Source organism: Urocitellus parryii, chromosome 1, assembly GCF_045843805.1.
Source record: "Urocitellus parryii isolate mUroPar1 chromosome 1, mUroPar1.hap1, whole genome shotgun sequence".
Lineage (NCBI taxonomy): Eukaryota > Metazoa > Chordata > Mammalia > Rodentia > Sciuridae > Urocitellus > Urocitellus parryii.
The window spans coordinates 64,112,419-64,184,014 of NC_135531.1; the positions used below are offsets into that span (position 1 = coordinate 64,112,419).

The following is a 71,596-nucleotide window of genomic DNA, read 5'->3' on the forward strand; positions in this document are numbered from 1 at the left end:
CGATACCCTTTCTAAGATTAAAAAGAAAATATATCCAACTTATTTGGAAATTCGTGCCCCACACTAGCAAATGCTTCCCATCTCTGTGGTCTTCCCTAGGATAGCACTATCCACAACGCCCGGGCCACGGCCACGGCCACGGCCACGGCCACGGCCACGGCCACAGCCACAGCCACAGCCACGGGCAGGCGAAACTGCGCAGGCGCGGCGCTCCCCGCGCCTTCCGCCTCGGCCTCGCTGGTGCGCCCAGGGGTTAGGAGCTCGTGGTTCTCCGAGTCCGCCAGCCTCGCGGGCGATTGTCCGCTAGTTGCCAATCGCTCGGCGCCTGCGCAAACGGCGGGCGACCGTCACCATGACAGCGCCGGCCCGGGGCCCGGGTAAGCAGGGGTCCCCAGGGCTTCCGGCCAGGCGGGCTCTGCAAGAGTGCGCAGCGCGGCCCTGAGCCCAGAGCTCGCCGCCCGCCTTCCCGAGCCAGAGCCCGGAGTTGGGCCTCTCTGAGAGGCTCGTGTGGCGGCAGGGGAGTGTTTCAGGTCCTCTTAGCTCTCCTCACCTAGTTTTCCTTGAACTGAGCGGCTCCTGGCGGCCGGGGATGGGCGCGCGCCCACCATCCTGTGGTAGAGAACCACGGTTCCCGGGAGGGCGTTAAAGAAAGAGCGTTTAGGGCGCCCGAGAACGGCTGGTTAATTATTTGGAGATCTTGGTTGGTTTGAAGGGATCGTGACACTTGCCCAGCCCATAATTTCAATAGACAGAATAGGGAATAGCCCATGGTCAAGTGCGCTGCTGCTTTGGGAATTGGTTGAGGGTTGACAATGCAGGGAAGGCATGGAGCCCGGCCTGCCACCTTCTCGGTGCACGACTTTTGCAAGCTACTAACTAGTGTATGCTGTTGTTTGACCCCTGGAACCCAAGGTGTTTTAAACCGCGGACGTCGAATTCCCCAGAAGGTTACAGTCTCTCTTACATAAGCATGAGTGGTGGCATTAGACAGCCTCGGTGGCGCATTCCTTCATCAGCTTAGATATTTTACAGAATGTAAATATAATAGGTGATCTTTATGGGGCATTTAAAGTATATTGAAGTAGGTCAGAGCTTTCCAGTACCAGGATTTGGACTCATTACTAGTAGTAACTTTTTGGTGTTTTCTAGATCATAGTAAATATAAATTTTTTATCCTGCATTTTTCCTAATATCACCATGTCACAAAGCTTTCTATAAACAAATAACTTTAAGTGACTGAATTGTTTTATCAAAAATTATACTGTAATTTATTTAACCAATTTCCTCATGTTTCCTTTTTTTAAAAAAAAATAGAACTCATGCAGTAATGAACATCTTTTTATTATTCTTCCTCAATTCTGATTTTAAAAAATCTTATGCAAGATTTTTGTAACAAGAATTACTGAATCAAAGAATGTGAACACTTTTTAGGGCATACGTTAAGCCTCATAGAATGTTTAATTCTGAAAGTCCAAATCTCGGACTAGGCTCACACTCAAAAAATTAACCACTCTCATTATTAAGCTGTAAAAATACAGATTTTCCTGAATTAGTGCAAGGTTTGCAAAATGTTGGAATAAATGTGTGCTCAGGTGAAAATTTCCAGATTGTGACACACGCCATTAAAAAATAATAATGAATTCTAATCTCATGACCAGTTTTTGGCTTAGCTAATTCTTAACCAGTTTGTTTCACTAGGTGAATCATTTTCTTCCCTTAACATTTTTAAAAATAATATCTTTTCAGTGTAAAAGAATTCAAAAGGCACAATAGGATTTTTAGTGCAAGGTTCCCTGCAGTCCCTCAGTCAGTTCCTCTCCACACAGGCATGTGTTACCATTTCTTGTATATCCTTTGAGAGGTTCTGTGTACAAGCCACATGTAAAATATATAATATGTTAGTATATGTAATATGCATAGTCTTTCTCCCACTTTCTTTATATACAAATTAATTTTATAGCACTAGTTCTTAGCAGCTTAGAGTAAGTAAGTTTATTATATAGTTCTAAAAGTCTTCAAAACAGTATAATTCAGTGGTTGGCAGTGTATTCACAGAATTGTGCAACTATCACTACAGTCAATTTTAAACTATTGTCATCACCAAAAAAAGAATTAAAATCCTCTTTATACCTCAAACCATAGCTGCACATCTACTTTCTATCCCTACCTATTTATCTTTTCTGGAGGCTGGGGTTGTGGTTCAGTGGTAGAGTGCTAGCCTAGCATGTGCGAGGCGCTGGGTTAGAGCCTCAGCACCACATAAAAATAAATAAATATCTATTCTGGACATTTCATATAAATGGAAATGTACAGTGATGTGATCTTGTCTGTATGACTTCTTTCATTTTGCATAGGATTTTTCAAATTGTGTTCATATTGTGGCATGTATCAGTATTTCATTCCTTTTCAGGGTCAAATAGTATTTTGTTGTATGTGCATATGACATTATTTTATCCATTTATTTGTTGATGGACATTTAGATTGGTTATATTTTTGACTATTATAAATTGTTGTTGTTGGTTTTGTGCTGCTATATAACAGAGACCATAGACTGGGTAATTTGTAATGAGCAGAAATGTATTGGCTTACAGTTTTGGATGCTGAGAAAGCCAAGATGGAGGAGCTAAAGGGCTTTCTTGCTATGTCATAACGTGGCAGAAGGAGCATAGCTGAAGAGCAGCAGGAGACAGAAAGAGACAGTGAGGGAGTACAAGACAGAGTGAGCCTATTCCTATTATAAGGACTTTAATCCGTTCATGAGGGTGGTGCCCCCATGAGCCAAACACATCCCATTAGGCCTTACCTCTCAACCCCACTACCTTGGGGATGAAGTTTCTAATACATGAACCTTGGAAGATGCATTCAAACCATAATATGAATAATGCTGTGGTGAACATTTGTGTGCAAGTCTTTGTGTGACTATATGGCAGATTATTTTTAATGGTGAATCTGGTAGACACACTAGAAGTAAATAGAAGTAACTTTAATGATTGTCTAGTCCAGAGGTCAGCAAGCTTTAAAAAAAAAATAATTTATTACCTCACATACTAATCATTTATGATAAGAACATTTAACTCTTCTCCCAGAGAGTGTTAAAAATAGGGGAATTTGGGATGAGTATAGGGGCAAATGAGAACTCTGTATTTTTTTTCTATAAATCCTAACTGCCCCCCAAAATGTCTTAATCTTAAGAAAACTGCAACTGATTTTGCCTTTCTCTTGGCCCCATTTTCAGAGTTATAGGCTGCTTAAGATAGTAATACTAATACCCTGGATCATAGGTAATCAGAGGCTTCTTAAATTCTAAAAATATTCATACAGTCCCTGACTTAGGATGATTTGACTTATGATATTTTTGACTTTATATGGTGCAAAAACATTCCATTTTCCATGTTCATATAGTATTTGATACATTACATGAGATTCAACACTTTATAGTAAAATGGTCTTTGTGTTTGGTGATTTTGCCCAAGTGTAGGTCTTCTAAGCATGCTTAGTAGAGTAAGCTAAGCTCAGATGTTCAGTAGGTTAGGTGTATTCAGTGCATTTTTTTATTTATGATATTTCCAACTTACAATGAATTTATTAGGACATAACCCTATAAGTTAAGGAGCATCTGTATATAGTTGTGGTTAAGTACAATATAGCAATTTCACTCATTAAAAGGGCAAGAACTTTAAAAAAAATTTTTAATTTGTTATATATGACAACAGAATGCATTACAATTCACATTACACATATAGAGCACAATTTTTCATATTCATGGTTACAAAGTAGAGTCACATCCTTCATGTCTTCATATGTGTACTTAGGGTAATGATGACCATTGTATTCCATTGTCTTTCCTACTCCAAGAACTTTTTAATTCTAATGTTTTTAGATTCTTCAGTCACAGTATTTGTAAGTGTTTCATCGGTCATTGTAATTATACATAGTAGTGGGATTCGTTGTTACATATTTGTACATGCACACAATAGAAGAATACAATTTGGCTATTTTGTTGCCCATTATTATTAATTTATAAATTGCCTTTATAAAACTTCAAATGCAGTGTTTAGTTGAAAGGTGCTATGGAAATATCTTATTATGAATCATTATCTAACAACTAGGTTCCATTAAGCAACCATTTATTTAAGTCATTTGGTCTGTCTCAAAAACTTTATTTGTAACAGCCACATTAGTCACATATTCTATCATGAGAATATACTATGATTTAATTATCATCCTATAGTTGGACATTTGTTAGGACCAATAATAGGCCTTCTATAATGCCTGGCTTAAATATTTTTAAAATGATAGCTATGCACTGCCATCTAAGTCCGAAAAGTCTCTGACTCTATTCTGTATGCTAAGTAGGGCCATGCATGGTGTGTTGGAGACTGGGGATAGTGGATTCTCCAGCTAACCCTTCCTTCTTTATTCTATTGCCCATCATCTAGGGTGGTTGCTGGGTCCCTGTGCATATTAGTAAGAAGTTTAATTATTTGCTCCTCTGTTCACTGATAAAATATTACTTTTATTTATAGTTTCTGATAGCCTTTTTAAGGTTTGTAACTGGTGTTAGATGGAGTTCAAATGACTTACACATAGGGAATTCGTAAGCAATGTTTAAGTGAAAAAACAATAATTAGGGATGTCAATATTATGAGAAACTTTTTTTATGGTGTGGGAGATCAAACTCAGGGCCTCACATGTTTTTTTTTCCTCTTCTTTTTTGCTTTTTAAAGCTTTCAAAAAAGTTATATATTAGAAAATGGCATAGTATGGAGTTGGCCTGGATACAAGTATTTTTTGCCACCACCTGCCTTAGTCTCAGTTAACTTTCATTTTAAAATATATAATTATGAAAAATCTGGTGTGCCAAAAATAGTTGATAGACATGAGAATTATTTATATTTGTACATACTAGATAAATCTATGACTGTTAATTCGAGTTTACTTAATATGAGGGTCTGAGAATCATAATTTGAAGATGAATATGTAGCAAAATATGAGATTTGAATTTTATTTTATTTATTTACTTGTTTGTTTGTTTGGTGTTTTGAACCCAGGGGCGCTTAACCACTGAGTCATATCCCCAGCCCTTTTTATTTTTTATTTTGAGACACGGTCTCATTAAGTTGCTCAAGCTGACCTTGAACTTGTGGTCCTCTTTCCTGGACCCAGTCTCTGGTATTACAGACCTGCACTACCATGCCTGGCCTGTCATTTGAATTATAAATTGTCAATAGACAGTAAGACTTCAGGTAGAGAAAACAATTAAATTGCACAAAACTTAAAAGTTTTAATTATAGCTTTCGCTTTACATAAATTAGGGTCACAATCATTAGAAGACATTGTAAAATAGTCTGCTCTTAAATTTCTGCTTTTTACTGGTTTTATTTTCTTTCTACATTTTTATGCTTCTGGTGTTCAGACCATCTTATATATCTACTAGTTATATTATTCATATGTATTATATACCTGTCACATCATAAGTATTCTTTGTTTTTTTTAATCTTGTATTTTCCTCAGGCTAATTACTTTGTTATCCTCCCTGGATAAGTCTTCTGTTCATTTTTATTAATTTTTTTATCCTATCACCTAGCCATCCCTTTTCTGGGCATATACTCAAATAAAATAAAATCACTACCTCTTAAAGATATCTCTGTGAACATTATTCACAATACCCAAGTTATGGAAAGAACTTGGATGTCTAAAGGCAGACAAATATATCAAGAAGATATGCTATGTCCACACATTGCACATGCATGAGCATGCATTGGGTATATGTGCCTACGTGCACGTGCGCGCACACATACACACACACATACACACACACACACACACATACACACACACACACACATACACACACATTCAATGTAATATTACTCAGCTCTAAAAAGAATGAGATTTGCTATTCACCACAACATGGATGAACTTGAAGGACATTATTATGCTAAGTGAAATAATCCAGACACAGAAAGAAAAAAACTCATGACTTCATTCATATGAGGAATCTAAAATTTAAAATTTGAAATTTACAAAGATGGAGAATAAAAGTGTGGTTACTCAAAGGAGGAATGATGAGATGTAGGTCAGAGGATACAAAGTGGCAAATACATTGGATGAACAAATATAGAGATTTCATGTTCAACATGAGGGTATATGTGATATTATAGTGTATATGTGATTTATGCTCAGTGAATAGAAATTTTAGCTATCTTGCCACAAAAACTTTAAAAATAGGTAACTGTATCAGATGACTGATAATGTTAATTTGCCTCATTTTAGCAAGATTTTTACTATCAATATGTATCTATATGATCTATCTTATTATACATAATAAAACATTTAAAAATTTTACCCATTAAAGAAACATTCTTTTTCATGTAAATACTGTCATTTTAGGATCTTGGAGTGAAAATATACTGGAATATTTTCTGAGAAATAACCGGATTACAACAGAAGATGGCGCTGAGATCATCTGGTATCATGCAGCTAACCACAAGGCACAGATGAATGAGGCATTGAAAAGTAAGTCAGTCCAGTTTCTGATGTTTGCTTTAAAGAGTAGATTAATTCAATACCTTTTTTTGATATCTAACCAAATTTTTTTAGTCCTAATCTAGCAAATTCATTGGACAAAGGAGGGCATTCTTCTCTCTGCTTCCACCTGAACAGTGAGAAAAAGCTGTCTGGACATTTGTGTTTGCTAGAACTTTCTTCAAAAGGACTGTTCCAGAATTTGGATTTGGGGATGATGGTGGAAGTTAGAAATTATCTCTCAATTAAGCTGTACCCACTGACCTAGCTTTATAGGTAATATAAGTAATATTTTGAACCCCATCTACTAATTTGGCTACCTTATTTCTCAGAATTCTTTCAGAAAATGAAATGCTGTTTGTTGAGCCTTCAAACTGCCTCGATAGCCTGAAGGCCCTGTGCAAACTGGCCTGTTTTTTCAAGTTCTCCTGTCCCAGTATGCTTAGTTTGCGTCTGTACCAGCCTTAGAGTCCTCTCATGGCCCAGCTCTTCTCCTCCTCTGACTGCCATATACATTCTTTCTGGAATGCTCTCTTCTCACACTTCGTCTGGCTAACCTCTTAAACATCCTTTGGTATCAATTAAATTGCCTGTTGCTTTATGAAGACTTTTCTTGAACTCAGAATCACAATTCAGGGTAGTTCCCTGTACTCTTCCTTCACATGTGAACTTCTGTGTCCAATTTCTTTTATTTAGCATATTTTTAAAGTTCACTTATGTTCTAAGGTCTATCATTATTTCATGTCTATTTATGATTGTATCATTTCATTGTATGTATATTGCAGTGTGTTTATCCATTCATCAGTTGATAAATATTTCAGTTTCTGATTTTTTGATACTTTTACTACTGCTATGAACATTCATGTACAATTTTTTTGTGGACATATATTTGCAGTTTTCTTGCATTATGTGTCTATAGAGTAGAATTGCTGAGTCATAGTATGTTTAATTTTTTTAAACTGCCATACATTTTTAAAATGGCTCTATCTTTTATATTCCTACTGCTGTGTAGATAAGGATTCTAATCTTTCCACATCTTTGCCAACGTTTGTTACTGTGCGTTTTTAAAAACAGCCATCTTGGACTGGGATTGTAGCTCAGTCGTAGAGCACTTGCCTAGCGTATGTGAGGCACTGGGTTCAATCCTCAGCTGCACACAAATAAAAATAAAGGTATTGTGTCCATCTATAACTAAAAAAGTTTTTTAAAGATAGCCATCTTGTGTGGTTTCTTTAAAAAATATTTTTAGTTGTAGATGGACACAATACTTTTATTTACTTGGAAAAATTCAAAAGTAGAACAATAGTTTAAGGTAAATTCATTTAGCTTTTTGGCATGTTTGCTCATCTGTAACAAATAAGGATTAAGAACAGTACCTGACATGTAGTAGTTACTCAGTGTTAGTTTTCTTTCCTTCCTTTTATCTTCTTTAAGAGGGACATGGCATCTCCTGCAGTTCTGCAGTTTTTCAGCATTAACTTAAGTTCTTTTATTTGGACAGGTAATGCTCATATGATAGAGGCCGATGTCATTCTTCCAAGTAATGGATCAGAGCATGCACAACCAGTCATGGCCCATCCCCCTGAAACAAACAGTGATAATACTCTACAGGAGTGGCTCACTGAGGTTGTGAAGAGCAATAAAGGCATCAAGCTGGATTTCAAGAGGTATTTGTACAAACATGCTACTGGCTGTTATAGAGTAACTTGGGGGCAAAATTAATAGCCACACATATGTCTGACTATCTACTTTTGTATCTTTTCCAAAACGAAAATGGATTTATGGACTCTAGTATGTTTCAGAGTCGACCTAAGACCTACTGAGCTGTTTGCTATAATTGTTTCTTTGAGGCTAAAGCTGATTTTTATAAAGGGATTTATCATGCACTATCATTCTGATAACAGATTGCTAAATCTAAAGTTCTTTTGTTAAGAAGTAGTCTTGGAAGGAAAGGTTCGGAGAGGTTTTTTTATGTGTATTCAGTTTGATTTATGTTGTTATATGTGTAAAGGGAATAATTTGGAACTTTTCAGTAACCAAAGAATTGCTTAAAAATACTATTTTGGAGACATTGATAATGAAGAATGAGGCTAAATGTCATTGTGTGTGTATGTGGGGGTGGGGTGCTAGGGATTGAACCCAGGGCCTTGTGCATGCAAGGCAAGCACTCTACCAACTGGGCTACATCCCAGCCCCCCACTGTTTATTCTTAAATGCTAGCAGCTACCCCAAAAGAACTGGGCCACTGAAAACTGAAATTTTACAGTGATTTTTTTCCATAACATTTGAAGGGGAATGAATGTAAATTAATGGTTATAAGAACACTTATTATGCATCAGACACTGTTCTAAGAGCATTACATGTATTTTTCATTTAATACTCGTAACAATCCTAAGAGGTAGATCGTTGCTGCTATTCTCATTTTCCAGATGAGGCAATGGAGACCGAAGGGATAAGTAGCCTGCCAGAGGTCACATTGTTGGTAAAAAGAGCTGTCACCCCAATTGGAGAGTTCATGCTCCTAACCAGATTGCTGTACTACCTGTGTGAGAGGAGCTGAATGATATTTTAGTCAATGTTTAGTAGTTCTTATTTTATGCTTCTAGGTTACATGTTTTAGTATAAAAATAATAAGTAACATATGGTAGTTTTTAAATTTTATTTGGAGTTTTAGCCAACTCCAGAGTTTAAGCAAAGAATTATTTTCCCTTAAAATGTAATTTGAAGTTACTTATTATAATATCAAGTATAGTTTATGTTTTGTCATCCCCAATGTCTATATGAAACTTGTAGGAAAGTAGGATAAGATATTCAGTACCATGCTATTTTGATTTCTATAGCGATGTGGTGTGTTTTGTTGTTGTTGTTTTCTGTTTTTGTTTTTGCAGTGCTGGGGATCAAACCCAGGGCCTCACACATACCAGGCAAGCACTCTACCACTGCGTCACATCCCCAACCCACCTTAGTAGTATATTTTGAAATTGGGTCTTATGGTTCCTCTAGCTTTATTCTTTTTGCTCAGCATTACTTTGACTATTCTGGGTCTTCTGTTGTTTCATATGAATTTTAGATTTGTGGTTTTAGCATGGCATTGATACAGTACAAGACAGGAAGAATTTAAAGCAGAGAAATGAGAGTATTTAAATTAGAATCTACAAAGCCAAACATTAGGGTTTCTTGAGCCATTAAAATCTAGGGCCTTCATTTCAGGAGCAGAAGAGTGAGAAGACTTGAATCTCTTTCACTCTGCTGGTATGTGGGAGAAGAGGAGTGAGAGACCAGAAGCTAAATGCTAGAGCCTGGTTTCTCTGGTTTATTTCCCAACTTACTGAGAATATTAATTTTTCCTCTTAAGGTAGGAGGCACAAAAGGAGTGGAGAGAAGAAAGATAGAAGCACAGATGGAAGTGTCCTCCCCTAAGATAAGGTAGAAGTGTGGAGAGTGTTGCTGAGTGTTCTCTCTGGCACCCACCTTCACAATGCTTAGCCTTTGCTGCAGTTAACTTTCTTGGAAATGAGCATTTCTAAAGGTTCAGAAGGATTAATCTTAAAGGTCAGAAGATAGAATTAGAAGTAGTGAGGTTTTCTAGTAGATTATGTGTATTATTTTAAAAAGTAAAAGTGATGTAGGCTGATTAAAACCTTATTGTTTTAAAGTACATAGGTGTCAGCTTCAGTTGATGTAGGGAGAAAAGAAAAAAAAAAGAAGCAGCCTTTCAATTTAACTAAAATATCCTTGTCTCTAGTTTATAGAATAGGTGCTTACAGTAAAAGAAAAATAAATGTGGAACTCATAAATGCTTTAAGGAAAATATAGTTTTTTTGGCTTTCTAGTTATTTTTAGAAATGTGTTTATGTCTCCAAATTCACCCAAAGAATACATGAGGGAAAAAAATATTTCTTTTTTTCCTTTAAGGTCTTGAGCTGGCACTGGAGATATAGTGCCTGGACACACTTGGTATTTCATGACTGTGTATGTGTAGGTTATGAGTACATTTCACATTTATTGTCTTATTTATACATTGTCTGATGAGTGAATATTTATGTCTTATATTGTTTCACACTTATTGATCCTAATATGGAGAGCTTTGAAACCCCTATTTGGTCCATAAGTAGTGGAATTATTTAAGTACTGATAGAACCTTTAAGTTCCTTTCATGAATAATAAGTATAAATCAACATTTTGAGATACCTTATCTTTCTCTTCTGTGTGTGTGTGATTTTTTATTTTATTTAATTCAGGTATTATTGTATTACATTTTTATTACAAATTCAAGAACTTTAAAACCATTAGTCTAAAAGAATTTCTTTTTACTCTAGAAATATTTCTCATTGATACCAAACTATGTTTTTAGTCTGGCAGCTGTGAAACCATCCATGATACTCTTAGAAAATGTGAAGAGGCACCTAAAGTGTCCCGTATGGATTAATGCTGATATTCTCCCTGGTCCAAATGGAAGTAACAAAGTAGTAAATGCAAAACCATTTATAGACACCGTGACATCCTTCTTTCCAGATGTGACATTTTCCTTGGGTTGGACAACAGGATGGCATCCTGAGAAAGTCAATGAAGGTGATAATGCTAATAATTTATTTTTTGTTGGTCAAATTAAAATATCCTTCAATTATAAAAATAACATCTTTAATATAAAGTAAAAAAAATCATCCCATAAAATGTAAGAGTAATGGAGAGATAGACCTGACCCAACAGGAATGTGTATGACCCTTCTGTTATTTTAGATAGATACTGTGTGTATGGTAGTATCTTATCACAGAGCTTCCGTGGCAAATATTTATTTGCAAAGTCTAGAATAACTAAAGTTGCCTCTTTAGATTCTTTGAACAAGTCCCGAATTGGTCTCTTTCAATTTGTTAACTGTTTTAGACACCCCCATCTTCCTTAGAGAAAACTCCATATGTCAGATGTCAAAAGTTTTCAAATGATATGAAACAAAAAGTGGTTAAAAATTTCAAATGTTTCAAATAATATGGAACCAAAAGAGCACAAGTTCTGCTCCCAAGTCATTGGACAGGGCCCTCATTATGTTCTTTCTGGCTGACAGGAGAGTGGGAAGCCAGAAGACATTCTGTAGGCTGGATCCCTTCTTTTTATTCTTGTCTTTCTACAGGTGGACCTCACATTCAGTTTGTTCCTGGTTGAAACTTATTACACTATTGGGTTTATCTATTTCTTCATACATCCCTATGTAGTGATTTCTAGATAATCAGCCAGTAAGCAACTCTCTGGGCCATCTTACCCACATGGTAAATATAAAATCATCAACTAAAAGACATTAGAGACTATCAAGATTGTCCTGTGGATTTCAGGGTGTTCAGTTTCTATTCATGTGCTTTTTCCTTTTCCACTATGCTGAGAATGGAATCGAGGGTTTTGCACATACTAGGCAAGTGATCTACCACTGAGTTACAACCCCAGCCCCAGATGTAAAGTTTTGCATCCAGAACAAATTTAGGGTAACTACTGTTTAGTGAGTAGTAACATTTTGCTAATAACCAACAATTGGTATAATCGAGAGAAAAAATCATATACTTTAACCTAATTCCACTTTAATTTTCTAATAATTTAGTTTTTATTCGATTAATTAAAGTATATAGCCTATAATTTAAAATGTTTGAGGATGATAAACTAGAAATTATCTGATACTGCTGTACTGGTTCTAAACTCCATTTCACTGTTTAGTCTAACTCTAGTCTTAGCCTCAGGCTGAACTGAATTCAGCCACGTGTGGGTCTTTGGATGTCTCCAGGCTACTTTTCCCTTCCTAGCTTCTCATCATTGCCAACTCGGGCTTTATCCTCCCTTACTTCTTATGTTGCATAGTTTTTTAAAAAAGAGAGGTCATAGGTTTATAATCACAAAGGCATAGCTTCTGTTAGCAATCCCTTCTTCTAATGATAAAAATATTATTTTCTAAAAACATTTCTCTTCTATTTATCAGGAATTTAACTGCCAAACCAACATATTGACTTAGGATTTCTATACTGAATTTAACTTATAATACTTTTTACAATCTACTTTTGAGTTGACGGTAATTTTTAAAAATATTTTTCTGATGTTGTTTATAAACAGGCACTTGTGTTAACATGTCCTAACATGATCAAATTTTCCACTATTTTCTTTTTCTTTCTTTCTTTTTTTTTTTTTTTTTGGTACCAGAGATTGAACCCAGGGGCACTTAACCACTGAGCCACATCCCCAGCCCCTTCTTTTAAAATATTTTAGATACAGGGTCTTGCTAAGTTGCTTAGGGCCTTGTTAAGTTGTGCAGACTGGCTTTGAATGCATGCTCCTCCTGCCTCAGCCTCCTGAGCTACTGGGGTTACAGGCACTGTGCCTGGCACTATTTCTACTTTAGTTAAAATGTACAAATAATTTGGAGTAGCCAAAAATAAAATGGATTTGAATTATCACTTTAACAGCTAGTAAATACCTACCACCTTATTTTGAGAAAGAAAATACAACTAGAAAATCTCAGTTTGTAGAGAATATTAATGAATATCAATGATATAGATATATCTAAGAGAAAAGCTTTAGAACCTTTAAAGTAAGTAAAAATAGTGTCAAATTTGTGTTTTTTAGAGAATAAAATTATGGCATTTGCAGGTAAATGGTTAGAGTTAGAGAATATCATGCTAAGTGAAGTAGGCCAATTCCAAAAAAACAAAGGCCGAATGTTTTCTCTGATAAGTGGATGCTAATCCATAATGGAGATGGGGTTAGTGGAGGAACTTTGGATTGGCCAAAGGGGAGGGAGGGGAGCAGAGCAGGCATGGGGGTAGGAAAGATGGTAGAATGAGACAGACATCATTACCCTAGGTACATGTATGATTACATGAATGGTGTGATCCTGTGTACAACCAGAGAAGTGAAAAATTGTGCTCCATTAGTGTTCACTGAATTGAAGAGTATTCTGCTGTCATGTATAACTGATTAGAACAAATTAATTAATTAATTAATTTTAAAATTTTGCTTTTTTTTTTTTACACTTGAGAGATTAGTAAAACCTTCTTGGGTTTTTTTTTTTTTTTTTTTTTTTTTTTTTTTTTTGGTGCTGGGGTTGACCCCAGGGCCTTGTATATGCTAAGCTCATGCTCTATCACTGAGCTGTACCCCCAGCCACAGTAAAATCTTCTTAATGTTTTAATTTTTTTCTGTTGAATTTGCTCTAGGGTATTTATGGCATGATTTTTATCTACATTTCCCACTTAAAACATTTCCTTGGGCTGGGGATGTAGCTCAGTAGGTAGTAAAGTGTTTGCCTGGCATGCACTGGGACCAGGGTTCAATCCCCAGCACTGAAGGGAAAAAAATTTTTTTCTTGAGTTTTATGTTATTTAATTCACTCCAACTCCAAATGGAAATTTTTATGAATTATCTGTGAGTTTACCTGTAGATTATCTATGGATTTACCTATTAATAGGTAATTTAGTTTTTTATTAATCAACTCACAAGATTCCAATCAAAAACTTAAATTTCTTTTCCTTTCAGGGTATAGTTGGACAATGGTGAAGGAGATGGAATATATATGCAATGAACTAAATCAGCCTGTGACATTCCCTGTCAGAGCAGCATTAGTTAGGCAATCTTGTTCTCAGTTACTCTGGCTGTTAAAGAAATCAAACAGGTAAGTATTATTAGTTTAACAATATAGAGTATACATGTAAGACAGAAAGGGCATGAAAATTGAAAGACAGTGTGAGAGAAAGAGACCAAGAGAATGAAAATAGTATTTAAGTGCACAGACTCCTGCATTAGCTGAAACTCCATGATGAGCCTTCACTATTTAACATCCTATTCCACAGAAAAGTTTAGTAAATGTTTTCATCTTTTTATTATGTTATAAATTCACAAAATTTTATGAGTAGATTAAATAGTTTCTCTTTGAATTTCATCATAATTTCAGAAATCTTTTTTATATAAAATTAGTTGGACCACATATTAACTAGTAAAATGTATTATAAAGTTAGATATTTTAAAACAGTTTGGATACTATGTTTTTAATAGACTGGTCAATAGAAAGTTTAAAAATAAACCCAAATCTATCATGTATAGGAAAAAGCTGGCATTGCAAATCACTGGGACAAAAGTTAATAAATGATGTTAGAATGGCCATTTAACTGTGCAGGTAAATCAATGATGACAGCTTCCTTTTTCCTTCTCCAAAATAAATTCCAGTTGAACTAAAGACTTGAACATCAAATAGTAAATGCATAAAAAAACCTGGGATATAGTAAATATATTTTTAAATATAGTAAATATATTTTTCTCCTTAGTACAGAAACTATAAAGGAAATTTTGATACATTTGAATACATAAAAATGGAAAGATTCTGGTAAAATAGTACTTTTTATATATGTCAGAGAAGTGTAAAGAATTCTAACACATAGTTTTTACAAATCATCCAGAGAAAGATCTAGATTAATAAATTCATTAGATTGGAGAGACTAGCAGAAACTGACATAGATTACTAGAAACAGTATAAACTGGCCAGTAGTTTCCTTAAGAGAAATTGGCAGAGAGCCATGAATTTCATCAGTGAGGACTTATCTTATTAGTGGAAGTTCACATAAGCACACAGACATAGGTACTAAGATATTCTTGAAGTATTTTAGTTGTGAAAAAGACTTGAGACATTCTAAATCCCTATCAGTCAGAAACCGGTTGAATAAATTATGGTACACCCATATGATGGAGTATTATATACTCATTACAGATAGTGCATTAGATGCTATGTTTAATATGGAATGTTCTCTAAAATAATTTTTAAGTGAATAAGGTACCAAAGATAGATGTAGTTTGATTCCATATGCATGGGAAAACAGGATGTATAAAAATATTTTTAGATGAATTTAGAATCATTTGAATCAATGGCTGCTAGCATTATGCTTAAAGAGAAACATTAGATGGTACCAGACAATGTCCTAGTTAGGTTCTTTGTTTCAAACAACTGAAACAAATTCTGGCTAACTTAAGCAGGAAAGAGATTTATTGAACTACAGGGAGACATCCACTCTTGCAGTATCCTGTGATGCTATTAGACATTCTCTTATTGCAAACCCATCATTTATTTATTAACTCTGCCTCTGGTTTTGTTTTCATTAATGTTGGAGAACTGCATGGAAATCAAGTAGCATACTGTATTAACTTTTAAAGATTATTATTGAAATTAAAGCATTCAGTTAAATGAAAAATTGTAAATTCTCAGAACTCTAGAGCCCTTGAGAATATATTCTCATACCTCCATCTGAGAAACATTTATAATACAGATGAACTATATTTTCATGAAAACATAGTACTCAAATAATCAAGCACACAAGCTCCAGAAGACTATGGGAAAACAGGATGTATAAAAGTACATATATAAAAGTACGCCACATTTGTGAGAAAATTCAGCCCAGGCTGAATTCCATTTCTGTACATTTTATATTGTCTTTTAACAGTGTGTCACAGTGCTTTTCAAATAGTCATGTTCAGTCCTATGGAACTTTCAACTCACAGAGACATCTGATAACCCAACAGACCTCAATCAAAAATAGATCTTTTAAACATAATCCACATGGGCCTGTAAAAGCTGAATTAACACAGAGTATTCTGTGGACATGATGAAAATTATTAGCTGCTAACTAGATATTCCTGAGCTGTTCAATGTGGCAGTTGATCTAAGAAATCTAAGAGTTTCTCCCCATTAAGCAGAAAGTATTTCTTAAATATCTAGTGTTAGATCTTTCAAACTGGAAAGTACTGGTTTATGCAGAAATAATTTATTTTTTCTATAGTTTTTCACATGTAAGTAGGTCAAAACAAAAAGCTATTTAAATTAATATTATAGCAAAGGTAAAAGTAATTTTTTAAAGCAGGCTTTTTTTTCCACAATAAAGTATCTTATCTTTCAAAAGATATTGCAAAAAAAAAAAGGTGTTGTTGAAACATATATTTAGGAACAGTGAATGTGATTATCTTCACCCCTTATTCTGAATTTATATAATGCATTTTAAAAATTAATTTAAAATTAATTAATCCTTGACCCATATTTTCACAATAAGGGTGAGGTGTGACTGGTTGGAGAAAGTTTTTAAGTAACAAATTCTAATATAAACAATGAATTACCACTATTCAGAATATCAATTAATACAGGCCAATGTATAAATATGTATAAATAAAATCTAAAAATGATTTAGAAAGCATTTTAGGATTTTTGTTATATCTTAGGGTTGTCACTAGAAAAGTTAATTATTGTAGCACTGTACTTAACAAGTAATTATTGAGAGTATCCTAGTGAATAGGATGCCAAATAATAAATTGTATTTTGTTATTTGTTTTAGTTTATGAAGTGCTAATTGTTTTAAGTATGCATTTTTATTCATATATTGTCTCAACCACTAAGAGTATGTGTGTTATAAAACTTCCCTGTATGAAAGTGCTTTCATCTAGTTTTTTCATATAAAAAAAAATTGCCTAGCACTTGACAGTCTCTATGGGGAGCTTTAAGCCTCTTTTTAGTGATCTAATACAGATAATTTTCCCTTCTCATTCAATTTATCGCTTAAATATATGCTAAAGGAACTAGATAAAAATGTGTAGCTAAAAGAACACTAAATAATCACTACTAATGAAAAAAAATTAGAATTCATTTCAATACCATCTTATTAATGTACAAAGACAAATGTTTGTATATTAATACTTAATGTAAGTTAGCATTATAATACATTTTCTTTAACCTCATAGTAGCAAATATTTGAAGTTAATATGTATATTGGAATATAATGCGTGCGTGTGTGTGTGTGTGTGTGTGTGTGTGTGTGTGTGTTGTTGGAGATCAAACACTTCAAGTGCTTCACACATGCTAGGCAAGCACTGTACTGCTAAACTACATATTCAGCCTCTAAATGTTTTATTGAAAAATTTAGTTATATGTATGGATGTTTTTCATAGTAGCCAGCATAAAAGGCCAACACAAAATTAGTACAATTAATTTTTTTCAGTTCTTCTATGAGCATTTATTTAAATGATGTCTGACCTATAGAGTTAGACTACTAAGAAAGAAAACATTTGAAAATTCAGAGGTTGTATCTAGTTATTGTCATACAGCTACTGGTTTCCTTAAATTAAATACCCCCTCAAAAATACAGTAGGAATACATGTCCTTTGAATAAAAAATACAAGAAATACAAAGATAAATGCAAAAAGTCTGAGTTCTTTTCCCCACACACTGATTCCCATTGTCAGAAGCAACAGACTATAACCTAATTGTCTGGGGTGTGCAGAGACTGTCCATACCACTTTCTCCTCATGCTATTCCTCCAGGTGGTTGCCAAGTTCCACAGATTCTGCTTTGCCACCCTTCCTACCATCATCTCTTATCATTAACTGGTCCCCATGTCTCCAGTCTTGTCCCTTTTTAATCTGTTTTCCACACTGCCACCAACCCATTCTAAAATTGAATGTTTTCCAAGATGCAATTCTGATCATGATGTCATACTTGCAAAAAAAAAAAAAAAAGCCTTTTGGGAACTTTCTGTCACCAGTGGGATAAATGGCTTATAACTACTGGCGCTTAGAAATTGATGGTCCAAATATACCTTTGGATTTTTGTTATGGTTAGTACAATTTTTTTTTAGACTGACCTAGTTACTCTTTCTATGGAGTATAGGATCATTTTCATTCTACTAAGTTTCTAATTTTGTAATTTGACAGTTTTTCTAATTATCCTATAGAAAAAACTATAAAACATTTTTGTCATTCTTAGAGTCCTGGAAGGGCTTATACTGTTTGAGATAGGAAGAAATAGTAAATTAATTTTTTAAAAAATTAGGACAAAATCACTGAGATATTTATTCAATCATTAGTGATTCAAGCAACAAAATTTGAATAAGATTCTGCCAGAAGACTGAAGGTTAGAATTATCTTCATGGTGGATGTAGGTGTTTTAATTTTGTTCCTAATAATTATCTTATAATTATTATATCCTAATAATTTTGTTCCTAATAATTATCTTATTATCTGATGTTTTGGAGCTTCCATAAAAACATCAGCCTTGTTTATTTTTTATTTTTTTATTTTTGTAGTTAATACAATACCTTTATTTTGTTTATCTATTTTTACGTGGTGCTGAGGATCGAACTCAAGGCCTCGCACGTGCAAGGCGAGCGCTCTACCGCTGAGCCACAACCCCAGCCCAAGCCTTGTTTATCTTGATAACATGAATCCTTAGCATTTAGAACAGTGCCTAGCACACTTCACAGGGATTTACTAAACTCGTGTTAAAGGGAAAAACCAAATGCTCATAGGCATTCTTTAATCATAGAGACTTAGAAATCAGTGCCTTCTGGAGAGAATGTTCTGGTTTTTAAATAGTTACAAGCAGCAATGTTAAACAAAGAGTTTTAGAGGTTATTTAGATTATTCTGGTGTCAGGTGCTGCATAAATCATTTTGTGGCATGCTCTAATGTCATTACTACTTGATACATGACAAATACAATATAAATATATACAGTACATTATTTGTACAATACAATACAAATAGTATACTACAAAGATGTTATGGCTTGGATGTGTGTGTACCCCAAATGCTCATGCATGAGGCAAAGCAAGAAGATTCAGAGAGGAAATGATTGGGTTACAAAAGCCTAAACCTGCTCAGTGAATTAACCACCTGCTGGTTAATTGAGTGGTAACTGAAGGCAGGTGGGGTGTGGTTGGAGGAGGTAAGGCATTGGGGGTGTGGTTTGGAGGAATATATTTGTATCTGGCAAGTGAAGCCTCTGTTTCTGCTGCCTGATCATCATGTGAGCTGCTTCCCTTTGTCATACTCTTCTGCCATGATGTTGTGCCTCACCCTGAGCCTCAAGGAATGGAGCCAGCTGTCCATGGAATGAGACCTCTGAAATGTGAGCCCTGAAAAAAACTTTGACCTCTACAGTCGTGCTAGTTGGGTTGTTTAGTCACAGCTGCAAAAAAAGCTGACTACAACCAAAGAGGAGTGGCTTCTAGAAAAAGAACACTTCCCAGAAGATGCACAGCAATGTTTCATTCACCTTTAAACAAGATCTTCATCTTGAAACAGTCAATAATGCATAGTACATGAATGAATCTTGTGATGTTGAGAAAGCCATTGAAGTAGGACAGCATTCATTCTTTGTCAGGGAACTATAACAATGAACTACCAATCAGTTTTTGCTTCTTGCTTAAGCAGCTGGTGAACTCATCCTGCTGTAGAAGCTACAAAGCATGGAGAAGTTCCAATTCTTGACAACATACCTATTCAAGAACAGTTGCTCTGCTGAGAAGTTGAAGTTTGTTAAAGTTTTTTTTTTTTTAATCTTAAACAAGCAAATATTCAACATCTTTAAAAAAATTTTTTTTAGTTGTAGATGGACACAATATCTTTATTTTATGTATTTTTTTTAATGTGTTGCTCAGGGTTGAGGCCATTTATATACGTTAGGCAAGTGCTCTACCACTGAGCCACAACTTCAGCCCTTCAACTTCTTTTGACTCTTAGACTATTCATATTATTTTATGTGTATAATGGGGACTTATAGTTCAAGCAGGATCATGGCAGAGGTTTAATTCCCAGTCTTACACCTTTTCCTAGAAAATATCAAAAACACAAAGAGAATGACAATAATATCAACAAAATCTCACATGCTGAATTATCAGCAAACCAGAAGGCAGAAAGAATAAAAACCTCTCTGAATTTCTGATTACTTGTAAATGTTCCAGAAGCAATTGAGACCCATATAAGATTTTATTAGAATCTTGGCCATCTAGCCAGAGTCTTTTTTCTGATCTCAACTTACTAGGTGTGCTTATGGGACCACATTTTGGCCAGCAAACATCATATCTGTTCACAACATTTTTTTTTCCTTTTTCTTTCAACATTTGTGGGTTAGGATGTGAATAAGATGGTAAATGGCAGCCTTCACTTTCGTGCATGAGAACACTCTTGGAGTTAGTAGAGAAAGAAGATAGAGTAGAGTATAACCTGAGCTCTAGATGTCCATGGAAACAGAGACCCCCAGCTACCTGAGTCCTCATTCCTGCCGTTGGACAATTTGGGAGAGAAATACAAAGTCTGTCATGTCTGAGTCACTGTATTTTGAAATTTCCGTGTTAAAACAGCTTAACCTGTGCTCTAAACAACACACTAGCAGCGGGATGCAGTGGTGTATGCCTATAGTCCTAGTGGCTTGGAAGGCTGAAGCAGGAAGATCGTAAGTTCAAAGTCAGTGTCAGAAACTTAGGGAGGCTCTAAGTAACTTAGTGAGACCCTGTCTCTAAAGAAATTACATTAAAAAAAAAAAAAAGGGCTGGGAATGTGGCTCAGTGGTTAAGCTCCCCTGGGTTCAATCCTCAGTACCAAAAAAAAACTAAACAAAACAAAATAAAACAAAACCAAAAAACACACTGCTTATTTTTGCTTGCTTTCCTCTTCTACTAGAGATTTAGAATCAGCCTATTGGTTGAAAAGTGAAAAACCCTGTTATTTTTTTTTTGAAGAATAATTTGAATTAACATCAAGAGAATTGAAGGTTTATGATGTTAAGTCTTCCTAAAGACATATTAAACATACATTTGTACAGTTCCTTTTTTGTATTTCTCAAAAGCACTTAAGCTTTTCTCTACTTCAATATTTTACATTGTTTATGAAGTTTTTTTTCCTACTTAGTATTTTATGTTAAGTTGCTATTTTAAATAGGTTCTTTGCTACCATTTTATCTTGTACTGGTTGTTTTTTTATATATATAGTATGCATGTGTGTGTGTGTGTGTGTGTGTGTGTGTTATTGATTTCTGTAAATTTACACTGTGACCTAATATATATATATACTAAATTCTCTTATTCATTTTTAAAAGTCTTTCAGATTATTTTTTTTAATTTCTAAACAAAAAATTACATTCTTTTCCATCATATTAATTTTATTTGTTCCCTTTCAACCTTTATACCTCTAAAAATTTCTTTTTCTTTTCTAGGTATGTTGCTTAGTACCTCTATAACAGAGATTGTCACTATGGGCATTTTAGTTCTCCAGAAGACAATGCCTGAGGACCATTTTCAGTTGTCAGATCTTGTGTGTGTGTTGCAGGGGCAGGGATTCCTTTGTCTTTTAGTGACAGAGGCCAGCAACACTTCTCTAAATACCCTGTATTACACAGGACAGCCCCACACAGAAGGCAATAGTGTCAAGATTGAGAATTCTAGAAAAGTATTGAATAATAGTATTGCTAGTAAACATATACATCTCTCTACCTTTAATGTAAAAGTTTTTAGTAGTTTCTAGTGATAACAGTCTAAAGAAATATCTGTATTCTTATGGATAATTGAATTTTACTAAATACCTTTCCAATTTGTATAAAAATACTAATGTTTTCTCTGTATCTATTAATAAGATAAATTATCTTGATATTTCATAGTATTTAACCATCCTTGCATTCAACACTTTATTATGATATGTCAGTCTTTTAACTTGCTACTCAATTTAATTGCTAATATTGTAATTAGAATTTCTGCATTAGGAAGTGAGCTTAGACTGTAATTTTTTTTTCCTTTCTCAGTTTTAGGCATGTGTGTCACGCACATTTCATAAATAAACAAGGGATCTTTCCTTTTGGATGTATTAAAATAATAATGAAATGGCCTGAACCTTTGTTTTGGTAAATTCAATAGTAAAATGGTTTGGGGAAAGCTTAACTAAATGACTTTTCTATTTTAACCCCCTTTGTGGTACTGGGGATTGAACCCAGGGCCTTGGGCATGCTAAACACTGAGCTGTATCCCCAGCCCTTTCTAACTTTTTGAAACAGGTTCTTACTGAATTACCTAGTCTAGCCTTAAATTTGTAATCCTCCTGCCTCAGTCTTCTAAGTAACTGGGATTACAGGCATGTTCCACCAGGCCCGAGTCTATTTTCTTCTTGGTAAATGATTTTTTTCTGTTTTCTATCTCTTTGGAAACCAATTTTCACAAATTATATTTTCCTAGAAAATTGTTCGTTTCATCCAGGTTTTCAAATTTGTTTAGATATGGTTGACTGAAATACAGTTTATTACTCTCCACTTCTAAGTCTTTAAGATAATTCCCTTAATTTGTTTATTTGAGCTTTTCCACTAGTGTCTTGATTGGATTATGTGAAATTTTTTTCTTTTTTAGTTTATTTTTATTTTTTTAAGATTTAGTCTTTAGTTATAGGTGGACACAGTATATTTATTTTATTTTTATGTGGTGCTGAGGATCGAACCTGGTGCCTTACACATGGTATGCAAAAGCTCTACCTCTGAGCCACAACCCCAGCCCCAGTTTATTTTGTTTTTAAGAATCAACTTTTGGATTTATTTATTTTTATGGCTTCTGACTTATTATTTTCTGCTTTTTATCTTTATTAATAGAGATTCTACTTTCTGTAGTTTCTTTTCTTCCTTTGGATTCTTAGCTTACTTATATTCATTTTTATATTTGATAATATATTTATAGTCATTATTTATATTTATCAACATAAGCATTTAAGACTGTTTTTTCCCCTCCATTTCTTTAGCTGTATCCTATCACTGTTACGTAGCTTTTCATCTTATTCATTTATAAATAATCTGTAGTTGTAACTTTTTCTCTTTTGTCTCAAAGGTATTTAGAAGGAAATTTTTTAGGCACCTCAGTGGTACAATTTTTTCATTTTGTTAATTTCCAGCTTCATTGTCTTGTAACCAGATAATGTCTATATTCATACTTTATAGACTTTGTTGAAGATCAGTTTACTGTAAATCTGTGGATTTATTTCTGGGCTTGGTTCTGTTCCATTGATGTGTGTGTCTCTGTTTTTATGCTAATGCTGTACTATTTTGATTACTGTAGATTTTTTTGTAATGTAATTTAAAATTTTTTTGTAATTTTTATAATGTAATTTTAGGAGTCTGCCTGCATTTTTGAGGATTTTTCATTCATATTCAAGTAATTTTAATGTCATTTTAAATTAGGAGTCAGGTGCCTCCAATTTTATTCTTTTTGCTCAAGATTGCTTTGACTATTTGAATCTTCCATGGTTCCACATGAATTTTAGGATTGATCTGTTCTTATGAAAAATGCCATTGGTATTTTGATAGGGATTTTATTGGCTGCTTTGAGTAGTATAGACATTTTAACAATATTAATTCTTCCAATCCCTGAATACAAGTTATCTTTCTATTTATTTGTGCCATCTTTAATATCATTCATTAATGCTTTGTAGGTTTTGGTCTACAGATATTTCACCTCTTTTGTTAAATTTATTCTTAAGTAATTTATTCTTGTTGATACTCTTGTAATCAGAATGTCTCTTTTAATTTATTTTTTGGCCAGTGTGTTGTTGGTATATAGAAATGCAAGTGAGGGCTGGGGTTGTGGCTCAGCGGAGCTGTCGAGTGCACCTCTCATGCATGTGAGACCCTGGGTTCGATCCTCAGCACCACATAAAAATAAATAAATGAAATAAAGGTATTGTGTCCAACTACAACTAAAATAATAATAATAATAATAATAATAAGTAAATAAATGCAACTGATTTTTATATGTTGATTTTTATATCCTATAACTTTATTGAATTTATTACTTCTATCAGCTTTTTTTGGGAGTCTTTTAGGGATTTGAGGTGGGTACTGGGGATTGAACTCAGGGGCACTCGACCACTGAGCCACATTCCAGCTGTATTTTGTATTTTATTTAGAGACAGGGTCTCACTGAATTGCTTAGCGCCTTGCTTTTGCTGGGGCTGGGTTTGAACTGACTGTCTTCCTACTTCAGCCTCCTGAGCTGCTGGGATTACAGGCTTGTGCCACTGTTCCCAGCATCTTTTAACATTTTATATGTATAAGATAATTTCATCTGAAAACACAATTTTATTTCTTCTTTTCCAATTTGGTGAATTTTTAATTTCCTCCCCCTCCCCTCCCCCTCCCCCTACCACTCTCCCTCCCCTCCCCCTCCTCCCTCCCCTCCCCCTTCCCCTTCCCCTCCTCCTCCTTCTCCTTTTCTTCTCCTTCTCCTTCTTCTTTTTTCCATAATAGATTTGATTAGGACTTCCAGTAGTATGTTGAGAACTGGTGAAAATGGGCATCCTTGTCTTGTTCTTATTCTTAGAGGAAATACTTTTAGCTTTTCACTATTGAGTATGATGTTAGTTATGTGCATATCATATATGGGCTTTATTATGTTTAGGAATTTTCCTTCTGTACACCTAACTTGTTGAGTTTTAATCATGAAAGGATTTTAAATTTTGTTAGATATTTTTTCTACACCTATTGGAACAATTATATGATTATTATCATTCATTCTATTAATGTGCCATGCCACATTTATTGAGTGACATGTTTTAAACTGTCTTGCATCACAGGGATAAAGATGATTGTGATATATGATGGTTTGAAAGTGCTGTTGGATTCAGTCTGCCTATATTTTTTTGAGAATTTTTCATTCATATTCTTTAGGTTATCAGCCTGTAATATTCTTTTCTTGTAGTATCATTTTCTAGCTTTGATATTAGGGTAATGTTGGCCTCCTAAAATGAATTTGGAAGTATTCTTTCCTCTTTAATTTTCTGGTAAGGATTTGAGAAGAATTGATGTTAATTCTTCCTAAAACATCTGGTAGAATTCACTAGTTAAGTCATCTAGTACTGTGGATATAAAAAGGAAAATTGATATTGAGTAAAACTACTAGCTTCTTTCACACAATTACATGCTGTTTCTTTTGTGCCTTTTTGTTGTCTTTCAGAATTATTTTTAATATAATTATTTAAATATGTAATGCATGGGTTCAAAAACCAAATAAACAAATGGTTACACTATGAAAATCCTCTCTCCATCTACCTAGTCCTCCTGCCCAATCTCGCTAACCATCGTTGTTAGCTTCTTGTTAACCATAGTTATTATTCTCTTCATGCACATCAGAGTAAAATATGAATTTATTCTTATTTCCCCCTCATTTTAAAACAAGAGACCTACTTTATACACTTTGCTTCTCAAAGTGGGAGAAGGAGGAAAAGTAGAAGAGGAGCGATGCAGGGAGAGGAGGCTGAGATGGAGCAGGGATGCACAGGTGCCTTCTTAGGTGATGGCCCTGTGCCATTTCTTGCTTTTTATTTTGGCTACAGTGGCATTCATTTTATAATGATTTGTTAAAATCTACATTTATGTTTTATGTACCATGCATGTTTTTTCACAATAAAAAAGGTTTAATAAATGAAGCCTATAACTTTATTCAAATGAGTACAATTTAATATTCAGCAATTTTATTTCTCCCATTTCAGTTTAAATACAATAGAGGAATATTAAATGACGAAAAATAACACTGGAAAGCTCTTCTTTTAACCTAAATGATCATATCTGTGTCTTTTTATAAGGTTTGTCACCATGGTGCCCATAAATTAGTAGATTCCATTTTAGCCAAAAAAATAAATAATAATAATACAGGTTTCAAAACGAATTTTCATTTTTTCTATTTTGAGTTCTTTGATGTAGTTTAAAATTCTTTTTGATTTGTTATATGATGCTGCTATGCAACAAAATCCAAAGTACTTTCTTTTGTTATTATATTTACAAAATGATGTTACTATTCTTAAGGGCTGGAATGTGTCAATTTAAGACCAGATGCCTCAGGCAGTTATTTCTTATCATTAGTAGAAGAAATGCTTTAAAGATTTTTCCCTTAATTCTGACATGTTTATGAGAAAATAAATATGAGCTTAACAGCTTTGCATTTCCCTAGACTCTAATGCAATAGTGGTATTATCACTGGAAGAAATGAAAATGTGGAGTGTAAATAACATTTAGATTCTGAGTATATTCATATATCCATACAAATTTGCATGTGTTGTTTTTTAACTCCTCAGAAGGTGATATAAACTTATTCTGTTATTGTTTTTTAAAATATGCTTTTACTTGTAGGTGGACACAAAACCTTTATTTTATTATTTATATGTGGTGTTGAGGATCAAACCCAAGGCCCCTTATGTACTAGGCGAGTGCTTTACCACTGAGCCAGGACCCCAGCCACTGTTCTGTTATTCTTTTTTTTTTTTTAAAAAAAAAAAAAAAAACATTTATTTTTTAGGTGTAGATGGACACAACACAATGCCTTTATTTTTATGTGGTGCTGAGGTTCGAACCTGAGTCCTGCCTGTGCTAGACTAGCGCTCTACTGCTGAGCCACAATCCCAGCCCAGTGTTCTGTTATTCTTAATGACATCTCTTGGCATTCTCACATCTCACACAAACCCCCAAAAGGGATAGTGAATGGGTTGACTATGGTGATTATGAGTGTTGGGAATGACAGTAACATTTATGCTCTTTTCCAGTTGTGCTTTGCACTCTGACCAGGTTATAGCTGGAATTTGTATGTGGGGGGATGGATTCCTTGATTAGCAACACAGTCTCTTCAGTTCCTTTTCCCCAAATTAGACCCATTTTCATTACCATCAGTGTGAGTTTCCAAAGCCATTTAATTCACATAGAGAGGTGATATAATTTAGACAACATCAGTGTGAATTTTTTTGTCTTTAGTCTCTTTGATGTTGATGAAGGAATGAAATAGAAAAATATTAATTACACCATTGCTAATTAATTTTTTCATCTGTGTGCTTTTGATTCAGAGACAAATGGGAATATTTTTAGGCTTATGGGAATTGCTCATTTATGTTTCTTATTTTCATTTTAACAATATAGTTGTTTTATTTTAATACAGGTACAGTCTGACAATTTGGGCTGGAAAAAATGATAACTATTCCATTGAAGATTTACTTTATATTCGAGACCATTTTAATAAAAGTCAAGTTTTCTATGACATTTTGGAACCACAAAACCATGAATTTAAACAGGCCATTGGAATCAAATTTACTCTCTAAGAAGAACATCTTCTAAATTATTTTCTGTTTTGGTTTCGTAATCCTCTGCTTTCGTCTGAATTAATTGCCGTATCATGATTATAGGCTTGTGCTCAGTTTTTCTAATCAAAAAGTGCTTATTATATGCTTACTCTGTTAGACATATGTCCTTGTAATGCTTCATTTATATAAAAGATTTGATAAGAAGAGACTTCAGTGGGCTTAGTATAATAATAATTTACCAAATGTTTTCCAAGCTAGATTGTAAATTTCTTCACAGTAAGGGTACATACATCTGTATCCTTTGCTCTGCCTGGCATGGTCCTGAGCAAGGCATTCAGAAAAATATGTTGCTTCTTTGATTTAGTAAAATTTGATTTACCAGAGAATGCCCTAAGGTATAATTTGCCTTTTGTTAATCAATTATTTTTTTTCTCCCAGAAAATCAATTAGTTTTCTAGAGAGAAAAAAAGAGTTTTGGTTTTGAATGCAGACAGATTTTCTTTACAGCCCCATTTTTGTCCTTTACTAGCCACAGACTTTGGGAAATTTTAATGACATCAACTCTCACTTTCCTCATCCATAAAGTGGAGAGTAAATTGAGCATTCTCTCAGAAAGTTGTGAGGATTAAGTGAGACTCACATTACACAGACATCTAACTCAATGCCTATCACACAGTTAATGCCCTACAGATAGTTTCTTTAAACAAAGACAACTTATGATTATGTACATTATAGATAGATGGTTCTAAAAGATACAACACAAAACACTGTAGACATATACTTAAATAGTTATAGTATTGCTACTTTAATATTCATCTCTAGTTGAGCACAGTGCTATTTGTCATATAATACCTAAAATTTCATTTCTGTGGTTGTTTGCCAAAAGTGAAAGGTGCAATTTCATATTAAAATTTTTACAATTGTAATAAAATTTTTTTAATTACAGTAAAAATTTTGTTTTCTACAATGACATACATTAATTACTTTTGTACAAAGACTTGACTTAATAAATAAACTGCATTTTGATGAAATTTGAAATAAAATTTATTTGTCCAGAAGGAATTGCTACTTGATTATCTTACCCTTGATAATATTTTTAAATATTAATATTATAATTCCTTTATATTGAGAAATCTATAAGCAGAATGGCACTTAGATTAAGATGTAAAGGTGTTCTTAGGAACAAAAAACACCCAAGGGAGTTATAAAATGTATTCTGTTAAAGTAAATTTTGAATGACTATCCATATGGGAAAAATAACCTTGAATCCCTACTTCACACCATACATGAGTAATTTGAGATCTTAGGCCTAAATGTGAAAGCTAGAACTATAAAGCATTTAAAAGAGAATAAGAATATTTTTGTGACTTTGGAGTAGGCAAATGATTTTTTTTTGCTTTTGTTTTTAATAACCAGAAAGCACTAACCAGAAAAGAAAAAAATGATAAATGAACTTTATTAAATTTTAAAACTTCTCATCAAAAAACCATCATTGACACATACCTGACAGGGCTTATATTTAAAATATATGAAAAATTCCTGTAAACTCATAAGAAAAAGCCAAAAAAACTAATTAGAAATGAGAAAAGACTTGAAAAGATGCTTCACAAAAGAAGATAGTCAAATGGCCAAAAGAATATGAAAAGGTTCACAATCGCATTATTCATCCAGTAAAGGCAAATTTAAACCACAATGGAATACCAATATATACCAACGAGAAGGGCTAATTTTTTTTTTTTGTACCAGAGATTGAACCCAGGGCATTGACCACTGAGCCACATCCCCAGCCACCTTTTATTATTATTTTATTTTGAGATGGGGTCTCTCAAAGTTGCTGATGGCCTCATCACGTTGCTGAGGCTGGCTTTGAACTTGCTATCCTCCCGCCTCAGCCTAGGGAGCTGCTGGGATTATAGGCATGTGACACCCTGCCTTGCAGAAAGGCTAAGAATGTTAATGAGGACCAATGGTGCATTGTAGGAAAGAAAGGAAAGCAGTTTGGCAGCTTCTTATAAAGACAGTATCTATACCCAGGGCCCAGCCATTCTCACTGTAGCATAAATTCAAGAGGAAAGAGCTAATATGTGTGCATAAAAATATCTCTACAAGAATTTTCATGGGGTTGGGGCTCTACCTCAATGGTACAGTGCTTGCCTTGCACATGTGAGACATTGGGTTCTGTCCTCAGCACCACATAAAAATATTGTGTCAATCTACAACTAAAAAAATTTTTTTAAATGAATGTTCATAACAACTATATTCTTAGCCAAAAATAAACTAGAAACAACCAACTTTCCATCAATTAGAAGATTGCTAAATGGCAAAATCACTAAAAATGTTTGAACTACTGATACGTAAAACAAAAAGGGTAAATATTAAAAACATGCAAAAGGAACAGTTTACATGAGCCACATAGTATAAGCATCCATTTATATGAAGTTCAAGAAGAGCCCAAACCAGTATATTGGGATAGAAGTCAGAACAGTGGTTACCCATGGGCATGGGTAGGTTATTTTCTAAGATGAGGCATATGGGAATGTTTGGGGGTTGATGAAAATGTTCTGTATCTTGTTCTTGTGGTTATTTCAATGTGTATGTAGTCAAAAAATTATTGAACTGTACATTTTACTGTATGTAAATTATATGAATTTCATGTGGAAAGATGTTATAATCTATCTTGGCAGGTTGTAAAATAACATTATGGTATCATACTATTTATGTAAAATTGTATGTATTTATATTTATAGAAAAATTTTGGAAAGAAGTTCAAACACAAAAATAGGTAAATGGTTAAGTATTAACTATTTGTCCCTTCTCTAGTTCTCCAGTCTAACGTATTGAGATCCCAAAGCCTCTGAATGCTATTGCCGAAGACTGGCAGAGCAACCCTAACCCTAACTCTGATAAGAGATTCATTCAGTTGTTCAAAAATTCAGAATGACTAACTTATGCTATGTGCATGATTTCAGTCAGTTATTTCCCTGATGTGACCAAAAGACCTGACAAGAATAATTAGAGGAGAAAAAGTCTACTTTAGGACTCACAGTTTCATAAGTCTTAGACTATAGCCTGCCGACTTTTTTTATTTGGAACCCGAGGTGAGGCAGAATATCATGGTGGAAAAGTATAGGGGAGGAAAGCAGCTAGGGACATGACATCAGGAAACAGAGGGAGCTCCACTCTTCAGGGACAGAATATATACCCCAAAGTCACGCCCTCAATGACCCACCTCCTCCGGCTGACATTCACCACCCAGTTAATCCCTACTAGGTACTAATGCACTAATTAGGATAAGACTCTCATAACTGAATCATTTTGCATTGTCTCATATGTGAGCTTTTGGGGAACATCTAAAATATCTAAACCATAAGAGCATATATGAGTATATCAATTAATTTTGTAGAACTATTACACACCAATTTAAAAATAATGAATAATAGAAGGAAGACCAGAGAGCAGAGAAAGGGAATCAGGGGAGGGGGTGAGTGAGCAAGGTATTAAAATAGAACAAATGATGTTATATGCATTTATGAATATGTCAAAATGAATTCCACTGTTATGTATGAATATAATGAACTAATAAAAAATTAAAGAAAAGCACAGTTGATTTTGGCCCTGTAAGAGTGATAGAATTGCTAATTATTCAAATATGTACTAATTTATCCAGTGGGAAATTATTAAAAGTAATTTGGAACAGTTTGCTTATTTGCTAAGATTTTGGTTGTTTGCACACACACCACACACATATTTAATTGGATATCTAGTGAATATATAGAAAAATGCTATCTAACTTCATTAACTAAGATGTAAGTCTACCTTGTAGGAGCTTATAACCTACTTATAGTCATACAGTCATGAATCAATGCAAGAAAAATGACAGTAGTGTAAAGAAATTCTTTCTATAGAAAATGAGAGGATAATGAATAAGTGGAGCCAAGAACAGCTGATAATGAGGTCTTCAAGTAGTAGGGAGGGATCCTAGGGAGCTCTGGGGACCTCAGCAGCAGGAGCTCAGGGTATAGTGTTCCAGTGGCCCAATCAATGTCAGCCTTCTACTTGCTGTAATTACTTCTCTCCCCTCTTTATACCCATCATCCTTTGGTCTGGGCACCAGTCACCTGTTTTATTTTTTTAATGAGAATCCCATGAATCCTCCCAGCTCAGTAGGAACTCTGAGGAAGGAAGGAAACAGGCATCAAATCTCTCTGTCTGATGTGCTGAGGTTCCTACCCTAAGGAGCTTATGTTCTAATAGGGAGAGACGAGAGCGAGGGAGAGCGGGAGCGGGGAATGATGAGTTGCATACTTGCTAAAACTCCTGGATAGATCTGGGTGTGGTGAGAGCCTGAAGGAGACAGCAGGGAGGGCACACTTGGGCTGTGTGTTGAAAGATGAATTGGGTTCACTCACAGGTAGGGCCTTGCAGTCGGAGGGGGCACACCAGCCAGTGGGGAAGATACTGATCTGACATAGACATTTTTAAAAATTACCCGTGGGATACTAGACTCTGAGGCAGGGCCTGCATTCCTTTTCTGTACTAAACTTTGTATCTTTTGTCTTAGGCAGTGGGAGGCATTGCACCTTTTTTTAAATATTTATTTTTTAGTGGTAGTTGGACACAATACCTTTATTTATTTTTATGTGGTGCTGAGGATTGAACCCAGGGCCTCACACATGCTAGGTGAACGTTCTGCTGAGCCACAACCCCATCCCCCCCATTCCCCCCAAGCCGGGCCCTGCACCTTTTAAGTAGAGAAAGGTTGTAATCAATTTTGAGTGTTAGAAAAGTGATCAGAGTGACAGAGGAGGAGAGAGACAAATTAGGAGACTCAGGATTCTCAAAGTGAGAGAAGATGAAGGACAGAATTATGATGGAAGCAGAGGGGGATGGAGAAGCTCAACAAATAGAGGAAAGGCTAAAAAGGAAGAATTCTACAAAGTTTAAAACTAGTCAAATGAGTATGGGGGAGAGGGAGGGGTCTAGCGTTTTTTAGGTTGGATGTCAGAAGATCAGGTGATGCCACTGACCCAAATAGAAAAGAGGCCAGGGTGTGGCTTTATTTCTCAGTAGCTCACTGATTTTTCTACTTCATACCAACTTTGGAGAGAGGGGGAATGAAAACTCCATTTGCCTGATTCTGAACTTATCTTCCATTTTAAGAAAGATTTTTCTAAAAAAATTAATCCTATCAGTTTTTAAATACCATCTTCCCTGCTCTCCCCACTGTGTATATACTTCTCCCCACCTAAGTAATTTTTACTTTACTACATATTTAAATTATTTCATAATTATTGCGGTTTGGACATGAGGTATCCCCCAAAGCTCATGGATGAGTAGATGCAGGGACATTCAGAGGTGACATTATTAGATTAATTTAGTGATTGATCCATTTGATGAATTAATGATTTGAATGGATTAATAGGTGATACTGTAGGCTGATAGGGCATGGCCGAGGAAGTAGGTCATGGGGGCATGGACTTGGGGACTATATTATGTCTGGCTTCTTGTACTTTAAAGCTGTCTCCGCTTCCTGGCTGTCATAAACTGGGCAGCTTTCCTGCACCATGCCCTTTCACCTTGATGTTCTGCCTCATCTTGGGCCCAGAGCAATGGAATCATCTGACCATGGACTGAACCTCTAAACTATGAACCAAAATAAGTTTTTCGTCTTCTAAGTTGTTCTTGTCAGGTCTTTTGGTCATAGCACTGAAAAGTTGATTAACACAGTAATCTTAATAAAGCTACCCACATGGTCCCATGATTGGAGGGAAAGAAAGCAGGCAGGCGAGAAGGGCTCCCAGCCTCCTGTCCTCTTAAGGAGGTTGCTTATGTTCCTGTCTTGCTACAAGTACCAGTCGGACTCACCTGGTGACTCAACTGTCCTGGATCCGTCTGACTGGTGCTGCAAAAGCTTTAATAAGGCTAGTCATTGTCCCTTTCTTCTTAATCCCTTCTGTGGAATGAAAGAATAACAGTTTGGGAAATTTAATTGAAATTTTGTTTGTGAAAGTCTGTTGCTACTTTTGTCAATTCAAGGGCCAATTAAAACAACAACAACAAATGCTTTCAATGTGTAGGTGTAGCTCAGTGGTAGACTTGCCTAGCATGCATGAAGCCCATACAGTCCCCATACAGTAAAAAATAAAAAAGAAACAGCAAACCAACCAACCTCTGTGTTAGAGTAGAGGGCTTGTGCTCTTCACAGAACCTGTTGAGCTCTGCTTCCAAGCTGGGGCTCCTTCAAGGATTCTTCCATGACTTCCCCAGACAGAGGTGGACTTCTTCTGCTGCTGACAGTTTTGTGCAGGGACTGATAGTTGAAAAAGTTTGTGGTGGTGTGCCCCAACCCTGCGGGTTCTGAGGACTTGAGGATGGTGTTAATGGGGTTGTGATGGTTCATGTTTACCACAGGACATGATAACAGAAGGGTGCCCCTGTGTGTGCCTCAGATTCCATCCACATTCCTTCTATCTCTGATTTTGTAGTTCTGAGAATCACTCCAACTCACACTATGACCCCTTTTTGAAAGGAATCCAGAGTGAGTAGTGGAAGAAGTATCGTTATGTCCTTTGGTGGAAGTGTTTTTCCCTTGGATGCCAAAGGAAATTTCTTTTCAAATTAACAGGAAGCCCCTTTGAATTGAAATATTTTGCCTGGCAATCAAAATTTGTGCCACTATAATCAACACTTAATAAACACAAAAATATGGCTAAAAAGTCTTGTGGTGATTGAAATCCCCAAATCTATTTTTGACAATTAGTTTTCAACTTGTCCCAACTTTACATAATGCTATTAATAAGAAAAGGCTATCTCAAAGAACCTTCTGGTTGAAAGGACTTTATAGAATCTCTTTTGTCAAATGTCTGATCAACATCCTCTCTGCTTATTTCCAGAAATGGCAGTTCACATCTTTCTAGAACAGGGTTTTCCATAGAAAGAGAGTTTTTGGTAGCTACAAGGGAACTGAAATGTTTCTCTAACTTCATTTTCTGGTCCTAGTTTGTTTTTATCTGGAGGATTCTGGACTAAGTCAATCATCAGTCCTTAGAGTATTGTAGGCCAACTTGCTCATTTCAACTGAGTCCTTTTATCTATAGGCTAAACAACACTAATTATTCAACCTAATAGGAAAAGTAGCAGAATACAACAATTACTAATTGGGCATTATGTAAAATTGTGGATGTGTAACCGACGTGATTCTGCAATCTGCATTTGGGGTAAAATTGGGAGTTCATAACCCACTTCAATCTAATGTATGAAATATGATATGTCATGAGCTTTGTAATGTTGTGAACAACCAATAAAAAAAAAATTATTCAACCTATTTAAAACATTTTCAGGGTAGGTGATGGTGCACACCTATGATCCCAGCAACTTCAGAGGCTGAGACAGGAGGAGCAGAAGCTCAAGGTCAGCCTTTAAGGTGTCCCTAAATAACTTAGTGATTCTCTCTCTCTCTCTCTCTCTCTCTCTCTCTCTCTCTATATATATATATATATATATATATATATATATATATATATAGCTGGGAAGGTGGCTCTATAGTAACCTCAGTTGTAAAGTGCCCTGGATTAAATGTCTAGTACTAAACAAAACAAAACAAAACAAAACAGTGCCTTTACCATCTTTTTCATTTTCTTATGTATATACTTTGGTTTAAGATTTGGTATCTAGAATTAAAACCACTGTTTCAGATATGACCTATGAGTGCAGAATCAGTAGAAGGCACTGATTAATCTTTTAATAACATAGTCTTATCCCTGTTGGCAATCCCAACATACTTGAATTATATTAAACTAGGAGTTAAATAAGTGTCATATTTTTCCCTCATTAATTGTCGATCATCTTAATCTTATGCAACTGATTTTCAAAACCTAAACATATGAGATCCTTGACTGTTAAGCTTTTAGGCTATTGGTTTTGTTCCAGTGTTCTACCAATTAAGGTTCTTTAAAATTTTTTTTGTTAATGTTGTTAATTGCAACATTAACTATTCTTTCCAGTTTGTTTGTTTGTTTCCTACCTTTTAAGAATTGAAGACATTCTGTCCGAGGCACATGTTTGTAATCCTAGCAACTCGGGAGGCTGAGGCAGGAGATCATAAGCTAGCCTTGGCAATTTAGTGAGACCCTGTCTCAAAACTTGAAAAAAAAAAAAGATTGAGAATATAGCTGAGTGGTAGAACACCTTTGGGTTCTATTTCTAGTACTGCAAAAAACAACAAAACAAACAGACAAACTGTAGAAATGGGCTGGGGTTGTAGCTCCAGTGAGTGTTTGCTCAGCACATGTGAGGCACTGGGTTCAATCCTTAGCACCACATTGAAATAAATAAATAAAGATATTGTATCCATCTACAACTAAAAAAAAAAAAAAGAAAGAAAGAAAGAAAGGAAGATACTATAGACATTCAAAGAAGGTATACAATATAAGGAGTTCTGGCACCAAAGAAGGCTATATAAACTCAAATGTTAATCTATTAAGAATTATGACTTCTCATTGGGCTAGACCCTTCTTGTTTTAATAACGTAGGTTTTGAGTTGGGCACAGCGATGTGCCTATAGTTCCAGCTATTTGGGAGGCTGAGATAGGAGTATTGCTTGAGCCCAGGAGTTTGAAGTCAGCCTGGGTAACACACAGCAAGACCCATTAAAAAAATAAGTTTTATTATTATTCAGGTAAGAGTATCAACAAGACCCTAGGATGTCAAAGCATCAGGAAATAAAAAAATTTTAAAAATCTTAGGAATATACTTCTCATCACCCTCACTAGTTCATTCTCTCTCTCTCAAGTAAGCCATATGGGAATCAAATTGGATGCACATTGTCAACACTTGTCTCAGTAACTGAGACTGCCCGATATCCTCTACTGAACAATTCTTACCATTAGTGTCAGCTACATTCTTGGAAGTACCAGTCCCAAGGGACTGAAAATGGTACCTGTAAAACTAGTTAATGAAGTACCATCAGAATTTCACATGAAATCATACTAACATAAAGTTAAAAATATAATTTAAAATAGATCTTACACACACACATACACACACACACACACACACACACACACACGTACACACTGCAAATATCTGCACATTAGTACCCACAGTATATATTCCACTTAATGGAGTGAAAAGTCCCATGGGATCACTTTACAATTGGACTCCAAAAATCTCAGCACCTACAATGTTCTGAAGATGGCTAGCAGGTGAAAAATTCTTCCAAATATGGCCCCAAATTTTTAATCCCATAAAAATTTTGTCATGTTGGAATGAGAATATCAGGTTTTTCTTGATTTTGTATTTCTTCAAAGTAACATATGTGGCTGTTTCCATTGAAATTTGTAGAAATATTTATTATTAGTATTTAAGAAATAAATAAACATCAGCAATAATCAAAATGATATTTTAAATTTTTATTGATACCATTTTGTTTATGAACTAATCTATTTACATATTCATTTAAACTGTATCCTTACAACTTGAACACAAGCATTTTTCTTGACATTAACTCACAAAAAACATTTACCTACTTAAGAACCTCTGGTGCAATTTTAAATTCTGAATAAAAAAATATTTCTAATGTGATGAATATTAATTTTTTCAAAACATCAAATGAAAAACCTCCCATTACTTTTTAAAATAAAAGCCACGAGACATAAATAATCACTATATACATTACAACTTGCTTTTGTCAAATTACCAAGAAGAGCATCATGCCTATTGTTAAGATCTCCCCCACTACAGAATGCAAAGAAATAATATTGTATATGACAATATTCTGGTTAGTACACTCAGGTTTTGTATAGTTTGGTTTATTCTGTTTTAGAATTGCTAGAAAGAAGTAAGTAATCTTTGTATAAACACCATACTTTAAAGTTATGTAGATAATGTAATCATTTTTAAATATTTTATAATAGCATTTATCTTTTTAGAAGTTATGCACAGGTCCTAAAATACTACGTGATTAGAATGTCACACTGAGGTTATCCTTATGTATCTTTATTATATGAATGTCTAATAACTGCATATTGAAATTAAAAGATATTGCTTAATATTGACCAAATATTTAACACATTTTGTCATTAAGTTTCTACTGGCTTTCTTAATTTTAAGTTTACCTAATCTAATAATTGTCCTTTCTTTTTTAAAATGAAGCAAGCATTATTTTCTGTTTGTGATAAATGTCAACCTTTTTTTTCTTGTTTTTTTTTTCTTTTTGGAAGACAAGTATATTTTGATGTAATTTAGGAAGAATGCTTTTTGAATTCTGTATTATCTTGTTATTGGAAACCTGTAGATGCTACTTCCAAAAATAACAGGAATTAAAAGATGTGGTACAAGAATAATACCATAAGACAGCAGTTGTATATAAGGTTGTTTAAAAACAACCAAAGCAAAATAAAAAGCACACAAAAAACTTGGCATAGGTTATTAGTAGCTTGTAAAATCCCTGACCCTGCCAGATTGATACTGATTTAGCTGACACCAGGAATACGGGTGGTCTATTTTAACTATAGTGTTTTGACCTTTTAAATTTTTAAATTAACTCTTAACCTACCTGCAGTCAGCATTTTTTTTTTCAGAATTTGATTTTTCTTTCTTTGTAGCTTGAGTTGATTGAAGTTAGAACATTTTAGAGCTGTCATTTTCTTTTATGATTTTTGCATTGTGGAAAATCACCACCTTATTTGTTGACATGAAATGGTAAATAATTATGACTTGAAAACATTGTTTCCTAATAGAAACATTTCTGAAAAAATTTTTTAAAATCTTCAAAATATTGTGACCTTTCTTTGCTCATTTTTGTTTAAATGGAAAACCTGGACCACATGAAGGCTGATAAATATTGGAAGCTTTGAGAAAAATAGCTTTCATTTTGTTTGAGAGAATTCCCTTAGCAGAAGCTATACAATATGCATATGCTCACAGTGCTTAATTCAAAACACAATATTTTAGTCTACCTAACCACAATGGGCTAACCAATTACAAGACATAAAAGGATGGACATTTAAGCTTTCTTTTCTAGGTGTGTATTTCTCTGACACAGACATCTGAAGACAATGTGTTTTGTAGCCTTCTCTTAAAAATTTACCAATTGCTTAATTTGTTCTGTTTGCAAAGACTGTCTCCTTAACAACATTTTTTTACTTTTTAATTCTTTAGGGAAAATAGGAACTGTTGGCATAAGCACTTTTTGACCACAAGAAAGAAGGCTGCAAATCCTATTGTTGACATTGATATCTGAGATGGGAGGGTGAGGATTTACATTTAAGGGTGGCAGAAACCCAGGCCTGGTCTGCATAATATTGTGATCTAAAGGGAAAGCTCCAGAACCCCGCCTTTCTAAAACTGCATGATTTCTCCTGCTCAGGGGCCCTGGGGGGATAGTCTCTGACAATTCTTTGGAGCCTGACAACAGTGAAGGAGATGGCGAGAGGATCTTCTTTTTTCCTGTAAATGCTTTGCCATCTTCTAAAGTTGGTGGAATAAGGCCTTCGGAAAGCTGGGAATCAGAGCTGTAGTGATTCGCCCCTGAGTTTCTTTTTTGAACTATGCTTCTCAAGGTGGAGGTAAATATCGTCTGGTTAGGGTCTGGGTCCTGGTCAACAGGAATTTCAGCGCATGGCTGATTTCCATCTGGAAACAGAGACTGATAATTTATTTCATCATATGACATCTTCCTCGAACCAGCCTGATCAAAGGTTCTGAGCAAATGCGCAGTATCTTTTACATCAATGCTTTGGTGCCTTGTGATGAATCGCTTAGAAAGTGCCAGCCCATTGGTTTTGGAGGAGAATTCTTCCTCTGGTGTAATATCCAGGAGCTCCTCTTGCAAGGAGGCCACTCTGTTCTGGTGCTTTAATAACGGGGTACTTTTGATCCAGGCTGGACCCTGGGATAGCTTGGGCCCATTAGGGGACACTGCAGGCTTCCTCACAGGGGAGCCTGGTTCCCGGGTATCCTCACTGCTTCCACAGGCCTCCCGGTCTTTAAAGCCAAAAAGCGTCAGTTCACTTTCAGAAAAATGTGAAAGTTGCGATGAGGCTGTTTTGATGTCTATCTCAGAAGGAGTGGTGCAGGTGGCTGGGGAATGACACCCATCGATGTCTGCAGGAGGCATGTTTAGGTACTGTTTGGTAGTGTGCCTCCCAGAGGGTGATTTTGCAGTGGTTATAATGATGACCTCTTTCCCCTTTGCCTTGCAAGCACTAAGGAGAACTTTCAGGGTCTCCCTGTCTTCTGCATTTATTGCATAAACAAGAGCTGAGTAACCAGAATGGTCTTGCAAGCTGAGGTCAGCTCCGCTCTTTAGGAGCAAAGAAACAACTTCTGGACCAGCTTTTTCTAAGCAAGCGTGCATCAAGGCAGTTTTCCCAGATTTGTCCTGTATATTGGGATCGGCACTGTTTTCTAACAGGTACTTCACCATTTTGGCTTTACTGACACTCTGGTGATCCACATGTTTGGTCTTACAAGCAATCATTAAAGGCGTTTCCCCGCGGTCATTGCTCTCATTGATGTAGGCACCACCTTCTAGCAAAAGTCTTGTGAGGCGAAGTCGGCTCTGATGGACTGCTTTGATCAAGGAATTTCCATCACTTGAAATTTCTGTACCTTCATCCATCTTCAAAAGTCAGAAATCAATAGCTGGTTATCAAAGAAGATGAAGACCAAAAGATTAGCGGGAATCAACGTCCCAATTTACATTCATTTTGTCACTCACAATTTCTGAAACAGGTATAAAGGGGACATACATTGGATTATGCTATTAACAAATGCAGAGAAAAATCATGAATTGCAAAGTAAATTTTAGAAAAGAAATGACCTTTAGGGAATTACAAACTAAAATGTATTTTTGAAATCACCCTTGAATATTTATGATGGAATGCCAACATGTTATTCCCTGAAGCTCATTTTTAAATAATAATCCACTTATTTTTTTTACCTGTTAAAACATATTTTTAAAATTATTTTTAGTTGTAAATGGACACAATAGCTTTATTTCTGTGATGCTGAGGATTGAACCCAGAGTCTCACACATGCTAGACAAGCGCTCTACCACTAAGCTACAGCCCAGGCCTGTGGAAGAAAAAAAAAAAAATATATATATATATATATAAAATTTTTTGGTACTGAGGATTAATCTCAGGGGCACTCAACCACTGAGCCACATACATCTCAGCCCTATTTTGTATTTTATTTTTTATTTATTTATTTTTAAAAATATTTATTCTGAAGTTTTAGGTGGACACAATATCTTTATTTTACATTTATGTGGTGCTGAGAATCGAACCCAGTGCCTCGTGCATACTAGGAAAGCACTCTACCACTGAGCCACAACCCCAGTCCTTATTTTGTGTTTTATTTAGAGACAGGATCTCACTGTTGCTAAGTCTGGCTTTGAACTCACAATCCTTCTGCCTTTGCCTCATGAGGGACTAGAATTACAAGCATGTGCCACAGCGCCTGGCAGTGAAAAATATTTTTAAATGAATAATAGTAAAAAGTAAATTTAAGTAAAAATGCCAACGTTCTGTATAATTGCAATTGAATCAACTAAAATATAGCATGTTTGTAGTAGCTTAATGTAAAAGCTCTAATATTATATTACTTAAACATGCTCTTAAATAATGCAAATGATACTAGATTTTCAATTTGAAAGGCATTTTATGTTTTGTTAGGTGATGAAAAATTATTTGGTCTACAAAACTTTAAGAGAGCTGACATGATGTCTGAAATTCACACTAAGCTAGCAATGGTGAACGTGATTGTACATTTTTATTAATTCCATTATTTAAATTACATGCTGACTAGACTATGGTGTTATTAACAATTTCTGGGTTACATTTTTTTTTGTTCTAGTTAGTTATTCATGACAGTAGAAGGCATTTTGACACATTGTACACAAATGGAGCACAACTTCTCCTTCCTGTGGCTGAACATGATGCAGAATCAGACCAGAAGTGTAATCATTACATGTATATAGGGTAATAATGTCCACTCATTCCACCATCTTTCCCATCCCCATTCCCCTGCCCCTCCCCTCACTCCCCTCTGCACAATCCAAAGTTTGGGTTAAATTTTAACGGTAGTTCATTTGCTCTAAAAAGGTCTTATAGGCAAGAAATTTGAAAGGAGCCCTGGAAGCTTGGTAGACTTAAAAAAAAAAACAAACATTGAAACTGAAAAAGATTTACATTTAATTTATTTAAATATTTTAAATTCAAACTCCTTCAATAGATCACTTTAGTCAGGGGTAATAATTATGCCTTCATTAAGGCTAAGGGAAATTTTGTCTTTTATTGATATTTAGATGTAAAATGGATGTCTATGTAATATTTAAATCTAATTTAATAAGGTAGTTTTTAGAAATTGAGAACTTATATTTATGCTAATCATTGACTTTTCTCCCCGCCCAGGACTGGGGATTGAAGGATTGAACTGAGACCCTTGCACATGTTGGCAAGTGCCTCATTACTGACCTACATCCACAAACTTTTTATTTTGTTTTGAGATAGAGTCTTGCTCAGTTGCCCAGGTTGGCCTTGAACATGTGATATAATAACCTCTTAACAGAAAGAAAAGACAAAGAGAACAGAAAATTTAAAAAAAGAAAAATATAGACATGCACAGAAATTAATTCAATTGTTAGGTATCCATAAGCTCTTAAATGTACTGGGTACTGAGATGCAAAGACACAAGCCTACCCTGAGGAGTTCACAATCTTTGGAAAATACTGCATAGCTGGATTATTGTATAATCAGCTGGCTACGGGAAGAATCATGACAACACAACAGCTTTAACAACTCTGAAACAAAGGGGGCTTCACAGAAGCCAGCCCTGGATCTGGGTCTTGAAGACTGTGTCAGATAGGGCTGTGGGTGCAGCCAGGTAGTAGAGTGCTTGCCTAGCAATCCCCAACACTGCAAAGAAAATAAAAATTAAAAAAAAACAAAGAATTTGGCAGGCAGAAAAAAGAGAAAGAGAGAATTAGAGAACACTGTATGCAAAGACCCAGAGGCATACCACAGTAGTTACGAATTACAAAACAAACTCTGTTTACACAGATATAACCAATTGAGGGAAATACTTTAGCAGATGGTTAGAGTTAGGGTTAATATGGCAGAACACACACAATTTTGCTTCTTCCTGACCAACCCCCACCACACCACAAAATGAAAGAATTACGTCCCCCACCCCCAAAAGATAGAGGGAAAATGAAAGAAGGGGACAGTGACATTTTGGAAGCTAGTAAGCTGGTAAGCCAGTAGCAACTGACTCTATCAACCTGAGAAAGCTGGGCCTTGAGTCAGCAACGATGAGAACCAACTCCACACACCGAAGAATCCTGAAGGCAGTAGCCAGAAGCTTTAGAACTGGGGTGACGATAGTGATGAAGAATTCATGGAAAGTAAGGAGGGCCAGGTGAAAAGCTGTTAGAGAAGTCTTGGGTCCTTGCTGCTGCAAGTGTGATCTCACCTGAGACCAGCAGCAAAAAGCTTACTAGACAGCAGATCTCAGACTCAAGGCCAGAGCTACTGCATCAGCACCTACCTCTTCACTAGATCCCATGTGATTTGTGTGCACAGGAAGCACTGCCTTAGGTGGTTCCCACAACTCCAAGTCACTCGCAGTAACCGGTGCCGCTCTCTCATTCTGGATGTCCAGAATGTTAGGGAGAACTTGACACAGGTATTGCCATTTTGAAACATATCCTTCATCTTCGAACAAGAGTCACCTCCCAGTTACTCCGACTAAACCCCCAGACAATACTCTCATCTTGGTTCGGCCTGAAAAAATGACCACTTCAACAATGGAGGTGAGACCCCAAGCATCCTTTCCTGACAACCCCCTAGCAACAGCCTAAATGCAAAATTTCTCCCACTCTCTCAAGTCCCTATAATGACCCCAGGCTATAAGCAGAAGTTGGAAGACAGGTCTCAGTCTCCACTGGATCCCCTCCGTAGGTTTGTCCCTAATAAACCTGTTACTATTGGGACACCTCTCCCCTCTCTTTCCTTCATTTGGTTCTTTCCTTACACAGAGGTGTGCTGAAATGGTGAAACAGGTTTCTGGGTTGGAGACACTAGGCATATTTGAGAACAACAACAGAAAACTGGGAATAAGTGTTTCACTTTTTGACCACTGCCTGGGAGACTCCCCAGCTCAGTTCCAAGAAGGCTGGAAGCCATCCCTTACCCCTGCTATACTCTCCTCTCAAGAGCTGGATCTGCTAAGAGAAAACATCTAGGCAGGTTCCCCTACATGCCACCAGATAATCCCACAGTGAAGCTTACACGTGACAAGCCTCACCTGTGTGCTCGAAAACAAACCAAAGTGCCTCCTACATTGAAGACAGACATCAGAGTAAAAGAAATAAGCAACTTGGAGGAAACAGATGTTAGGAAAATGAAAATTTTAAAACTCATTATCCTCACATGAACAAGATATTGTAACTGCATTATAAGAATAAAATCATATGAAAAAAAGAATATTGAGATTCCATAAAAAAAGTTCTCAAAAGGCAAAAACATGATACAGATCTGGGAAATTCAACAGAAAAGCTGGATGAGAAGGCTGATAAGATCTCTAAAGTATCTCTTACTAGACAAAGGCACCGAAAATATACATTGGAGAAAAGATAGCTTATTCAATAAATGGTGCTGGGAAAGCTGGAAGTCTGAACGCAGCAAAATGAAATTAAACCCCTATCTCTCACCACGCACAAAACTCAAAGTGGATCAAGGACCTAGGAATTAGACCAGAGATCCTGCACCTAACAGAGGAAAAAGTAGGCTCAAATCTTCATCAAGTCAATTAGGTCCTGACTTCCTTAATCAGATTCCTAAAGCGCAAGAAATAAAATCAAGAATCAATAAATGGGATGGATTCAAACTAAAAAGCTTCTCAGCAAAAGAAACAATCAATGAGGTGAAGAGAGAGCCTACAGAATGAGAGAGCAAATTTTTACCACACATACATCAGATAGAGAGCACTGATCTCCAGGATTTATAAAGAACTCAAAAAAATACCAAAAAATACAGACAACCCAATCAATAAATGCACTAAGGAGCTGAACAGACACTTCTCTGAAGAAGAAATACAATCAATCAACAAATATATGAAAAAATGTTCATCATCTCTAGCAATTAGAGAAATGCAAATCAAAACTACTCTAAGATTTAATTTCATGGCAGTTAGAATGGCAGTTTTCAAGAATACAAGCAACAATAAGTGTTGACAAGGATATGGGGGAAAAGGCACATTCATTCATTGCTGGTAGCAACCAATCTGGAAAGCTGTACGGAGATTCCTTAGAAAACTTGGAATGGAACCACCATTTGACCCAGCTATCCCTCTCCTCAGTCTACACCCTAAAGACTTAAAAACAGTGTACTATAGTAACACGGCCACTTCGGTGTTTATAGCAGCACAATTCACAATGGCTAAATTGTGGAAGCAACTTAGATGCCCTTCAATAGATGAATGGATAAAGAAACTGTGGTATATATACACAATGGGATATTACTTGGCATTAAAAGAGAATAAAATTATGGCATTTTCAGGTAAATGGATGGAGTTGGAGAACATCATGCTAAGTAAGCCAATCACCAAAAATCAAAGGCTAAATTTTCTCTCTGATAAGTGGATTCTGATCCATAATGGAGGGAGGGGGCATGGGGGTAGGAAAAATGGTAGAATGAAAAGGACATCATTACCCTAGGTACATGTATGACTGCACAAATGGTGCAACTCTACATCATATACAACCAGAGAAATGAAAAGTTGTGCTCCATTTGTGCACAATGAAATGAAATGCATTCTGCTGTCATATATAACTGATTAGAAAAAAAATTTTTAATGTTAATTAAAATTTTTTTTAATTGGAAATTTTTTAAAATTATTGATAGTTGATTGCATGAAAGCTCTGTGTAAATTTAAGATAAAAAGTCAAAAAGAAAAAAAATCTTTAAAGTAGTCAAACAAAATGAATAGAGTGGGGAAGACAATTAGAGGACCAGACCAGGAACTTCAACATTCAAATAATGGAAGTTGCATAAAGGAAAAAATACTGGAGGGCAGAGGTAGGAGCACAGGGGAGAAATCAATGAGATCAAGAAGAATTTCTAGGTCCAAGGAACATGAATAACCAAATTGAAAGGGCCCAATTAGAGCATCCCACAATAAATGAAAGCCAACCATACTTATAACACCTGGTTGTAAATTTCTAAAACAGAGAAGATTCCACAGGTTTAGAGGTAGGGTTCAGGGAATGTGGTGATAAGTTTCATACTTAAGGATCCAGAATTACTATAGTTTCAGATCTATCAATAATAATGATGAAAAACATTGGAGGAATAGCTTTAAAATTCTGAAGGAAGATGAACCTGTTTCAAATTCTATATTTAGCTAAGCCATTGGACAAGAACTAGGACAAACTCAAATATTTACTGGAGGATGTAATTGACAAAGATGAAATAGTGAAACAAGGAAAAAGGAGAGCATGAGACACCAAGGGCTAGACATCTTCAGGGAGGAAAGGCACCCACCCCCCAGGAAAATGCTGAAGGGAAATGTTGGGATAATGAGTACCAAAGATACCCTCTCTAAGATCACTTGGCCATTTCTCCATCTGTTAGCAGAGGACAACATCCCAGGGGGAGCCTGCTCTCAGTTCTTGTGTTTGCTTGCTGTGTCCCAACCACGTCGCTCCTCTCTCTTCTATACTTGTCTTCTGTGGCAATCATGGTGCTCATTTCATCTCTGGTGGGCTTCAGAGGAGAGAGACTGAACAGCCCATTCATTCCCTTTAGATACCAGTACTGGTCTCACTGTGCACTGCCAGCAGCTCTGTAATGGTGAGCCCCACGCTTCCCAGGACCCACTCACTCTTGACCTTGCCTACAGGAGCTCTTGTAAGCACACATGGACGCTGAGCCAGACCAAGATGCAGAGACTGTCCAATTTATCTTCTAAGAGCTGCCATCATATATTGGCAAATATTGCTCTTTCCTGATGTGTATAATTGTGTGCTTGTTGCCCAGTTTTTTTTAAAGATACAATTATTTTACTTACAGATCATTTATAAGTAGGAAATAAAAATGAAAGCAAAAAGGAATGATAAACATAAAAGTTAAGAGAAAATTATCATGTTCTATTTCTGAATCTTGGTGCTATGTATAGGGGTGTCATTTTATTATTATTATTCAAACGGTACCTATTTCATATACTCTTCTATATAATGCCACTCTTATCTATTTATTGTAAAATAAAACATGCATATAGAAAAAAGCATAGCATACATGCAAAATTTACAGAGTCATACGCGGTCTTCTTTTTGCAACATAATTCATGGTGTTATCAATAGTATTTTTGCACAAACTTTCCATTGCAGTTGCCATGACTAAGCTCCTGAAAGGAAGCATTCTGAAGAATAAACTTGTTCCTCTCCACTTTGGTATCATTCGTGATGCAAACAAAGAACAACTACTCAATAAATATATATATGTAAACACAACAAAAGTAAACATTTTGATTTTACATCCTCATTGTCACATTCTGTAAGAACTATTCCAGAGATGAACATACCTGCAACTCAGGAACATAGGAATTTAGAATCCACTAGTAGCTTGGGTTCCAACTCAAAAGATCTATTCTAAAGCAAAACATTTGAAAAGAGCCACGGTGAGAGAGCCATCATAAAAGATACTTCTTTTAGTATTTTTCATTTATAAATGCATTTAATACAGCGAAGAAATTTAGAGAAGTGATTTGGAACATAACATCAAAAATAGAAATCACCTAGTAACTAGTAATAAATCACCTAGTAATAATAGATACAGTAAATGGTCATTTTTAAAAATCTTTGGGAAAAAAGTAGCATTTAAGAAACACTGAAATATGAACAAGTTGCCAGGTACCATATTTTAATATTATACTTTCATATAGGGAAATATGCTTTCTATTTGGGAAATCTTGCTTTGGATTTTTGTTGTTTTAAACTCTCATAAGAACCTATTTGGGAAGTCTCTGGACTTTTCACCCATCCTCAAGTAAAGGCCTTTGTCCACAACACTAAATCTGAACACTTCCCGTCAGAACCTTTCTTTCACTAAGATTGGTGTCAAGAGGTTCCAGGAGAAAGGGAGCTGGCAATACTGGCAACCTGGATCCCTGAGCGGGGCAGTGTCCACCTCAGTCCTGTGGAAAGCGGGATGCTGTGGGCTGCAGATCTTAAAGAAGCAAATCAATGGTATCAACTGGCTGCCTAAGTTATCTGTCATAAATACAATGGTAGATCCTCTCCCTCAAGGGCTGGAGGGCTGGCTAGCAAAAACAACTCCATGAGGTTTACTCTTTCTTCGTTATGACGACTTTTGTTTTTCTTTCTAAGAGACAGGCCTCGCTATATTGTCCAGGCTGGCCCTGAACTCCTGGGCTCAAGCAATCCTTCTGCCTCAATCTCCCAAGTAATTTGGACTCTAGATCCATATCACTGCAGCTGGCTATAATGGCTTTTAAAGTCACTTGGTTTGCTTACTTTTTAACATTTAGTAGGACAATTCTGAACATTAAATTTTTCAGAGAAAAAAAGTCATAGATATTTTATTCTTTAAATGTATAGTACATATTTGAGTCCCTAGGGTCACAATTTGTAATCAGTATCTTACTGGAATAATCTCCTATCATTAGGTCTTCATCCTCTTTCAAGTGTTTTTTTTTTAACCTTTCCTTATCTATTTGTACATCCAAAGTGCTGATATTTCTGATATTTAAATCTGACTTATTTTTCATAGAGCTAAATTTACTTTTTGATGAAGACCATTTCTCTTGCCTAGAATGTTCTTTTCTCCTGTCTGAGAGAAACATCCTGACTGAGCACCCAGAGCTGAGATATTAAAATTCATTCAACTTCTTCATTATATGTAGTGTTTAAGCAATCCCCCAGTTCAGTTTTACTTTCCACACAGAAAACACTCCAACTGGAAGAAGTTCAGACTCGCAGGCCCAGGTTTCAATCCTGACACACCTACTTATGAGCTATATGTCCTGGTAAAGGCTCAGTCTATCAGAGTGTTGGGTTCTTCCTTGTAAGGTGCATCTGCCATAGACATGCTGGGACATGCTGGGACTAACTAAGTTGTTGGCCATAAGGAACAGCAGCCATTGAACTGCTTAGACATGTCTGCTTGCAATTAATAAAGAGCTATAAGGGGCAATAGCCACAGGCATTCTTAGCAATGACTGGTTACATATGATAGGGAGTACAGCTCCATAAGCATGTGCAAAGAACATGCCCAGTTGCAATTATATTACCTCACTGGACATAACCAATGGACGTTGACTTTCACTGGGCATAACCAATCATCAAGGTACACCACCAACATGAAACTATATTTAAATTGCTGGTCTTGCCACATTGAAGGGTTTTGCTCTAAGAAATCAGTGAGACTGGCCACCTTGCCGTCCATCCCTGGACTGACTCCACTATTTCCTGACGTCTAGCCATCGGCTGCAGAGAACCCCCAGACAAGGACAATGTCTGCTCTTTGACTAAGAGAAGTCGCATGGCATTGGAGGTATTTGGGGGCTCATGGTTGCCCTAGGATCATGTGATTTGTTTATAGTGTTTAATTAATGTGCTTTGAATGCTAGTTGGGGTACTCCAGCACACCCAATGAGTTTTGCATTAATTGTTTATTTTTGGTGATTGGTGTGACCGAATATATGCTTGAATTTAAAGATAATCCACCTCTGAATAATTATTACTAGCGCTGCTCATGACATTCCCCTATGGAATGACAATCATAATATTCCATGTGGATTAAACATGAAATTAAACAATGCTAGAAGACTTTTTTGTGCCTTCCTACTCACTACATCCTTCTTAAAATTTTTTATTTCAGGGATCTGGAGCTCAGTGATAGAAAACTTTTCTAGCACAGGCGAGGTCCTGGGTTCAATCTTCAGCAGCACATACACAAACATTGTCTCATAATTCTGACTCCTTTTATTTTTATCACATCTCTAACCTGCAGCCTATTTAAGTAACAGATAAAATACCGAAAATGCTTTTTCAGAATCTGTAAATAATATTTTGTAAATATAAGTGGAATATAATCAGTGAGAAATGGAAGGAACATATCCTTTAAGTACATTTTCTTTATAATTTCTAAATCCTATATTATTATAAGACCTTAATGATTAAACAGTTGCACAAACATTTTTATTTTAAAATTAGAATGTCTTTAACATCAATTACAATTCATCATGGCATTTTATCACAATCTTTCAGTATCTCTCTCTACACCCAAGATCCCATCAAAATTAGAATTACTTGGTTAATTTTTTAAAAAGAGATATATATATTCTCAAGAACAAAGAAAATTAGAGGGGACGAATCATCAGATAAGTAATTTCAAATAAGCTCTGGAAGAGAGTTGAGCTGGTGGAATGGTAGACAGCTGCAAAATAAAGAGCCAGGGGAGGAGGCCCAAAGAGAAGGGAGCCCACCCACAAACAGGGCCCATGAAGTTGAGCACTCAGAGATTCCAAGCATTGTAGAAAGTGGCAGGGAGGCACAGGACTGAAGATGAGAGGACAGTTGAAAATCTGCAGACAGAGTACCTGGACCTCCAGCTATTTCACCCTGTCCCAAGTAGCAGACAACTAACTGCAAGAAAACAAAGATTGATAACCTGAGCAAACTGATCAGAAAGGCTCTGAACTTGAAGGCAGCAAGCTGAAAATGTGGATAAAGCGAGAATCTGTAGGCTGAATGTTGAGATCCCCAGTTCTCTGCCTGCCCTGCTACCAGGAGACTGGAAGCCAGGAAGAAAGAAAATCGTTGCATTTTAAAATTATGAGTCCTATTAAAAATATCTGTGGATAAATGAAGCAGTTCAAACCATAACTACACTCACCCTTCTACACACCCACTCCAAATGGAAATAGAAAGTTACCTGAAAACATTATTCCAAATTTCATACTTCACTTTTTCTCTTCTATCCCTGGATGAGTCTCTTGGCAGCCAGCTGTCAGTTCCTACCAAAGAAAATCAAAACTATTCAGAGGCACATAAACACCAATGATTTGCTGCAAGCATCTTTCTCATTTAGAGTCTAGTTTTTTAATTCCTTGTTAAGAAATCTCTACAGTGTTTGTTCAGTTTATCATATTTCACCAATTACGAGTTTGTAAAAGCGCCTGGAGTGGATTTTTATGCATAGCAAACTGGTGGGTGTCTGTTTGTAGGATGGAGCCTGCCCTGCAGGCCCTTACCTGGTTCAGCCAGGCGAGAAGGCTGAGGAAGAAAAGAAAAGAAAAGAAAAGGGAATTCTCCCAAGGTCCTTCGTCTTATCCACCTGCCTGTCAGAGGTTAAGTACAAGTTTCTGTGTCCTTTCTTAACATCTCTTTGTCTCTTGGGTGACCAGTTTGCTGCAGAGCATGGTTCTGTCTGGAGAACTTGACTCATGCAGTGTCTAACGTGACAGTGCCGTTTTGGCTGAGGTACTTTAAAAGCTGTCTTGGAGGTGACGGGCTAGGCCTTTCCTATGGCTTTCTCTCCCAATATTTCCCTCAGTTTTCCTTTCATTAGGTCAAAAAAGTTGTTTTCCTTTGTTCCTTTTACTATACCTTCTAATTGGATCCATTATCCCACCATAAAGTTAGTTGTCTGGCTATGGTGGGGGAGAGAGGGAGTGAAACATCACAAATAGGTTTGAAGCTCAAATTCAGTCCTTCCCACTAACCGGAGTCCTGCCTTTATGCAGAAGAGGCAGCAAGGTGTGTGTGTCAAGAACCTGGGCTGTCTCTCTTCAAGTTACCAACCTTTGGGAAGTCATTGCTCACCCCTAAAATGAGGATAATATCTATGTCACAGTAGACAGTTCTAAGAATTTTAAAATACTCAAATATACTTGTTGCTGAAGAATTCAACAAATGACAGTTTCTAAACATACATCAGCAAATACAGGTCCTCTGCATGTGAATCCTCTGTGCTGGTGGGGTTGGACAATGAGGCCAAATTTCCTCTACCAATGGGTTCTCACCTTTTGTGGGCATAAACATCACAGGGAGAATCTGTTAAAAATAAGATTCCAGGCTCTATTCCTAGATATTAAATACCAGGTGCTTGCTGCCCACTTCGAGAAAATGTGGGGCAGTCTCTTCATTCCTATATGCTATCAACCCCTACCTCTAACTCTTACAGGTCTTCAAGTGGTTTGATGCTCAACTCCTCTGCGGGAGTGAAGGGTAGAGATGGTTAGCCCAGAAAGGAGTTAAGGGAGCCTTTGGGTTTCAGAGTAGAGCCTTGAGTTAGAACAGGCCCCGGCGGTTGGAGGTTTTGCTGCCTTGCTCTTCCCAGACAAGTCTGAAAAAACCTGGTCCTGTGGGGAGCCTAAGGCCAGGATGCCCAGGCCAACTTGGAGTAAGGAAAGCCTGCCAGCCACAAGAAAAGCATGCCTCTCCTACCCAGCAAGATGCATCTGAGATTGTCCCAGGAAATGTAAGGGACTGGCCAAGAAGAGTGCTCTTCCCTGGCACCAGTTTCTAAGAATTACTGACAAAATGCCTAAGGGAAGGAGTAGCTAGTATGTTCCCTACACATACCCACAAAGGGCTAGGCTATCTTCTATTACCTTGGGGCTGTCCCCAGGACCTTTAGGAAAAATCCTTGGGATATATACACCCCTACATCTCTGAATAGATTCCCCCTCAACACACACACACACACACACACACACACACACACACGTAACAGAGGGGTGGGTGGAGGACAAACCTGCACCTCCAATCTCAGGGAACCAAGATGACTAGATTTCCGAGCTATTGAGGATGCTGGCAGCGTCTCTGGATCCCCGATGGCGTCTCTTCAGTCTTTTCCAAGAACGGAAGGGAGCAAGCCCAAAGTGCTGTCAGAGAAGGGCAAAGGAAGGTGACTGGGGCGACAGCATTGGGGCACGGATGGGGGCGGGGCGCACGTTTCTTCACCTCCTCTGTGAGCCAGGGCCCCTGAAGAGTGGTTTCCGCACCTCCAGCCCTCTGGGAGGATGCAGCCCACCCTTGGGGAATGGCGCGCCCGAGGGGACAGCCATTGCCCTTATCCCAGGGAAGGCGCACCTCTGCACCCCAGCTCTGCGCGAAGGGGGTCTCCAGCGCGCACATCCTTGGTGCCAAGGATGTGCGCGCTGGAGAGCCACGGATCCAGCTGCCCACCCCTGTCTGACTCCGGTTGCTCGAGCCAGAGGCTGCAAAGGGCTCCTCAAGCCACAACCCACCCTCTGCGCCCAGCCTGCACCTCCTGCTGCCCAGCGGCCCCAGGCACCTGCGGAGACGCGCTCCAGCTGGACCCTCCGACCCGCGCGCTCCTGCAGCCGAGCGCGCGCCGCTCCCGCTGCGGCGCCGACACCCAGCAGCTCCGCGGCTCGGGTTCATTCCCCCAGTGCCGTGAGGCGAAGAAGGAGGCGGAACCCGCATCCCGCGGGGTCCAAGCCCCAGCCGCCGCAAAGCCGGAGCCGAGAACCGGCGGGGATTGCAGGAGGCGAGAGGGTAAGCCGGGGCTGAGCGCACCCCGGGGTGTCGGGGCAGAGGCTCTGGGGAGGCCCGTGAAGCCCGTTGCCTCTCGGTGGGCCGGGTCTCGTTCTCGGCTCGGGGCACTGCAGTGACAGGATGCGCGTGAGGTGCGAGATCCAGAGCCTGAGCTCGAGGGCGGGGCGCACGAAGGCCACGCGGCCTCGGGGTCTCGGGCTGCGCCCTCGGTGCCCTCCTCCCAGCAGCTGCCACGGCAACCCAAAGTTTCCCCAAGTGCAGCCGGCAGAGACGGCGCCGCACACTGACCTGAGACTCTCTGTCGAGTTGGCAGCGGCGCCCGTCGCTTCCCTCGGGCAGCTCTGACCCTCCGAACTGGTGGCCCCAGGGCGCAAAGCTGGACCGAGCTGCCCACCCCAGTCTGCCGTCGGAACTGGGTAATGGTCTTTGGTCTTTGGCGGCGCCAATCTCAGATGCTAGTCAGTGCCTCCCCGTCCCCGCCCCTGGTTGGCAGAGACAGGCGGGCGGCGGGCTGAGAAGCGTGGAGTGGGAGCCGGGAGGCGCGCACTTCGCCAGACGCTGGGGCTGTGCGGCGCTTCCGCTGGGAGTGACGCGCCGACTCGGGGATGCGCTGCAGGTGGGGGCGGCGTGCCAGTCCAGTCCCGGGGGCCAGAGGTTGTTCTCCGAAGCTCCGCCTTCTGTTCTCATAAGCCCGGCCCCGCCCCTCCTCTGGCCACTGCGCTTTGGCCCCAAAGATTTGACTCGTCCTAGAGCTAGGGTGGTAGGGTCCCCAACGCCCCTAGGATCTTTGGTCGGCTTCTGCACCCCTTTTTCTGCCCAGCTCGTATCCACGCGGCTGGTCAGTGAATCTGCCCTCGCGGGACTCTGCTCTATCCTGGTCACTTAGGCAATGCCAGAGCCTCACTTCTGGTTGGAGTGTTAGTGGGAACAATCATTCTTGTTTTTATTTTTATGAATTCATAACTATATTACACTGCTATTAAGACTTAATATGACATTCAACAAAAATACAGTTCATATATTAAACTCCGCTGAAAGATCAAGAGAGATGAAATTAAAACAACAGGTTTTTGTTGTTGTTGTTGTGCTGGGGATCAAACACAGGGCCTTTTGCACATGATCCAAGTGATCTACCCCTCATTGAGCTATATCCCCATACCAAGGAAATGGTTTCAACTCTGTGCTTATCTTGGAGAGTCTGACAGAGAAAAGATTCACTGTTTTCTGTCATTCAGAGTCTTTAGAAGCAAGTTCATGGGACATTTTACCCTAGAGGTGGGAGTTGGAAGTCCTGGATCTGGGTTGCCCTTTGCCATGGTTTGTTTGGAGGTTCCCAGAAAGGACTGGGCAAATTTGCTGGAAGTCTTAGGTCTCTTCCCATTGTCTATTTTTAAAGCTTTTTATCTATGCATATGTAGTGTACATTTTTAAAGGTGCACATTTCCCAAATTCAGTGATTTTGCACAAATTGAATAATCCAGATCAAGAAATAGAACACCGCCAGCTCCCCAGAAGATCTCTTTATATCTCCCCCTTGTGGGGAGTAGTGGTTTCAAACAGCATACATTAGTTTTGCTTGTTTGGCACTTGAATCACCTTGTCACCCTGTCACCCTGTTGTTTGACTTTTTTACCACAATATTAAATTTTAGAGATGAATACTGTGTGTGGTTGTGGTTTGTTCATTCTTTTTGCTATATAGTATTCCATGATGTGTATATAGCTCAACTTATTTATTTTACTCCTGATAGACATTTGGGTAATATTCAGGTTTGAGACAATTACAATATCGCTATAAACATGATACTAGATGTCCTTGGTTGAACATATGTACCTATTTCTGTTGGGTACATACCTAGGACTGGAATTGTGAGTCACGAAGTAGGCATATGTTCAGCTCTGTAGATATTGCCAAACAACTTTTAAAAGTAATCCAATTTTCCTTCCTATGTCATTAGTTTCCTATTGCTATTTATTTTTTTTAATTTTGCAGTTGTAAATGGATGGCATGCTTTTATTTTGTTTATATTTTTTTCTGTGGTGCTGAGGATTGAATCCAGTGCCTCACATGTGCTAGTCAAGTGCTCTGCCACAGCCCCAGCCTTCCTTTTGTTATTTATTAAAACAAACAAATCACTGCAAATGTAGTGGCCTAAAACAATACAATTTTTTTTTTACAGTCCAAACTGGGTTTTATGTGGCTAAAATCAAGTTGCCTGCAGGGTACCTTACTTTTGTGTGCTCTAGGGGACAATCTGTTTCCTTGACTTTTCTATCTTTTAGAAGCTTCCCTGCATTCCTTGGCCGGTAGCTCCTTCCTCCAAGCTCAAATCTCTCTCCTTTTTCTCCTCCCATCTCTGTTTCCATTGTCACATGGAAGCATCTGATTCCCCTGCCTTACTTATAGGGAACTTTGTGATTATACTAGGTTCACTTGAATAATCTGCCATCTCAAGATTATTTTTTTTCAAAAATTTTTAGTTGTCAATGGACCTTTGTTTTATTTATTTATATGCAGTGCTGAGAATCAAACCCAGTGTCTCACACATGCTAGAAAAGTATTCCACCACTGAATTATAACCCCAGCCCCAAGAGTCTTAATTTAATCATGTCTACAAAAACAAAGCCCTGAGATAAAATCCATCAGAGGATTTTCCCTGGTGACCTGGTCTGTGTTAAGGCTGGTAGGAGCGGGAGCTGATGTTGGAACACCATGTCTGGCCACCACCAACCTGCCACCACTACCATGTCTGAGAGACAAGGGCTTTCATGTAGAGAATGAGAGTCTGGGTTGCTTGGGCTGGGGACCAATGCTGAGGAAAACATTAGGGAATGCAGACTCTGCTTTGTGGAGTGGTATGGTCTGAATACATCTGCCAAATTCATATACTGAAACTTAATTGCTAAATAATAATATTAAGAGACAGTGTGTTTAAGAGTTAATTCATGAGGATGGAGCCCTTAAAAATAAGATTAGGAGTCTGGGGTTGTGGCTCAGTTGTAGAGCAGCCTCACATGTTCCAGACCCTGGGTTCAATCCTCAGCACCATATAAAAATAAATAAGTGAAATAAAGGTATTGTGTCCAACTAAAACTAAAAAATAAATATTTAAAAAAAGAATGAGATTAGGGCCCTTTAAAAGGGCTTGAAGTAGTCAGTTCATGCTTGTCTGTCCTTTTGCCACGTGAGGAAACAGTTTTCACTATCCCGGCAGCCCCCGCCAGGATATTGCAACAAGGCATCAGCATCTTGAAACAGAGAGTAGCTCTCGATAGACATTGAACCTCTTCGTCTTCCCAGCCTCCAGAACTATGAGAAATAAAGTCCTACTATTTGTAAATTACCCAGTCTATGGTATTTTGCTGTAGCAGCACTAATAGACTAAGACTTGTTAGTTGTTAACAGCAGGAAGGCAGCGTTCAACACAACATATGCTTCATTGTGGGCAAGGCTTTGTGGTGTGGAATGTCCCCCACATACCATCATGTCCCTTTCCATCCTCCATTTCTGGGGATGAATCTACTTCAGGATTGATGATGGGATTGTGAGGACTGACTTCCTATAGCAGGAGAGGTAAGGTAGGGTGGATGGGATGCCAAAGCCTGTCCTTCTAAGCTGGGGTGGAGGTATCATCCTGATGGAAACAGGAGTAATATAAATGTTAGGAGAATTATTTATCTACCCTCTTGCTGCATTCCCAGAGAGTTTGAAGACAGACCTCTCTGCCAGATGCTCCCTCCAAATGGCCCTCAGATTAACCACCAATAAAGTTCATGGTCCAGAAATCTCTCATACATATTCAGAGTTTCCCAAACATCTTTATAGTTTCTAATTCTCTTAAACATGAGCTGACCATCTAGGATTTTCTGACTTGAGAAAGTTTCAAATGTAAAAAAATTAAACCAAATAAATAAACAGAAATATCAAAATTTGGGGGAAATAGACAATGTAGGAAGAAGAAAACATAAAACCCTTCACTAATATAATAGATGCAATATAAAACAAGAAAAGGTATTATGTAAAAGAAAACAATCAGAAATAAGAAAAGGCTTTTGAAATTTTAAAGAGCAGATATGAAAATATGAAGTTGATAATCTCAAGAGAAAGGTTACATAATAAAAATAAAGTCATCTCTGAGAAAATATAGTCATCTCTAAAGAAAAAAATGGGGAGGGAGAGGACAGTCAGAGAAAGGGAGAAAGGACAATAAAAAGACATGGAGGATGAATCTAAAATGTCCAACATCTGACCAGTAGGAGTTTCAGAAAGAAAGTACGGGGGAAAACATAGTAAGAAATTATCAAGAAGCCAATCCAAAGTTGGGTGCAGTGGCACAGGCCTGTAATCTCACCCCTAAGGGGGTTCTCCTTAGGACAAGAAGCGCTGTAGGTAAGTGTTGAACACTGAGCTTTAGTCACACTGAGCAATGCAGAGCATGTTTTGCTTCTTATATTAATAATTTTCTTCCTCTGGAGAATTGCAAATTCAAGGCCAGAATTTAGTAAGAACCTGTTTCAAAATAAAAAATACAAAGGACTGGGACTCAGCAGTAGAGTACCCCCTGAGTTCAATCCCCCAAATCAGAAAAAAATAGGGAAAAAAAGGATCCAAGAAAATTTCCCCAAGATGAACAACATGTTTCCAGATGTGAAGGGCTTGCTTAAGTGCCTAAATCTTTCCATAAAAATAACTGTGGAAAAGGGAACATCTGGAAGAATGTGCTCTCTAAAGCCCCAAATGGGTAACACCTAAAACAATAACTAGTATAAGTACACTATCAAGAATATGGAGTCATCACAGGAAGAATTGAGTATAGGCATAATCATGGAGTTTAAGTGGCTTCATTTGGGGAGTGGCACCGTGGTGGGGATGTCAGTCAAAGGCTAATGGTTTTCTGTCCAAGCCCTGACATACAGCAATTGTTTGACTGCAAAGACATGCACAGGTTTTTCGTCAATAACAGCTTAAATGTTAATTTTAAAATTAGTGATAGCTAGAGAGAGAGAGGTAAGATGGGAATGATGGGAGAATCTGGATCAAGCATGTAAGAATTCTTACTATTCTTAGATCCTTTCTTAAGCCTCAAATTATTTCAAAATAAAAAGTAAGAAAAACTAATGATATTCAGTGCTCACCATGTATTTAGTACAGGTAAGCATTTGACAAGCACTATTCCTTTTAGTCCTCAGAACTCTTATTATCCTCACCTTACAGGTAAAGAAACCAAACTTCCTTCCTTCATTTTTCAATAATAAACATCTGGAATTTAGAAACACACATTCTAACTGGTTTAGTGTGTGTGTGGCGGGGGGGGGGGGGGCGGTTCCACCCCAATACATTTCCCTGTCACCCACCTCCAACCCCACTCCAAATAATTAAGAAACATTTTGTTTGTTTGTTTGCTTGTTTGTTTGTTGTACCAGAGATTGAATCCAGAGGTGCTTAATCACTAAGCCACATTCCCAGCTCTTTTTATTTTATTTTTTATATTGAGACAGGTCTCACTCAGTTGCTTACAGCCTTGCTATGTTGTTGAGGCTGGCTTTGAACTTTTGGTCTCCTATTTTGGTCTCCTGAGAAACTTATTTTTATTTAGAAAGCTTTTTCTTTCTTTCAGGAGATCAATAAAATGATTAAAAAAAAAAAAGCCTTAGTGACCCAAATTCAGAAAAGCAACCCTTATTCTTCCCATCTCTAATGACAGGTTCTCAGCTTTTCCTCAGTATTTCCAGATCTGTTCTAGAGAATTGAATGGATCACTCAGGATACAGGACTTTGCTTGTGGAGGGCCTCGACTTTGGCTTGGCCTCCAAAGCTCTGGCCTCTCCTGCTTTGGGACCACAGGGTATTGTGGAGGTGGCTCCACCTGGATCTGTGGCAGGCAACGTGGAGCTCCATCCCAGTGGAGCCTGGCCCCTGATCATCAGGCCCTGTCCCTGATCCTCTTAGCTTTAAAATACAGGAAAGTATTTTGCTTTGGCTCTGGAGATGCAAATACACTTTTGAAGGCCTTTTTCACTGAAGAAAAGATTTCGGTACAGTGACTATGATCTATTTTTGGAGGGGGTTCTCCTTAGGACAAGAAGCGCTGTAGGTAAGTGTTGAACACTGAGCTTTAGTCACACTGAGCAATGCAGAGCATGTTTTGCTTCTTATATTAATAATTTTCTTCCTCTGGTTTCTTTTCATGCTTCTCTTTAGGTCCCCCTTTCCCCTCACTGTTCAACATTCTAGTTCAACCTTTCCCTGATGTTCTCTGAATCCTAACAGCTTAAAGTGGGGATGGTTTGTTTTTTTTTTATATAGCTTTCTTTTTTTCTGATTCATCTTTGGGAGATAATTGCTTCCCTGCTCTGAGAAGAAGAGAAATGCTTCTAATGTGCTAGAAAGATCAGTAGTGAGGGCTAATGCTTCCTTTCAAGAGTTCTATGCTTAAAATCCACAACCCTTAAACTTGGCTGTGCTCAGTCACAGGGAATCCCAGCTGCATGCACCTCTCTCCTGTGCTGCCCAGGGCACCCTCACTATGAGAACAAAGGAAAAGTGACAGAAAAGATTGGCTTCAGAATAGTCTTTGGGAGTCTCCCAAATAGCAATGGAATATAAATTTTTTGTTCGATTCTTGGTTCTTAGTCCATAATCACTATGCTGGACCATCTTCTCTGTGATAGGAACTGGGATTTTGTCTGTCAATATTGCACAGCATGTGTATTAATTTGGCTCTTTTTTATTTTTCAGTTTTAGGTGGACACAGTATCTTTATTTTATTTTTATGTGGTGCTGAAGATCGAACCCAGTGCCTCATGCATGCTGGGTCAGCACTCTCCCACTGAGCCACAACCCCAGCCCTAATTTGGCTCTTTTTTTAATTGAAAACTGTCCTTCAGAGATGAGAGGCTCATTCTTTGGTCTCTCAACAAATTGTCCTGTTTGACTTTATAATAAGGCTGTAATTTCTCAAAGTTTAGAAGATGTCTTGATTCTTTTCTTGGTCTTTATAAAGGGCTTAGTAAATGTAACTTCAGAAGCAGTTGTGAGATGGGGTTATCCAGTTTCGGGATTGCATCCTGAGATTTACATGGCTATATCCAAACTCCTTTTCTGGAATGCAGATGTTCAAGGTCATGAAAAGCTAGTCTGCTGTGCATTAGGAAAAGTTGGCATTGGGCCTGATGCAGAGAGAATAAGTCTTGGACAAGAGGACAAGGCAGGCCTAATGAAGGAGAGGCCAGTAGGGGTACTCCTAAAAAAGGACAATTGACCTATGGACTTCAGGATGATCAGGACCAGAGTCCATATTTAAATATCAGTTAAGGTAGCTTTGGACAAATTTCAGTGTTTTAACCAAATGGGACTAAACACACACACACACACACACACACACACACACACACACACACACATTACATAACAAAGAATCTAAGGCTAACTCTTTCTCTTTCTCTCCCTTTCAGTCATTCTTAGTTCATAGTTTTGTTCTCATGATCACAAAATAGCTGTCTATCTTCTAGACATCATATCCATATTATAGGCCTGAAGGGTAAGGGTCAAAAGGCAAACAATATGTAACAACTGTTTTTCTCTTATTTAAAAAAATATTTATTTTTTAGTTTTAGGTGGACATAATATCTTTATTTTACATTTACATGGTGCTGAGGATCGAACCCAGTGCCTCGTGCATTCTAGGCGAGTACTCTACCACTGAGCCACAGCCTCAGCCCCGTATTTGTCTTATTTGATCAGGAAAAAAAAAAAAAAGTTTTCTTTGGTTCCTTCCTGACCTCTGACTTCTACTCACAGTCATTGGCCTGAACTGGGTCATGTGACTATCTCTGCCTTTAAAGGAAGCAAGAGTCATTTACTGAGCTCAGTGAAATCAGGATTCTGTGAGTACAAAAAGTCAGGATTGCATGTTTCTACCCGTGGCCCTGGACAATTTAACCTCTCTTGGCTCTGTTTTCCTCATTTGCAATATGAACATTGGACCATAATAGTGCCTACATCAGAGGGTTATCATGAATATAATGAGCTCATGTTTATAAAGCACACAGAACATAGCACTATGAAAGTATTTTTAGATAAATCAATAAAGGGCAGAATATCCACTGGATAGGCATTTAGTATGGCCTACCATTATGCATGGTGATTCTGCATGGTAATCCTCCTTTGAGGTAAACATTACAGTTAAGCATTGCAATCTGATATTAGCTGTACTTAGAGGATTTAGGGAAGGTCAGATGCCTTCATTCGGCAGAGACACATGACAGCAGCCTGGAAAAGTATTGTGGGTGACCTGTAGAGAAGGGGCCAGGGACTAAGCAACCCAGCTCCTTAGAGTGACAAGGCACACCCACAAGAGTGGTAGCAGAGTTATAGCTGGGATATGGCTGTATTTCCCAGTTTCCCTTGAAACTGCTGTGGCCAGGTGACTAAGCTTTTGTCAACAAAGAGTGGAAGTGAAGTGCACAAGAGAAGGTCCCTGACTACTTGCTCTTCCACCGCAGGAGTGGCAGTGATGGGAACTACCTGGTAGATGACGATGGCACAGCTGTCAGGAATATTAGATTTCTGAATGACTTTGTAGTACAGAGCCACCCAGTGACCTGGAACACCTACTCTGGATTGTTAAATGAGAAAGAAATTCCTATTTATTTTCTTTTATTTGTGGTGTTAGGGATAAACACAAGGCCTCATGCATGCTAGAAGAAACTTCTATTTTTATTTGAGCTTTTTGCATTTTGGATCTCTTCTTCCTAGCTCTTTACTTCAACTAATGTAACTATTTTCATAATTTAAAATAGTATCTTTAGAAATCTATAATATGCATGGAATATTTCTGAAAAGAGATTTGGAAATTTTAGTAACATTGGCTATGTTGAAAGAGGGGAACTGAGAGGCTGGGGGACAGGAGGGAGTCTTATTTTGTTTTTAATTGATATCTACTTAGAATAGTTGAAATTTGAATGTAATATTTTTCAAAAACTAATGATAAGGGCTGGGGATACAGCTCAGTTGGTAGAGTGCTTGCCTATTTGTGTGTGTTTGTGTGGTGCTGGTTCAATCCCCAGTATCACACACACACACACACACACACACACACACAAATAAACAAATAGATAGATAGATAGATAGATAGACAGATAAAAAAGAAAGAAAGAAAAAAATAATGATGAATTTAATTTGAAGTGTTGATCTTGTGCACTGTGGTTTGTACACGTTCATTACTGATTAGCACTCAGCCTGCATTTGGGTTTCTTATCTACTAATCCAATGACCAGGCAAAGGAGAAAGGTGATGGATGAAGCTGGCAGAGAGAGGAGCAGCCTGTGAATGCCCGAGTGGGAAGGCAGGACTGCTGCGCTCTGCCTGAGCCTCCTCCCAGTGCAGCTCATCTGGGTGCCAGCAACTGGACTGCTCATCTCCCATCAGACAGCCTGTGTGTCAGCTTGAGGGAGGTGATCGCTGCATGCAGATTAATGTCACTTCCATTTCTGAGCATCCTAGGTCCCAGGATGGTATCTTTTTCATATGAGGCACTCAGAGAGATTCATTCTGTATTTTTTGTTGGGTGAGCAACATGGCATTTTTCTAACCAACTGAAGGAGAATTCAGTTCTCATCCTTGCAGTACGAGTTCATTTTTTTTTCTGCCTATTTTATGTTGGGATGAGTAATTTATTATTTTCCTATTCATGATTTCCAAAAAGACTTCCATTTCAAAGCCAAAAGGAAAGGGCAGTGTAATGTTTAGTAATTTTCTCCTGAAGCACAAAATGGGGGTTTCTTGTTTAATAAGGATTCAGGAAGGGCACAGTGTGATTGATAGAAGCTCAGAGTTCTAGTGCATATTTGAAATGATTGTCTTATGCTTGCTTTCATACAATGGCTCCGTTTGAAAACTAGGGCCCCTGGGGACACACTGTTTGCTGGAGTACACAGTGGCACTTTCCCCTCTTAGGATTCCTTGAACTCAATTAATTTCCAGAACAGTTAGCCAGGTGGATTCTTTGGTAAATTAGAAACATAAAAAGATTCAAATAACTTCAAAAATTGCTTTTTACTGGCTTGAAATTTAGAATCTTAAAAAACTGATATATTTTTGATAGTATCCATTTGAATTATCCTTATTAATTCTTGGTCACCCAGCCATACTAGCTCTGGAGGGCCCTTACGCAGCCTGACCAGGACATCCCAGCCTGTCCATGACTCCCTGGGGAATTCATCCTGGACCACAGCCAGATTGGATGCTCATAATTTCTAGGTGCATAAGGCAATTGACCCATTTCTCACTTTCCAGATGCCACCTTGTCATGAAGCATTCTCCGTCCCCTCAACCAGGAGCTGCAATTTCAGTTTGTAGCTTTCCTAGGGTATTTATCACTGCCAGTCCAGTATTATAGTTATGTGCATCCACATCCCCAAAACCAGACAATTCATATTTGTCTTTGCCATCAGGCCCAGCACCGGGCACACAGTAGGTGCTTATGAATGCAAAATACACTGTGTACAGGGAATTTTTTTTTAAAAAAAATGCACCAAATTCAGTTTTTCTCTGCCAGAACTGTGCTCTTTGGCAGAGATGGACAAACATAGTCCATGGGCCAAGTTCAGCTCTGGTCTGCTTTTGCATGGCCCATGCACTCAGAATGCATTTACGTTTTTAAATGATTTGAAAAATCAGAAGATAACACATGAAAATTATACAAAATTCAAATCTCAGTGTCCATTAATAAAATTTTATTGAAACATGGCCACATCATTAGTTTACACATTGTCTATTGTTGTTTTTGTTCTGCCTATGGAGCTAGGAGTCAAAGCCACTGGGTACACTGAGGTGAGGAGGAATGTGGGGTCCAGGACAGATGACTCTGGGTTGCAGGATGATTATTTCTCTTTGGGAAGGTTTTCTTTGGTTGGTCCCTGGCTGTCTTAAAAAAAAGGGGGAGTCTTTTATGCAGTGATGCCCCTGCAGTTCATCAGCCAATCCCCCTTCTGAGCTGAACATTCTCTCAGAAGGTCTGTCTGGACAAAACTCTACTAATACCTGGGCCTTGAGTGCCATAAGTTGCCGCTTTTGTTTCTGGGTGGAAGAACAACTTGTGAGAGGTAGAAGGTAGATTCTGGGGAGAGACTGAAAAGTCTTGGCTCTTGTGTCTCTTCAAACATGTCCTCTAACTTCCAGGTAAGTCAGCTTCCCTGTCTCTTGCCACATGATGCCCTGCCCTCCAGACTCTGCCATTACCAGATGCAGCCCTTCAGCCTTAGACCAGAACCTCTTTTCTTTATAAGAAGAATTCCAGGTAACTCAGACACACCTCTCTGACCTATAAAACTGCAATGGAACATCTTGGAAAAACATCACATCAGTTTTGTGAAGAACTTTGAACCAGGACTAAATACCAGGTATTATATTCACTTTAAAAATCAGTGACAGCCTGTACTCAGAACAAAGGTGTGTTTTTTTTCTTCTTCTTCTGGTGATTCATTATTCACTCTAGATACTCATTTTTGCCATGCAGAGGTGCCATGCAAATATGAAAAGCCAGCCTAATAAATTAGTCACTACTTTGATGAATATGTTTTCATTAACAGAGGCAACTACTGATTCATATAAATCAATGAAGAGATGAGGTAATACTGCAATAATTAATAAGATTTAAAGTTGCTCATAGCATAATCAAACCCTGTACACATGCCTTCATGATGTGTGCAATTTGTAATCCTAAGTGAGAAAACTGTGATGTGAATATTTGTTGTTGTTGTTGTTTTTGTGTGTCCAGCATGCAAATACCCTTTCTATTCTGGCAAATCCAAGATTGTTTTTCACGGATCCAGAATCTTTCTTCAGAAGAATGTACCTCAAAGTACAGCAATTTGGCATGCTGAGTACTTTGAACTAAAGGAGATTGGAAGGCCTCAGTGGTGAATGTCTCTCTGACCTTCTCCAGCCCTCTCTCTCCCTCAAAGTCATAGAAAACAGGATTCTTCTTCTCTAAAGAATATCATAGAGACTAGAACCCTCTTCCAAAAAATCAAGCCATAAAATCCAGAAAGTCTTCTCTCTCCTTTCTCCCTTGAAGACTCTCATTTCAGAGTAGTCTTTCCTCATACCTGGGAGGCAGGAAAGCTACAAAGAAAAGCCAGGAAGAATCTAAACATACAGCCCTCTTAGTTTTTCTTCAGTGAATCCCTAGTAGATCTTTTATCTACTTACATTTTTTATGTGGCTGGTCCATTCTTCATCAAAATTAGGCACAAAAACAGACCTTTTACCATGGGTGTTTATTTCTGAAGGCTCCCATCTCATGCAAAACTTTGATTAAGTAATGATGGGTGAGGAAGGGTTCACACCTTTCTGCCTTCACTTTTTGGCTCTGGAAGTTGGAGAGGAACAGATAATCCCCCTACAGATCCCTGAATCTTTTGTGAGGACATGGGAGGAGCTCTGTCAATCAGATACTCTTTCCTGGGACTCTGGATCTTCAGGAATGATAAGAAAGCCAGAGATGGCTGGATGGAATTAAGACTTCATGGATGATGACAAGTGTCCAGGGCTAATGATGTTGGGGCCAACACTCTCTGCTGACTGAGCCTCTGGTAAGAGCCTGGCTGTACTATGCATACCCGATTTCCTATTTCCAAGGCTAATTCTCCAGGCTTTCTGAAATGTTTTGAGACACCCTTGAATTGTTTCAGTAACTTCTTTTTCTGCATCAGCTCACCAGTGTTGGTTTCATTATCTGCAGAAACTTTGGCTGTTTCATGCTCTTTGTGAGGATAAGACACAGGGTATTATACAAGAAGAAAACTTTATTCTAGACCTGGTTCAATTAGAGGCCAGAAATGATTCATCTTAAAACTACAATTACTTTAAGGGCCCAGCTGACTTGAAAGCATATGTTTTACAAAGAATATTGTTCTTTAACATGTCTGTTCAGTGCATTCAATTGCTACTCACCTCTTCTGTGGACGAAAGACTAATCAGGGGCAGGTCACCATCTCCAAAAGTCTGACAAGGCAGTAATATTTTGGAATTCAAAGAGACCATACAAACGGTTTCATCCAAACACCTCATTTTACAAATAGGAGAACTGAGGTTCAGACTAGCTAAAATATGATTTACTCTAAATTGTGTAGCTATTTGTAGTTACTGAGAGTAGGGATGTCCATTGGACTTGATGGTAGGGAACCATGTCATTTGGCAGGAAAGATAGGCAGGGTAGGGAGGAGAGAGGCAAAGACAGGTGCTTTGTTTTAAGAGCTGAGATTCTGCAGTATGAAGTTAAGAGACCGGGGTGTCGCAGAATCAGGTCAAAGAATGGCCACACATGAAGTGTGAGAAGGTGTTGAGAAGCTACTGGACAAAGGGGTTGGACAAGAACAGGAGAGTCTCCAAGCCAGAGCCAAACTTGACCTTCTCTTCTCGTCCCTAGCGATGTATGGATAAGGAGCCTAAGAATTTGAATATCCTTCTCTACTTCCTGGTTGTTGTTTTTTTATCCCCCCTGAAGTTTGTTGAAACTTCTCACCTTTCAAAAACTCTCATGAATCCAGCTGTAACTTCTGGAACTTAGGCCCACTCTATCTTTGATCTGGGTGTTGACACGCCAAGTAGGATCAGGTTGCCAACGGACATGCCACCAATAAGTTCCACTGTCTGGTCATTAGGTCGAATCAGTCCTTCAGTTTGAGGCTTTTACTTTATGTGTTGTACAGATGGTAGCTACATGGACTCCTCAAGAGAACTAATAAATTATTTGGAAGGAGGGAATTTGATTCATTTAGGCTTTAAAATAGAGATTTTAAAATAAAATTGCTTTCTAGGGCATCACCATGAGTTAATATTACATTATTGACAGATGGGACATATTGAAAGCACTGATATGCCTTGGGATAACTCATCCCTTCTGTATGCTACTGCCATTTAGAGTTGATTTTGGTTTTTCATTTGATTTATGCCTTTGTTAGTCAGCTCACCATTACAGCAATAAATATCTCAGATCACTTATAAATTATCAACTTATAAAGATAAAAAAATTATTTTGGGTCACAGTTTCAGAGGTTTTGGTCCACAGTCTAGGGCCCTGTCACTTTGGGCCTGTGGGGAGGTGGTGCATCATGGTGGAGGTGGTTGGCAGAGCAAAATCACTCACTTTATGGACAGGACATAGTAGAGAGCGAGAAGGGGGCCAGGGTTTCACAATCCTCTTTAAGAGAATGCCCTACTGACTTGAAGACCTCCCACCAGGTCCCATCTCTTAAAGGTTATACCACCTCCCACTAGCATCATTCTGGGGAACAAGACTTTATAAACAAATGGGTCTTGGGGGAAACCCTTATCCAAATCATAGCATACCCAATAGAGATCTTCTTTTTCATTTTTTTTCAACTTATGTTGTTGGATGAGTATGGATCTTCAGGGAAAAGGAAATTGTCTACAAAACAGGGTGATGACTATATAGGGAATGGAGGTTTCACAGGACAGAGAAGATGAGATGAAATCCTGCCCAAACTGAGACAGGACTTCATGGAGAAAGGTCAGCTCTCACTCTAGGAAAGAAGAAGGGTTCAAAAAGGAACTGCTTCTATAAGATTGAGGTTGTCACTCCTACTTAAACATGGTAGGAGAAAAAAATGAAGAAGTGAGTACCTGATTGAGATACAATATTAAAAAAAATAATTTTGAAACTTTGAAAGTCTTTGGTGTTTTTACATCATAGTGGTGCAGCATTTGTAGTAACGATGTGTAACATATCATAGAATCACAACACGCATTCAGTCACTGTGAAAAGGTGAAATTGTTTTAATCTGCATGGAAGTAACATTTAGGTGATGATAACTGTTCACTGTATAATAGGAGAATTTGACGATATGTGGGTTTAAGTTGGGGATGTTATTTCTTGTAGATTGGAAAAGTTAAGAAATAGAAAATTAATAACATAACTTTTAGTTTTGCCTCCAACTCAAAGAAAATCATTTTAAGCTTGAAATATTAAGATTATGAGGTCTTCATACTAATATAATATAATCCGTGTCTGTAGGTTCTGTGGAAAAATATGTACGTGTCAAGACTTTGGGTGGAAAAACACCTTTTTTCCCATTAGAACCCCTTTCTGTTGACTGACATCTAAATGTTCTTTTGATCCTAGTGAAGATTGTTTATGGTCACCAAAGATATTCTGTGCAGATTTTAATATCTTATGCAAGATTAAGTCAGCAGCTGAACTTAGTTCTCAACGAACAGGAAGATGTTCACTACATCCTAATGTTTTACCATTCTGACCAACATTCACTAGGGAGTTAACCAGTGTGACTAGAGTCACGGGTCAAGTCATTTCCAGTCCTGGAATTGAACTGGACACATTCTTTCCTCTGATTCTTGGTTTGTGTTGACCCTGTTCCCTTTCCTGCCCTTTCTTCCCTATTTTTCTAACTCTGACATCTCCTTAGAAGACCACCTTAACTCCTCTGTGCAGCATTCACTGACCATTCCAAGCATGAGGGCATATGCTTTATGCAAGCTCCTGTAGTTCCTATGTAGTCCTTAGACGTCTTTAGATTTCTTTATCTTCTTTATCTGCCTTATTGTAGTGAAATTCTCAGCTCTCTGAGGGAGTACCCATCTTCAGCATGGGCAATGACTATTGGGTGACTGATTGACAGTCCCCACAAAAGCTAGAGTTGGGGAGAGGATTCTGAAGATTAGGACAGGAGAGGAAGGTAGATGTGGATAGGATCAAGAACATGACAGCATCCTAAAATAATTCAAGGAGAAGCCAGCTGATCTGTGATGTAGCATTTGTAGTAATGATGTATAACATGTCATAGAATCACAACACGCACTCAATCACTGCTGGCAAGTGAAGGCAAAGAGGTGTTTGGCCGGCCTTAATGTCTTTCTGGAGTTCCTTAATTGATACTTATGTGCATGTGTGTTTTTCTGGGGATGGAGCACAAGGCCATCTACTTGCTCTTCTCCCAAGTGGCTCCCCACTTTCATGCTCTGCATAAACTGCTCTTCTGGACTTTCTCTCCTCCACCTCTTCTCCTCTGGTTAGCAAAAGCTACTGTCCTTCAAAACCCAGTGTGAACACCACAACCTCTGAATGCAGTGTTAGAAATAATGACTTAGGTTTCTAGTGACAGCAGCTCAACCTAAAGTAGCTCTGGCAGAAAAAAAAAAAGAGGTTAATAGTCTACAAAATGTTTGGAAGGACAGAATGCAACTAGCCCTCTGTGGAATCTATAGCCAGCAACTCAATCTATAATCAGCAACTTCACCGCTCCATTTCTCATCCTCGTTTCCCATGACATGATGGCTCATTTTAAATCCTGCAGAGAGAAGAAAAAAGCAGCATGCAGAGAAGGGGGCCATCTTCAGATTTCTGAATGCAGACTCAGTCTGCAGCTCCTTTGGGGATTCCTGAGATACTTTCATATCCTCATACAAAATATTGCCATGCTTAGATCACACTAGCATGGGAAGTCTTCTGTTGTTGGCTACAAAACACATGACAAAATAAACTGAGATCTTGGAATATAATTATAAAAGGAAACATGCAACTCTTCCTCAGATGGTCTTCGATGATATCACTGATGGGAGCAGGAAGCTTGGGGGTCACTGGGTGGACTGCATTACTCAGAAAGCTTTAACTGAGAATCTTTTGACCATGGGCCAAAATTCTAGGTATGTGAGTTTAGCAAGATGCTTTGGGTGCCTCAGGCCACATCACCTGGACCATCTCTGATTTTAACCAGGCTTCTATTACCTAAGTGACCTTGAGAATGTACCTTTTTTTATTTTTATTTTTTTTAAAGAGAGCGCGAGAGAGGGAGAGCTGCACGCATGCCAGGCAAGCATGCTACCTTTTCCACCTCTTCCCTCTTTCTACTCCCTAATTCTGCTTCCTAGGTTGCATCCCTAAGAAACAACCTGTTCCCGGACCTAGAGTCTGCTTTTAGGGAAGTTCTACCAAGACCGAGAGACATTTTGTATACAGTACAATATTTTCCCATAAGGAACTTCAGCATTTAGAGTATTTGAACAAATATTATTGGAAAATAATAAAATGAAAATAAAAGGTAGATTTCAATTAAATAACATGTGAGTAGTACAGACTTTAGTCCATTATGGTCGATGTGGATTTTATTTAATTTTAGTAATAATTCTTCCAGTTCTGATAGCTTCAACCAGGAAAATTTGGTTCTTCCCAAATCATTATTTCTTTCAATATTCTATTAATCTCATATCTCACTGAGACACTCTGTTCTCAGCTAAGTATGAAGAGGTGGGATTGGGTACATTTTGTACCATATCCTTAGTGATCTGTAATTATATCCTGTCATTCAAATGTTATTCTATTCAACTTTACAGAGCTTAAATACCCCTTAACATTTTACTTCTTCCTAATACTAAATGGAACACTTAGGTTTTCATAAAATCGTCTAGGAACATGTCATGAGAGTAAACAAAATGAACTAAAACCATCATTTTTTAACTTGGGGTCAATTGTCTAAAGGAAAAGTTTAATTTTCAATTGCAAAAGTAACATACTAATATTAAGAAAAATTTGAGTGAATAAAAGTATTATTAATAGAAACATACTGTCAAAATATTTAAATTTTATGATTATTATGGTTGGTCGTTTTATAAATGCATTTTTATGCAATTGTAGTATTGGCAAAATTTTGTTCATTTCTTTACCAAGAGAATTTTTGAACCTCAGAAAAGCATCTTGAGAGGTTCGCTAGTCCTGTGTAGTATTTCAAAATTATATGCAGTCTGTTGGTGCTGTGACTTGAAAGTGTCCCCTCCAAAATTCAGTGTTGCCCATGTGATGGTATCAAGAGGCAGGGCCCTTAAGAGATGGTTAAGCCAAGAGAGCTTTCTCCTTATTAATGAGGTTATATAATGGAGGCTTCACCCAGTGACAGATGAGCTTGCCCTTCTGCCTTCTGCCATGAAAGGACATGGCAAGAAGGCCCTCATCAGATCAAACCAGGTGCCTTGACTTAGACTTCTCAGTCCTAAAACCGTAGAAATAAATTTCTGTTACTTATAAATTTTAATCTCAAGCACAAAATGGACTAAGACAAATGGGCTTTAACATCCTTAGGAAAAGTATAACGGAGGCTCTTTTCCCAGTTCCCTTTCTTAGTCCCCTAGCTTGTCTTCTAGACCTGCACAAACTAGGTGCTATAGTTTGGAGACAAGGTGGATTCCCCCGCCCCCCCTCCCCCAGAGCTCTTGTGTTGATGCAGGAACGTTCGGAAGTTAAATCATGGAAGCTATAATCCAATAAATGGATTAATCCATTTTATGGATTAATAATTTGAAAGTACTTCTATACTGAGTAGTCACTGCAGGCAGTTACTGGTATGTGGCTGTAGGAGGTAGGTTTCTGGGGGCATGCTCTGGAAGGTTTTATCTTCTTTGAAGACTCTTCCTTCCCTTTCTGCTTTCTGGCTGTTATGGGGTGAGAAGTTTTCCTTTTCCCTGCCCTTCTGCTGTGATGTTTCTACCTCAACTTAGGCCCCGAGCGATGGAGTTGGACTGAACCTCTGAAACCATGAATCCAAATAGACTTTTCCATCTCTAAGTTGTTTTTGTCAGGTATTTTAGTCACAGTGACACAAAGACTAACACA

At 37.6% G+C, this 71,596-nt stretch overlaps 2 protein-coding genes across 3 annotated transcripts; one reads left to right on the plus strand and one right to left on the minus strand.

Moving 5' to 3' along the window:
• The first annotated feature begins 235 nt into the window (after nucleotides 1-235).
• Fam151b (family with sequence similarity 151 member B) lies at nucleotides 236-30,948 on the plus strand. 2 transcript variants are annotated; one of them, XM_077796111.1, is made up of 6 exons: nucleotides 236-377; nucleotides 6,394-6,519; nucleotides 8,030-8,195; nucleotides 10,883-11,100; nucleotides 14,038-14,173; nucleotides 27,257-30,948. In XM_077796111.1, exons 1-6 carry the CDS (start codon nucleotides 353-355, stop codon nucleotides 27,414-27,416), a joined length of 831 nt encoding a protein of 276 aa, XP_077652237.1. In that variant the 5' UTR covers nucleotides 236-352; the 3' UTR covers nucleotides 27,417-30,948. The 2 variants fall into 2 exon arrangements, with proteins under 2 accessions (XP_077652237.1, XP_077652240.1); XM_077796114.1 differs by lacking the exon at nucleotides 27,257-30,948 and adding an exon at nucleotides 21,523-21,739.
• A 7,527-nt stretch (nucleotides 30,949-38,475) lies between these two features.
• Nucleotides 38,476-40,020, minus strand: Ankrd34b (ankyrin repeat domain 34B). The gene has a single exon (XM_026382627.2). It carries the CDS (start codon nucleotides 40,018-40,020, stop codon nucleotides 38,476-38,478), a length of 1,545 nt encoding a protein of 514 aa, XP_026238412.2.
• Between the last annotated feature and the right edge of the window lie 31,576 nt (nucleotides 40,021-71,596).

Coding starts and splice junctions, on each gene's coding strand:
- Fam151b (XM_077796111.1), top strand. CDS start 353: ATGACAGCGCCGGCCCGGGGCCCGG. Junction 378..6,393: donor AGCGCCGGCCCGGGGCCCGG/GTAAGCAGGGGT, acceptor CTGTCATTTTAG/GATCTTGGAGTGAAAATATA. Junction 14,174..27,256: donor CTGTTAAAGAAATCAAACAG/GTAAGTATTATT, acceptor ATTTTAATACAG/GTACAGTCTGACAATTTGGG.
- Ankrd34b (XM_026382627.2), bottom strand. CDS start 40,020: ATGGATGAAGGTACAGAAATTTCAAGTGATGGAAATTCCTTGATCAAA.